A 60,948-nucleotide genomic window follows, 5' to 3' on the forward strand; every position below is an offset into this window, starting at 1 on the left:
ATACACGGCAGTGTCAGAAGCTGACACGGAGTTCAACTGAAGGGAATATTCATTCTTGGAGTTGTCTGAAGCAATGGTGGTGCGGCTTTGAAGAGAAGATGAGTACCGTTTGCTGCCATCATAAGGGTAGATATAGGCAATCCATTCTAAGCCTTTCCCTGGAGGCTGACGGACCCAGTGCCAAGCATAGCTGCTACTCGTGATGGAGACACCAGTAACTTTACAGACCAAATTGAGGTTTTGCCCTGGTCTTACAGTTCCTGGCCCCGATGACACAAGTTGAACCTCAGAAAGTGACCCTAAAGAAGTAAAAGACAAAAAAATAATCAGGATTCACAAGCCTCTGAAAAATAAAAAGTCACAGTTGCTTTCTCTAAAATTGCGTTCTTACATTTTGGCATGGCTATCAGGGAAAAGAAAAACAGCAAGAAATTCATAGTCTCTTTTTAAAGTTTTTTTCCTTCAATCTGACATGTACGATTTGAAGGAAATGTAAAGATTTAAAATGAGGACCTTGCTTATAAAGAGGAAGATTTCCTGATGATATTTGCATATTCCTAGTGAGGTATAAAGACGCTCCTAGAAAGCCAGGTTCAGTGGAGAGTTTGTATTCAATAAGAGGATGTAGATAAAGTCTATGTTTTTCCTTCCTTCCTTCCTTCCTTCCTTCCTTCCTTCCTTCCTTCCTTCCTTCCTCCCTCCCTCCCTCCCTCCCTCCCTCTCTTTTCCTCCCTTTCAAAATTCACAACCCAGCCCTAAGGCCTGTTAGAAAAGTAAGATTTTCACCACCATATGTCAGCCTAATCAAGACTTTGGGAAAATTTCCCAATATTCGTGATAAGGTAAATTAGGAGAAGTTTCCTTTTGAGACCACAATCGTATCTTGTCAGAGAAAAAAGTGTTATTTCCTATATTAGACTTCCTCTTTGAATTCTGCTGTTTCATTGGCACTTAGCTATTCAGAGAGAAATAGCTTTCTGAAAAATTCAGAAATATACCTAGTATAGGCAAACAGGTCGAAAGTTGTTTTTCCTGAGGTTTTTGCTCTCTTGACCCATGATATTTCCTCAAACGTCTCAGAATTATGGCAAGTCTAGATAACCATGGCTTGAGTATAGACTGACATTCTTGAGCTATTCACAACAGCATAGAATGGCCTCTGTTCTAATATAGACAATTAAACTGAGGGAGAAAGAGTTCAATGAAATGATCTTGGAAAAGTAATTAATTGCATTCAAGATTGGCTCCTACACTGGACAATGCATATCTCAGGTCCATGAAATCCCTGAAGGACAGTGATAACTAGTAAAAATTCATCTTCTCCAGTTATGGTCACCCCTCTGTCTGGCATTCATTGGGCTTTCAAAAAGAGAATCATGTACATTTAACACATGTAAATAGCTGAGACAAGGGAACTGAACCTCAATGCCGATCCTCATTAGAACAGACAGAATTGCAATGAGACATGAAATTTTATATTTCTATGTATTATACTCTGTTACACATTTTTACATTTTATGCTGTTTAATAAGAAAAGCTGCTTCAAAACTCCCTACATAGGGCTGCCCTAGAAGATAATTTGTAAATTTCAAGTGATGCAGAAGTCCAAGGCATAACAAGAAGCAGTGGATGGAAACTAATCCATGAGAGAACCAATTTAGAAGTAAGGAGAACTTTCTAGAGCTTGCAGGAATTGGGTAGGTCTAGTCTAGAAAACAGCAGGACTATGGTTGACATAATAGCGGTATTCCAATATCTGAGAGGATGTCACAAAGAAGAGGTTGGTCAACCTATTCTCCAAAGCACAAGAAGGCAAGACAAGAAACAACGGGTGGAAAGTAATCGAGGAGAGAAGCGACCTAGAATTAAGAAGAAATTTCCTGACAGTGAGAACAATTAATCAGTGGAAGAACTTGCCTCCAGAAGTTGTGGGTGCTCCATCACTGGATGTTTTAAAGAAGAGATTGGACAACCATTTGTCTGAAGTGGTGTAGGGTTTCTTGCCTGAGCAGGGGGTTGGACCCTCCAAATTCACTTCCAACTCTGTTACTCTGTTAATTTCTGTTAATTTCTCATTTTCCTTTGTTTTAGCCATGGCTGTGCTGGGTTTGAGAAAAGATCACTCTGCCTCCATATTTTCTTCCTTTGAGTTCCTCTAGATTTTCCCTTCCTTTTTTCCCATTGTTATTCCAAGGCACCTCAGCAATACCACAAGCTGCTACTCCTGCTATTTCTCTCTCTTTGCACGTGACACGTGACTAGTTTTCTCAGATATCCCAACATTTAAGGTTCATATCAATGTAACCATAGTTTGACTTAATTATATTACTGGTATCCCTTATTTATACACAGGAGCTCAACAATTGCCACAGTTCTAAATTGAGGGACAAAGATTTCAAAGAAAGGATCTTACGAAGATCTCAGAATGTACTATGGAGGGTTTCTACCACTGTTCTTAATTGCTGTAACAATTTTAGTCTCCTGACCACAAAAGCCCATCAAGCTGTTCGATTTGCCATTGTTTCCATAATTTCCCGGAATTCTACTTAATAATCTTCTGCTTTTTTTTTTTAAGGAATGAAAATGAAAAGTAATTGACAATTTTAGTTTGGGGATTGCTGGAAAAAAGAGGTTTGGGGTGAGAGGAGTAAAGGAAAAATAGCAGATAAACAAAATTAAACTTAAATTGAACCAAGACGGATCAATCAATCAATTACAGTAGAGCTGCAAGGGACCTTGGAGGTCGTCTGTTCCAACCACCTGCTCAAGCAGGAGACCTTATACCATTCCAGATAGGTGGCTGTCCAGTATTTTCTTAAAAACCTTCAGTGATGAAGCATCTACAACTTGTGAAGGCAAACTTTTCCACTGGTTATCCCAAAGGTGCTTTTTCAAGAAACAACTGTATTTTCTGGTTTTTCTTTGAAGATGTTTTGCTTCTCATCCAAAAAGCTTCTTCAGCTTTTGGTTTCCGTCCCGATTGTAATTGTCTTAGAAATGTTCTGCTTTTTATATTTCCCGATATCATACATTGGTCTTGTCCTGTAGTTGTATTTCTGATGTCCAGCACTTTCCTAGAGGAAATCTCTTCCAAATTATAAATCTGCCTTTTTCACACAGTAAATCAAAGCTCTGGCTTCTACTTTTAACCTGATGATCTCAAGAGAGAAATTTGAAATAGAGATTAGGCTGCATGGCCTCTTTCCTCCTTTATCCGCTCTATTTCTTAGATGCCTAGCACATTTTATTTTGATTTTCAGTATTGATCTCTGGTAGTCAGCAACAGGATAAAATGGAAATCTGATATCAGAAATAAGGGAGGAGAGAGAGAAGAAAGAAAGGAAGGAAGGAAAAAAGGAAGGAAGGAAAGAAGGAAAGAAAGAAGGAAAGAAAGAAAGAAAAAAGAAGGAAACAAAGAAAAAAGGAAAGAAAGAAAGAAAGAAAGAAAGAAAGAAAGAAAGAAAGAAAGAAAGAAAGAAAGAAAGAAAGAAAGAGGAAGACATACATATATACATACCAGGGAGAAAATTGTGAATGTAATACATTTTCTGTTTCTTGTCCTGCCTTCAGGTGCTTTGGAGAATAGGGTGACTCCCTCTTCTTTGTGGCAACTCCTTAGATGTTGAAACACTGTTATCATGTCACCCCCATTCCTTCTTTTCATTAAACATTTCAATGACTGAGTGCATTCATTAACAATGTTTTTTTCTGGGAGAATTTACTCCAAGAATTCAAATGCTTTCATTTCTCTGAATGTTGATCTGCTGCATGGAGCAAAAAAACCACAGTCAGAATCAGTTTCCTGTTTTTTCCCAGAAGAGCAGACAAAATCAGTCAGTGTGTATCTCTGGCACAATAATACACGGCAGTGTCAGAAGCTGACATGGAGTTCAACTGAAGGGAATACTCATTCTTGGAGTTGTCTGAAGCAATGGTGGTGCGGCTTTGAAGAGAAGGTGAGTACCATTTTCTGCCATCATTGGGGTAGATTCTAGCAATCCATTCTAATCCTTTCCCTGGAGGCTGACGGACCCAGTTCCAAACATAGCTACCACTAGTGATGGAGACACCAGTAACTTTACAGACCAAATTGAGATTTTGCCCTGGTATTACAGTTTCAGGCCCCGATGACACAAGTTGAACCTCAGCAAGGGACCCTAGAGAAGTAAGAGAAATAAAAAATAGAATTCATATGCATCGGAAAAAGAAATCGTATTGTCCTAATTCATAATTTCTGTAAAACTGTGTACTCACATTTTGGCATGGCTATGAGGAAAAAGAAAAACAGCCAGTAATTCATAATGGTTCCTTAAACAAATTTCCTCCAATTTAATGTGTACACATGGAAGAAAAGGTGGCAATCAAACAAAGAATTATGCTTTTAAAGGGGAACACCTTATGATATTTGCATAAATCACTGGGATATAAAGTAGCTTTTAATAAGCAAGGTGAGCTTGTATTCTTTAGGAGAGTCTGAAGGAAGCCTCCCTCCCTCATTTCCCCTCTCTCTCTCCCTCCCTTCCTCCCTCCCTCCCGCCCTCCCTTCCTTCCTTCCTTCCTGGCAGCTCACAATCATAACCCAGCTCTAATGCCTATTGGCAAAGGTTGACAGCCATACTTCAACCTAATCAAGATCCTTGGGCAAACCTCTTAATACTCATTATCTATTTTTGTAAAAAAATAAAAATAAAAAAAATAGGGATGCGGTGGCTCAGTGCCTAAAACACTGAGCTTGTCAATCAAAAGGTCAGCAGTTCAGCAGTTTGAATCCCTAGTGCCGCGTAACGGGGTGAGCTCCCGTGACTTGTCCCAGCTTCTGCCAACCTAGCAGTTCGAAAGCATGTAAAAAATGCAAGTAGAAAAATAGGGGACCATCTTTGGTGGGAAGGTAACAGCATTCTGTGCGCCTTTGGCGTTGAGTCATGCTGGCCACATGACCATGGAGATGTCTTCAGACAGCGCTGGCTCTTTGGCTTTGAAACAGAGATGAGCAATGCCCTCTAGAATTGGGAACGACTAGCACATATGTGCGAGGGAAACCTTTACCTTATCCTTGTAAAATGCTTAGGAAAAGTTTATTTTTGAGTTCACAGTCATAACTTTTGAAAAGAATTAGAATGTCTTCTTTCTTGTATTGTACTTCCTCTTTGGATTCTGTTGTTTCATTGGCACTTAGCTACACTTATGCCTAGTGTTGGGAGGCAAGTGGGAATTTAATCTTTATGTGATTTTACTCTCTTCATCTTGACACATGAACAGTTTCCTCAAATGCCATACAACTCTGGTATATCTACTGTATGTACATGGCTTGAGTGTACTTCTGACATTCTTGCCCTGGCAAATTCGCCCCAGCCAACTCATCATAGGACAACTCAAGGGAATTATCTCTGGCTCACCCCAGGCTCAAGGTTTCTAACTCAAGAACGTTTGAAGCTAAAGCAAGACAAGGCCCTTGAAATTCACTTCTTCCTTTCTTGAGTTATCCAATGGGGAATTTGTTAAGGTATTGATTGAATAGCTGAACAGCTGTTTAAGGCCGTAATTCTGAAATGATGATGCAATGAGAATGAGTCAGCAGGGTTAACTGTTAGTATGACTGTAACCTTGTTGCTGGTATCCTTAAGATTTATATTGACTGTTTCCCTATGACTATCATTAAGTGTTGTACCTTATGATTCTTGATGAATATATCTTTTCTTTTATGTACATCGAGAGCATATGCACCAAGACAAATTCCTTGTGTGTCCAATCACACTTGGCCAATAAAGAATTCTATTCTATTCTATTCTATTCTATTCTATTCTATTCTATTCTATTCTATTCTATTCTACTCTACTCTACTCTACTCTACTCTACTCTACTCTACTCTACTCTACTCTACTCTACTCTATTCTATTCTATTCTATTCTATTCTATTCTATTCTCACTTTTAGAGGCTATTTTTATAAGAGATGCCCTGTGAGGGAGCCTCTCTCTCCATGTGTGCTTCCATCTATAGTTGATGATTGATTGCCTGACTTTGCCTAGTACATGTATGTATATATTCCTTGTAGATAAACCACTATTTGAAAGACAAAACTCTGTTTACTGTATTTTGCTACTGGGTTGTCTCAAATACTGTGCACACACTGACAGAATTGTCCAGCAGTGAGTTGTTCTGTGGCAAGTTGGCCAACCTGAATTGTCCCATGGCAAGTTGGCTGGGGTGAATCAGCTGCAGCAAGTCAGCCCAAGTGAGTGGTGAATTGCCCCATTCTATTACTAAGAAAAGCTTCTTCGTATGTTCTTCTGATTTAGCCATGGCTCTCTTAGGTTCTAAAGAAAGATCAATCTGCCTCTATATATTCTTTCTTCTTGCTCCTTTACTCTAAATTTTCCCTTCTTGGTTTTCCATTGTTATGTCAAGGCATCTCAGCAGTACTAAAAAACTTCATACGGCCTGCAAAGAGGTTTATTTATGCATGCATTCAGTTTTGTATTTAGGTATACTTACTCCTAAGGGAAACTCTGGGGGATTCACAATATCCAACAATCAACAAAATTAAAACTGCAACAATACTTACATTTACAGACCCCTTGCATCCTGGACATAAATTGTTTCAACTCCTACCCTCAAAATTATGCTATAGAGCACTGCACACCAAGACAACTAGACACAACAACAGTTTTTTCCTGAAAATGCCATCAATCTGCTAAACAAATAATTCCCTCAACACTGTCAAACTATTCACTAAGAGTGCATTACTATTACTATTTGTCTTCTCACCATTCCTATCACCCATCTCCTCCCACTTATGACTGTATGACTGTAACTTTGTTGCTTGTATCCTTATAATTTATATTGATATTGATTGTTTCCTGATTGCTTATTTGTACCCTATGACTATCATTAAGTGTTGTACCTTATGATTCTTGATGAATGTATCTTCTTTTTATGTACACTGAGACACTTATGCACCAAAGACAAATTCCTTGTGTGTCCAGTCACACTTGGCAAATAAAGAATTCTCTTCTCTTCTCTTCTCTTCTCTTCTCTTCTCTTCTCTTCTCTTCTCTTCTCTTCTCTCTCTTTTTAAAATTTGATTTATATGCCGCCCTTCTCTGGAGACTCTGGGTGGCTTACAATGCGTTAAGCAATAGCCTTCATACTTTTGTATATTTATACAAAGTCAGCTTATTGCCCCCACAAACTGGGTCCTCAATTTACCTACCTTAGAAAGGATGGAAGGCTGAGTCAACCTTGAGCCTGGTGAGATTCGAACTTACAGTAATTGCAGACAGCTGGTGTTAATCAAAATGCTATCAGTCTGCTGAGCCACCAGGCCCTTCTCTTCTCTTCTCTTCTCTTCTCTTCTCTTCTCTTCTCTTCTCTTCTCTTCTCTTCTCTTCCCTTCCCTTCCCTTCCCTTCCCTTCCCTTCCCTTCCATTCCATTCCATTCCATTCCATTCTATCCCATATTCTATTCTTTCCCATCTACTCTACTCTACTCTACTCTACTCTACTCTACTCTACTCTGTCAATAAACAACACTCCTTCAATAAACACATTGCATATACAGAAACTTATGAAGTAAGTCTCTCAGATGGAACTAATCTAAAACAGACTCTTGCCGGACAACAAACATAGATCGTTTGACATTCTTCCCATTTATTGATAATCTATTTCCTTTGGTAAATAGCGGAAATAAAAAAGCAATTGAAAATGTTAGTTTGGGGGATGCTAAGGAAAAGGGACGGGGTCAGAGAAAGGAGAAATATCCATTAAATGAAAGAAAACCCCAGCCAAACAGGACCAAAGCAATGGATAGATGCAACCAAGGTTGCAATTGTCTTAGAGATTCTGCTATTTATTTGTGCTCAGGTCAATTTTGGGGTCTTGTTGCATTCTTATATTTCTGGTTTGCAGTTCTTTGGCACCCTCTAGAGGACACCTCTAACAAATTTAAGCACAGTTCTCTCCCACTGAATTTCTCACAGAGTAAATCAGAGCTCTGGCTCCTACCATTATGATGTTAAGACAGAAGTTTGAAATTGGCGTTGGCTGCATTGCCTCTTTTCTCCTTTATCCACTCAATGCAAGGGTGAAATGCTACTCGTTTGCTCCGGTTCGGGCAAACCGGTAGTGATAAAAACTACCGGTTTGGGTGAACCGGTAGTAAAAAAATGCTTTAAAAAGTTAAAAAAAAAAAAAGGTTCCAACGATCAGAGCTGTGCCATGCGATCGTTGGAACCTTTTTTTTTTTTTTACTTTTTTAAAGCATTTTTTACTACCTATTCGCCTGAACCAGTAGTAAAAAAGTGCTTTAAAAAGTTTTTTAAAAAGGTTCCGACAATCGAATGGCACAGCTGATTGTCACAGCTGATCGCCGGAACCTTTTTTTTTTTTTTTTACTTTTTTAAAGCATTTTTTTGCTACTGGTTTGAGTGAATAGGTAGTAAAAAAAATGTTTTAAAAAAGTAAAAATAAGATTCCGACGATCATGTGGCACAGCTGATTGTGACACCTGATCGTCAGAACCTCTTTTTTTTTTACTTTTTAAAAGCATTTTTTTACTACCTATTTGCCCAAACTGGGAGTAAAAAAATGCTTTAAAAAAGTTAAAAAAGAGCTTCCGACGATCATATGGCACAGCTGTTTGTCGTCAGAACCTCTTTTTTAAAAAATTTCTTAAAGCATTTTTTTTTACTACCGGTTTGGGCAAATAGGTAGTAAAAAATGTTTTTAAAAGTAAAAAAAAAAAAGAGTTGGCCATGCACACCCAGTCACATGACCCCCCCCCACCAAGCCATGCCCACCAAGCCATGCCCACAGAACCAGTAGGAAAGAATTTTGCATTTCACCATTGACTCAATGAATTTTGAATACTGACCTAAAAGGATGTCTGATACCTCAAGTGAGAGAGGAATGGTGGGGTAGGAAGGAGAGAGAGAGAGAGAGAGAGAGAGAGAGAGAGGGAAAGAAAGATAAAAGGAAGGAAAGAAGGAAGGAAAGAAGGAAGGAAAGAAGGAAGGAAAGAAGGTAGGAAAGAAGGTAGGGGAAATGAGAATAATTATATTCATTTTAGACTTAGACTTAGAATGTAGACTTAGAATAACTTTATTGTCACTTTGAATGTACACTAATTGGCATACATTAAAATGAAACTTTGTTGCAAACAGTTCTCAAAGGGTCTCCACCTCCAATATACACTACATAAACATGACAAAATAAATAAATGAATACAAAATGATGCATATACCCACATATATTATATAACAGTCTACTTCATACATATGTACATGGCGAGAAAAATGAATCTTGCCAGTTTTCCAGATGAGTAAGTAGAGCAGGGGTGTCAAACTCAAGGCCAGGGGGTTGGATTTGGCCTGTGGGGTGCTTAGATCTGGCCCGTGGGGCTGCCCTAGAAAGAGCAAAGGACCAGCCTGCAGTGCCTCTTCCAGTGAAAATGGAGCTTGAGAGAGCCACATGCAGCCCTCTGAGGCTCCATTTTCAGTCACAACAGACTCCTGCTACCCTCTGCCAAGGAAAATGGAGCTCAGGGTGGGTTCTCTGTTTTCCTTGGCAGAGGGCAGCAGGCCATAGTAGCTGAAAACAGATCTTGGGAGCCTGTTTTCACTGGTAGAGCACTCAGACCACCACAAGCGCCCCAGACATGAGTGATGTCGAACTGGCCATGCCCATCCCAGCCACACCCATCCTGGCCCCTGAGGTTGTCTACTAAGATTCCAAGATCCCTCTCACAATTACTGCTATTAAGGCTGGTTTCACCCAGCCTATATGTGTACTTTAGGTTTTTCTTGCCTAAGTGTAAGACTTTACTTTTCTCTACATTGAATTTCATTTTGTTAGAGGGGGCCCAGTGTTCAAGTCTGTCAAGATCCATCTGGATCTTGACCCTATCTTCTAGGGTGTTAGCTATTCCTGCCAGCTTAGTATCACTTGCAAATTTGATAAGTTCCCCTTCTATTCCCTCATCTAAGTTGTTCATGAAGATATTGAAGAGTACTTGACCTAAGACGGAACCTTGTGGTACCCCACTGCTTACTTCCCTCCATGTAGACGTAGACCCATTAAGGACTCCTCGAGTATTGTTTGTCAGCCACTTGCGAACCCATCTGGTGGTGATGCTATCTAGCCCACTTTTTTCTAGCTTACCAAGAAGTAGGTTGTGGTCTACTTTGTCAAATGCCTTGCTGAAGTCTAAGTATATTATGTCCACAGTATTTCGCTGGTCTACTGATTTAGTCACTATGTTGAAGAATGAAATAAGATTGGTTTGGCATGATCTGTTTTTAACAAACCTGTGTTGACTGCTAGTTATTACATTTCTAGATGTTGGAACATCTATTTTTTATTATTATTATATTTTCCAGTATCTTCCCGGGTATTGATGGTAAGCTGATTGGTCTGTAGTTTTCTGGGTTTGCTATTGATTCATCTAACACTGTCAGCCTGAAAATATGGATGACCACCTTCAAATGACTTACTGAGTTATTTTTCATTCCTTAATATATATAAAACTTTCCTCTATTCTATCAAACCACTCTTTTCATTTTACTTGGTAAACAGCAGCTATGTTCCATTGTAAGAAATGAATATTTGTTTGTTTGTTTGTTTGTTTGTTTGTTTATTTATTTATTTATTTATTTATTGAATATGAATTTATTCTCTTATTTTATTATTTTACTTTATTTCATTCATTAAATTTCTATACTGCCCACCTCACCTAAATGATTCTCGGAGGTTAGTTAAGCCAGTTTCATATTGCTAATCTGAATTATGCTACATGTCTAGGCATTTGCTCATTGGAAAAAGCGTTGAGCCATCAGCCACTTATTCTCTCACCAAAAACAAAATAATTATATCTGGAGCAATCACTATATTTTCCTAGCTACATCAAAACATCAAATGTAGAGAAGGGTGTTTAAATAAAAGAAACCATCAAGATATACGCTTGATGCTAATGTAGTTCTTGAACCCCAGGGAGTTTGGCACAAGAGGGAATAATGGGTCTGTTAGATTCATTGCTTCAAGTTCCCTCCCTCCTTTCTTTCTGCCAAAATGTTATTTGAAATCTCGGTGATATGCAAAATATGAATTTGCACTCTCATGGATCTTCAGATAGAAAATGTTAGCTCTTCTCTGTCACTGCATTCTCAGATATAAACCTTGGATTAATCATTTGGAATCCATACTTCCTCATGGGTAGGATGGAAGACACCAATATTTTCAGCATGCAGTGAAGATGTTGTTCCTTCTGATGTTCTTGGGGCACAAAGTAGTTGCTCTGAGCTGCCCTGCAAGAGCTATTTTTCCTGTCCCTCATGAGTGGTACCACCCTGGTGATCTCGTTATCGGTGGGATAATGTCTCACATCGTTTACCACTTACATAAAATTCAATTTAAGGAGCATCCCTCTCTAAAACCTTCTGACTTACCACTGTAAGAATTTCCCCCCTTTTTTCTAAGCTTAACCAGATTCTCAAGCATTGCATAAATGAGTAAGAGCTATTTGAGGATAACTCTTAATATTGTAAGTTTTGTATGGAATCTAACCCTTCTACATGTTTCAAGAGAATGTAGTTGTTGAGAAGAATAGAATAGAATAGAATAGAATAGAATAGAATAGAATAGAATAGAATAGAATAGAATAGAATAGAATAGAATTCTTTATTGGCCAAGTGTGATTGGACACACAAGAAATTTGTCTTTGGTGCATATGCTCTCAGTGTACATAAGGAGAATAAAATACATTCATCAAGAATAAAAAGATACAACACATAGTGATAGTCAAAGTTACTAATAAGCTATCAAATAGTACTAGAAAACAAATAAAAACAATATAAATTGAAAGATACAAGCAACATGGTTATAGTAATAAGTGGGAAGAGATAGGTAATAGGAAGTATGAGAAGAATAATAGTAATACAGTCTTATTTGACAGTTTTGTGGGAATTAATTGTTAAGCAGAGTGATGGCATTCGATAAAAAATTGTCCTTGTGTCTAGTTGTTTTGGTGTGCAGTGCCCAATAGCATCGTTTCGAGGGTAGAAGTTGAAACAGTTTATGTCCAGGATGTGAGGGATCTGTAGGTATTTTCACAGCCCTCTTTTTGACTCGTGCAGTATACAGATCCTCAATGGAAGGCAGGTTGGTAGCCATTGTTTTTTCTGCAGTTCCAATTATCCTCTGAAATCTGTGTCTGTCTTGTTGGGTTGCAGAGCCAAACCAGACAGTTATGAAGGTGCAGATGACAGACTCAATAATTCCTCTGTAGAACTGAATCAGCATTTACATTGCATTAAAATAAATCATTCCTATGAAATGAATGAACAATATGTCATTCCAACAGGTGATTGGTACAATAGGTTTTTTGGGAAAAAAACATTGAGTTTAAGGTAATTTAAAACAAATCTGCATGGCCACTCATCACAAAAGATGGAAACACTGAATGAATGATACCTAATGGAACTGTTCCTATTCTATTTATTGTTAAATTGGTAGAAATATATGTAATAACTTGAAAAACAGTAACTTTTTATTTGTTGTAATACATCTGTGTTGCAAATCATGGAAATATTGTCTAAAAAGTATGATATATTTGGGTTAAATATTGGCTGCAAATCATAGAAATTCTGTGGAAAAAGTACATTTGAACTTTCTGCAAATCTTTTAGAAAGTTGTTATCTTCCTAGTTCCATGAGATATAGAATAGATTTTTATTCTTAGAGAAGTAATGTTGCTTTACATACATTGTCAATTTTTTCAATGAGAATATTTAAATTACTTGCAGTGTGATAACCAAATTCTACCAACACATCCTCGCCTTGGCCTTTGCTGTGAGGGAGATCAATGAGGATTCCCAGATCTTACCTAACGTCACTCTTGGGTTCCACATCTATGATAGTTATCATAATCCAAGGATGACCTATCGCACCACTCTGGACCTGCTTTTCAAATCCCAGGAATTTGTCCCTAACTACAAATGTGATAGCCAGAAGAATCTCATGGCCATCATTGGGGGACTAAGTCCTGATACATCATCTTATATAAATGAACTTGTAGGTTTCTTCAAGATTCCACAGGTAAATATGTAGGGATTGAGGGGTGGGGGAAACCAGAGTGTCATTGTTATTATAGCAAAATTACTGAGCATCAGATATAAGTCTTAGATTTATAATACAAATTTCTGCAGGGCTTAAGATAAACTACTTAGCCCTTTTTTAAAAAAGTACAATGCCAATCATAGAAGTGTCCCAAAATATATAGAGGCATCCATACTTGAAGGCAGATTTCAATGTAGCCCTTTCTGCTCCTATTAAAACCATTTATCTACTATACCGTTGATCTAGTACCATAGTTTGAAATAATTTCTAGAATTTCATTCTATATTTAGAGGAATTCCAGGAAAAAAAATATCCTAACTTGGATATATTTACATGAATTCTTGACCTGAAGAGATCACATCAATAGCTAACAACTGAACAGAATAGTATTCTGCTTTTTTTAAGCTGACCTATGGCTCATTAGCCCAAGAGGAATTTCAGACCAATAAGCGATCTTCACTTTATTTCATGGTCCCAAAAGAGGACCATCAGCACGTTGGGATTGTCCAACTGCTTCTTCATTTCAGCTGGACGTGGATTGGGATTTTTGCTGTAGATAACAACAATGGAGAAAATTTCTTACAGGAATTGGAGCCCCTACTTTCACAGAATGGCATCTGCTCATCATTCATTCAAAGGCTTTCACAACTCATCAACCTGGCAGACTTCAAAGAAGTTTATCACCAAGTTTGGAGCATTTCCATTAATTTGATGAATAGCAAAGCCAAGACATTTCTTGTCTATGGAGAATCATTAACCATAATGACTCTCAGAGGTGTCGCATTTCTGGAAGATTCTGGAAATAAGACAACTGCATTACTTGGAAAGGTGTGGATCATGACTGCACAGATTGATTTTACGCTCTCGGGCCTTCAAATCACGTGGGATCTCCAGATGTTCCATGGGGCTATTTCCTTCACAGTTCATTCAAGAGCAGTTGCAGGTTTCAAGGAATTTCTTCAGACCATCAAACCTCATTCAGGCTGCAGAGATGGATTTCTGCAGGATGTTTGGGAACAAGCATTTGATTGTGCATTTCCAAAACCAGAGTTACAAGAAATGCAGAGTAAAAAATGCACTGGGGAGATGAAGCTAGAGGATCTTCCTGGACCTGCCTTTGAAATGGAGATGACAGGCCAAAGCTACAGCATCTACAATGCTGTTTATGCTGTGGCTCATGCTTTGAAAGCTCTATGCACATTGCATTTCAATAGAAAAAAAACCATGAGGTGTAAAAATCCTGAGCTTCCAGATCTGCAATCTTGGCAGGTATTCTCTCTCCATTGGACACTTCTTTTATTGCAATGAAAACTTTGGTGAGGAATTATGTTTTGAACCAATCAGGGGTGGGTTCTAAATTTTTTACTACCGGTTCTGTGGGCATGGCTTATTTTGTGGGTGTGGCTTAATGGTCATGTGACAATTATTTAGGATTTAGCAGAGGTATTTGTCTACCAGGCTTTTAACTGCTTGCAGAACTGTACTGATCTACCCATTTATTTTTGCAGGCACTGATCTATTCATGTATTTTTGCAGGCAGTGGTCTACTTATTTATTTTTGCAGGCATAGGTCTACTCTTTTGTTTTCTTTTAACACTGATCAGCTGTAGGGTGGCCCTTTAAAGCTCCACAGCAAGAGTTTAAACATTTTTTTCCCCTCTAGCCATCAGCTGGCACTCAGGAGACAGCAATAGATTGGGGGTGGGGCCAAATAAAAGGTAAAAATAACACAGGGGGTGGGTGGCGGGGTGGGGGGCATGGGGGGAAGAACCGGTTCGGTGACATCATATCGTCACCAATACCGGCTCTGCGGAACCGGGCTGAACCAGGAGGAACCCACCAATTGTACCCACAATAGAACCAATTGTGCATAGTCTTCACATTTTTATGCTTATGGAATAAAGTTAATGTATGATAATTGAGAAGCTACTATATAAATCATGATTAACATTTTAATAGGGTTTATGTAGGAAAGCAACATAGTTTGCCCACTAAGACATGGTTAAAATTAAGTTCTTGATCACTTCCATTGTAGCATCTCTAAAAGTAGCCAGTATCCCAAGTTACTTCGGTTTGGCTTCTGAAGTTTTAAGGTGGAGAAGCTAACAGAATTCAAGAGGAATGTATGAGATGTATGAAACTAATACTACTGTATAAAGCCTTAGTAAGACCACACCTAGAGTACTGCATCCAGTTTTTGTCACCACACTATAAAAAAAATGTTGAGACTCTAGAAAAAGTGCAGAGAAGAGCAACCAGGAGGATGAGGAGACTGGAGGCTAAAACATACGAAGAACGGTTGCAGGAAGTGGGCATGGCTAGTCTAGTGAAGAGAAGGTCCAGGGGAGACATGATAGCAGTCTTCCAATATTTGAGGGGCTGCCACAGAGAGGAAGGGGTCAAACTATTTTCCAAAGCACCAGAAGGCCAGACAAGGAATAATGGATGGAAATGGGTCAAGGAGAGATTCAACCTGGAAATAAGGAGAAATTTTCTGACAGTGAGAGCAATCAACTAGTGGAACAGCTTGCCTTTGGAAGTTGTGGGAGCTTCATCACTTGAGACTTTCAAGAAGAGATTGGACTGCCATCTGTCCAAAATGATATAGGGTCTCCTGCTTGGTGGAGAGTTGGACTAGATGACCTACAAGGTCCCTTCCAACTCTGTTAATCTGTTAAAATGTAGCCCTTTTCAGTTATGGCCTTCACTCTTTGGAAAATAGCAGTAGCACTTAAGGTTAAGGTTAGGTTAAGGTTTATTAAACTTGTATACCGCTCTTCTCCTGAAGGACTCAGGGCGGTGAACAGCCAAGATTAAAATACATACAATATAAAAATTAAAATAAATTAAAACAGAATTAAATCAAATTGGCTTCCCAAAATTTAAAACCCTTTGCCCATAAAATAACCCATTAAAATTTTAAGCCAGCCCGGCTTGCTGAAATAGGAAGGTCTTCAAAGCTTGACGGAAAGTACGGAGGTCCAGGATCAGTTGTATTCCTGGGGGTAGCTCGTTCCAGAGGATGGGTGCCCCCACAGAGAAGGTCCTCCCCCTGGGGGTCATCAGTCAACATTGCTTGACCGATGGCACCCTGAGGAGACCCTCTCTGTGGGAGCGGATTGGCTGGTGGGAGGTTATCGGTGGCAGAAGGTGGTCTCGTAAATACCTGGGCCCTAAGCCATGGAGCGCTTTAAAGATGAGAACCAATACCTTGAAGCACACCTGGAAGACCACCAGGAGCCAGTGCAGCTCGCGCAGGAGAGGTGTTACATGGGAGCGCCATGTCGCCCACATAATAACCAGCATGGCCGCATTCTGGACCAGCTGGAGCCTCCGGGTGTTCCTCAAGGGAGCCCCATGTAGAGATTATTGCAGTAGTCCAGGTGAGAGGTGACGAGGGCGTCACCTCTCGCCTGTATATAGACTTATATACTGCTTTACCATGCTTTTACAACCCTCTCTAAGCGGTTTACAGAGTCAGCCTCTTGCCCGCATCAATTTGGGTCCTCATTTTACCCACTTCGGAAGGATGGAAGGGTGAGTCAATGTTGAAAAACTATCTTTGTAAGAATCTCTCTCTCTCCTATCTATCTAAATCTAACATTATAAAAGCAGGTTAAACCAAATTTGTCTATCCCAGGCTCCAAAAAATTTTTGTACCAATTTAGAAGGAAAAGATGAGGATACAATGAGATACAGTCTAGATTTAATATTTTTTTTTAAAAAATAGCGAACTTAAATCACATCCAATAGACTCTTTTTATTCTGCTTTGGTTCTTTGATGTTGTTTTTTTATCCTTCCTTAAAATAATATGTATTTAATAATAGAGGACATCTGTACATATCCAATTTTCATTATCTAGGTGTACCTGTTTGATAATTATTATAGAAATGGGAATAATGTGTGAATGAAACTTGAATATACCTCTCCATTGTTATCTTTTCAATTCCCTCTCTTTTCCCTTCTCTTTCAAGTAGCTCCATCCATTTCTTCAAGGCATTTCTTTTAACAATACAGCCAGAGAGACAGTGTTCCTGAATGACAAAGGAGAAGCAATGGGTGGATTTGACATCATTAATTTCATCCCTTTTCCAAATCGATCCTTTCAGAGAGTTAGAGTTGGAAAAATAGATCCTCATGCTCCAAAAGAGAAGGAATTATTCATTGATAAAGATAGGATTGTCTGGCACCCAGCTTTTAATCATGTATGGAGTCATTTAATCAACTATTTTTTAGTATTATATTTTTTATTTTATTTTTAAAATATACATCCATATTGTGTGTGGACAGAGTTGGTTCTGGGTATCATTCATATTAATCCAATTTGCAGTAACAATATTAGTAATCTCTTTCACATTTATCAAATTTAAGTAATTCTCACTATATTGTTTAAACATACATAAACAAAAATGCCTTTTTTATTTTCCTTGGGGTTAATTTTTAAGTAGAAGAAGAATCATGTCACCCAGAAACAATCTCTGTTCACTATTCTCTCTGTTCCTGCACTTTCTTAGGTGTTCTGTCTGTCCCCAGCTTCATGGCAGCCATGTTATCTGCTGCTGCTCCTCATTTTCGGATGAGGGGGATTTTCCAAGTCAGGGAGGAGAGATGTAGCTCTCCTTGACCTGCAAGGCACCCCCCCTTTACTTCACTACCCCTACAGGGTGGCTATAGCTCCTTTCAGAGCCCTCCAATGTGGAGAGCTTGGAGCAGGGCCGCAGAGCTTGTGGTCCTTGCCTCTGATGCCACTGGAAGCACAGCCAGAAGTCAATCTATTTAATCAACTATTATCTGATCCATTATGGTTTTGATCCATTTTAATCCCAAACTGAAAATATTTTCTTTAGAAATACAAGTTCTGCTTTTTAAAGAAAAAAAGGGCAAATTTTGTCCAAATGTCTTCTGAAGCATTGAGATAATGACATTCTAATATAAAAGTCACATTTTCATATCTGGGTTGCATTTCTCTTTGAAATCATAGCTGTTGCATCATTTCAATAACATTGTCATCATGCATATGAGGGAAGTCACCCCTCCTAGAAGAATGAAATATTTTGAGAAATATTTAAAAAGGCAGTATATTATATTTCCCCTAAAAGAGAAATAGATAGTAGAGGACAGGAAGGCCTGGAGGACGTTGTCCATGGGGTCACAATGTGTTGGATATGACTTCACAACTAACAACAAAAGAGAAATAGAAATCTTAAGGGAGACAGAAACTCAGCCCCTGCTCCTTGTCCCCAGCAGATATTTGGGGCCCATTTAGAAGAACTGGGCCAGCCTATCTACAAAACAAAAGGTCTTCAACTCCATGGTGATGGGATTAAGACATGACTCTCCAGGACATAATAGGATTATCTAGCAGCAGAGCTCACCACATTGCAAAATCACCTGGGGACATTGCATCATCCTCCAGACTTTAACCAAACTTCTCAGACAACCTACAGGTTTAGCTATGACCCCTACAACAACCAATAGAATACATGTTCTTGCACAGGAACAGGAAACTCAAGGGCAAGGCCCAAGAGAAGGTATAAATAACCATCATTCTCAACTCCATGTGGTCAGCTGCCCAGAATCACCCATGTGCTTCTGATTCACCATTAAACCCTCTTTCCAATCGGCCTCCTGCCTTGGAACTGAACCAGATGGATATTTCTTCCAACAATTATTTCTCTTCTCACACTGGCCGTCTACAAGTATTGCTGTTGTGCATCCTCGCAATTTCAAAATCTTCTTAATGGGTAGTATAAATCCAACTGGATAAATTCACTAGTCCTTTAGGAAGTCAAGGGTTTGTTCTCCTCATAAAGGAGAAACATTAATAACTATTTTTAAAATCTCATTTTTAATGTTTATCACCAGGTTCTTCCATTTTCTCGATGCAATGACCCCTGTTTCCCTGGATCCTGGAAGAAAGGGATTGAGGGGGAACAGTTCTGTTGCTATAACTGTGTTCCATGCCCAGAAGGGAAGATTTCAAATGAAAATGGTAAGTCAGTCAGTCAGTCAGTCTGTTTCTTTCTATCTATCTATCTATCTATCTATCTATCTATCTATCTATCTATCTCTATCTATCATCTATCATCTATCATCTATCATCTATCATCTATCATCTATCATCTATCATCTATCATCTGTCTGTCTGTCTGTCTGTCTGTCTGTCTGTCTATCATCTTTCATCTATCTATCTATCCCATCAATTGACTGCCATTTTACCACAGGGTAACTCTGGGTAGCTTACAATATTGAAAATAATACTAAAGAAATAAAATACTACAAAGTATAAAACTATAAAATACTATAGCTAAAAGATGGGGAGGAAGAGATTAGATACATCTAAGCAAATACACTATGTTAGCACACCTATAATTAATAGTTTTATTAGTTCTTCAGACTGAATACTATTTTCTATGGCTCACAATTTGTTGTTCAAGAGTCAAAGATTGCCTGCCTGCTTATCTATCTATCTATCTATCTATCTATCTATCTATCTATCTATCTATCTATCTTTCATCATCATCATCATCTATATCTATCCATTGAGCCATAGATCCTCTAATATGATCTATAACTATTTATATGTTTTTCATATTTTCAAACTGTTTGCATTAGTTTGGCTGTTCACAGAAACAAAATATTAAAATAAACTCAGGAAATATTAAGCATTTTTTAAAAACAAAATTACCTTGATGTCTCTTACATCTTCTTTTCACAAAACACATATGAATATATCATTGAAGTATATGGGCATTGTAGTTAAAATTTAAATCAATAATAGTGTAAAGTTCAAGAAAAAGGCTTTTGCTTGACTCAGGTCACTTAGGTGAAAATCCATGAAGACATTTTTTTTTTTCATTTGAGCTGCCATCTTCTAGATCTTCTCTTTCATAAAACTTGAATGTGAGAGAAAAGAAATGAAGATTTGTCAGACAGAGGAAAATTTGTGAATAGACCAGATATTCTACTTCAAAGGGACATACAGTAGAACCCTGGATATTTACAGAACCAAGTAACATTTTTTACACAGAACACAAAAGGATCACAAAGACCACAATAAAGTACCAGGATCTGACTTATATGTCTTTCTTATCTTGACAGAAAACGTAGGTGACAGTATTTGCTTAAAGACCCCACATTTTATTCAAATAAAAAGACTGATCACTCCTTACTTTATTCCTTTAGTATGTTCTATAGCAGCGGTGTCAAACTCAATTTCATTGAGGGCCGCATCAGGGTTGTGCTTGACCTCGGGGGGCTGGGGTGGGCGTGGCCAGAGTGGGCATGGCCATCATGATGTCACTCATGTTGGGGGGTGCCTGTGGTGGCCTGAGTGTTCTGCCAGCAAAAATGGGCTCCCAAGCTCAGTTTTCAGCTGGGACAGCCTCTTTCAACCCTCTGCCAATGAAAATGGAGCTGGGGGGCCCCACATGCGGCCCTCACAATCTCCATTTTTGGCTTGGATGGCCTCCTGCAACCCTTTGCCAGTAAAAACAGAGCTCGGGAGGGCTGCGCGCGGTCCTCACGAGCTCTGTTTTCACTGGCAGAGGCACCATGGGCTGGTCCTTTGCTGCATCCAGGGTGGGCCTGTGGGCCAGATCTAAGCATCTCATGGGGCAGGATCCAGGCCCCAGGCCTTGAGTTTGACACCCCTGTTCTATAGGAAAGAGAAAAGTTAAAAGAATTTAAATGAATGAAAGTGCTTTGCTCCTCAGAGTCAGTACTTCTGCTTCTGTTACTGAAGTCTTATATCCATCATCACATTTTTTTTTCTTCGTATTTTGGGGGGAAATGAGAAAAGTTCAAATATTCTATATTAAAATAAACTTGAAAATTTTAGAAAGGATGGCTTATCAAAGAATAATTAATCTTCTCATTGTTCTTTCTTTTATAATCAGCCCTGAATAATACAATTGAGGAAAAACTGCATTTTAGAATAGAATAGAATAGAATAGAATTCTTTATTGGCCAGGTGTGATTGGACACACAAGGAATTTGTCTTGGTGCATAAGCTCTTGGTGTACATAAAAGAAAAGATACATTCATCAAGAATCATAAGGTGCAACACTTAAAGATAGTCATAGGGAAACAATCAATATAAATCTTAAGGATACCGGCAACAAGGTTACAGTCATACAGTCCTAAGTGGAAGGAGATGGGTGATAGGAACAATGAGAAGGTTAATAGTAATGCAGACTTAGTAACTAGTTTGACAGTGTTGAGGGATTTATTTGTTTAGCAGAGTGATGGCGTGTGGGAAAAACCTGTTCTTGTGTCTAGTTGTTCTGGTGTGCAGTGCTCTATAGTGTCATTTTGAGGGTAGGAGTTGAAACAGTTTATGTCCAGGATGTGAGGCGTCTGTAGATATTTTCACAGCCCTCTTTTTGACTTGTGCAGTATACAGGTCCTCAATGGAAGGCGGGTTGGTAGTAATTGTTTTTTTCTGCTTTCTGTTTTCATAGAAACATGACCATACTGGTGACCAGTGGAAAAAATTAAAAATGAATAACAGTTGTCACACATTCAAAAGTAATTATAAGAAATATGAAATACATGGATGTTGAATTCCTTGTCTTTTTTTCCTCAGATATGGAAGATTGTTTTGAATGTTCAGAAGATCATTATCCAAATAAGGGAAAAAAAGGATGCATCCTGAAATTGGTGTTGTTTCTAACCTTGGAAGAAACCTTAGGAATTGGTTTAGTCTCAGCAGCTCTTTGTTTCTTCTTCTTGACATCTTGGGTTCTTGGAACTTTTATTAAGCACAGGGATACTCCCATTGTCAGAGCCAACAACCGGTCCCTCACCTACACCCTCCTTGTGTCTCTTCTGCTCTGTTTTCTCTCCTCTTTGTTCTTCCTCAGTCAGCCTGGCAAAGTGACTTGCCTTCTCCGACAATCAGCTTTTGGCATCACCTTCTCAGTGGCCATTTCTAGTGTATTGGCCAAAACTATCACTGTGGTTGTGGCTTTCATGGCCACTAAACCAGGATCTCAGATGAGGAAATGGGTGGGGAAAAGATTGGCTTTTTGTACTGTCCTTTTCTGTTCTCTCTTCCAGGTATGTATTTGTATTCTTTGGTTGTCAATATCTCCCCCATTCCCTGAATTGGACATGCATTCAGAGCTCAAGGAAATGATTTTACAGTGCAATGAGGGGTCAGCTTTCTTCTTCTACTGTGTCTTGGGCTACATGGGTATCTTGGCCGTCGCCAGCTTTATTGTAGCTTTCCTTGCCCGTAAATTACCTGATAGCTTTAATGAAGCCAAGTTCATCACCTTCAGCATGTTGGCCTTTTGCAGTGTGTGGATCTCCTTCTTTCCAGCCTATCTGAGCACAAAAGGAAAAGCCATGGTAGCTGTGGAGGTCTTCTCCATCTTGTCCTCCAGCGCTGCATTGTTGGGATGCATATTCCTGCCCAAATGCTACATCATTGTTTTACGGCCACAGCTCAACCACCGGAAGCAACTCATAAAGAAGAATTAGTGTACCACATGTTCTTTCTCAGTAGGATAAATTGCTCTCTAAAAAGAATAAAAAGACTGCTTGACCAGTAGGGAAAACATATATAAGTTTTTCTTTCTGTCACAGAAAATTTGTTGAGTATTATTCTTATTATAAGATTAATAAGGAAGTAGTTGTTTTGACTGCCCCAAATACCCTTTCCATTTCATCAGGTCCAATGGCATCAGTGTTCTCAGATAACAGGTTAAATCTGTTTTCCAAACATCATGCATTATCTTTGGACTCGAACTGAGAACAAATCTGATCCATCAAGAATTGCTTCTCTGCAAAGTCCTGAAGATGATAATCTGAACTCTGCTTTCTGAGGAGGGACTGGATGATCTTGAACATGATTAGGGGACTGGAGGCTAAAACATATGAAGAACGGTTGCAGGAACTGGGTATGTCTAGTTTAAATGAAGAGAAGGACTAGGGAGGTTATTGGGCAATACTACTACGTAGATGCAATAAGTGGAGATAAATATTGGTTTTTTTACTGCGCTTACCTTAAGACCTTAGAGTAAGTCTTAATCAGAGCTCTGACCTGTGGTTGGTTAGATTCATTCTTTTCCTCCAGCAGCACTCTAGTCATCACTTTACCTCACTCTCAGCTCCTCCATTAACCATGGTGAGTGTCAAGGCTCATGGGGCAGAAGAGGGAACATTGCTAGGGTCCTGTCCAGGTTGTCAGGGATTCTCTGATTCCAGATTGCAGTCAGTGTAACATAAGGTGGTCCATCTGTCATCAAGGGAAGACTATTTGAATAGGTCCAGCATTTACAAGAAGAGTCGTCCATTCTTCTACTCACAATAAAATACCTTATGCCACCAGACTCCAAATTTTGGGCTTAGACAACTTTAGAACTATGCCAACTTCAGTCTGACCTAAGCATAAAACATAAAATTATCTGCCACAATGCTCTACCTGTCAATGACTACTTCAGCTTCCACCACAACAATACACAAGCAAATAATAGATACAAACTCAAGGTAAACCGTTCCAAACTCGATTGCAGAAAATACGACTTCAGTAACAGAATGGTCAATGCCTGGAATGCACTACCTGACTCTGTAGTTTCTTCCCCAAACCCCCAAAACTTTAATCTTAAACTGTCTACTGTTGACCTCACCCCATTCCTAAGAGGTCTGTAAGGGGCGTGCATAAGTGCACCAGCATGCCTACCGTCCCTGTCCTAATATTCCTTTTTACTTACCCTTTTCATGTATTCAAACTATGTTTATTCTTTTACCTGTTGTCTTATATATGCTTGACTAAATAAATAAATAAATATTTTATTTATTTAATAAATAATATTAAAGAGAGGGGCAATTGACAGATTACATTGTCACTGGTCAGACAAGAAGATCATATCTGGAGTGTGACACAGTCTTGACTTGGGCCTGGATAGGCCCATAGCTGTCATGATGGCCAGGAACTCCTTAGCTGTTTCCAAGATCAAACAGCAATGCCAAGCAGATTGAAGTCCCTCGGGACCTGGGGAACTCCACTGCCAAGACTGAGATGGCCTCCAGGAGCAGGACGTTTGCTATGTAGCAGGGATACTAGAATGGGTTTTATTGTGTTCATCTTGAGCTGAATGCCACTGGCATCATCTTGATGTTCTTCCTCTAGTATTTCATATGCTTTTGCTGTCTGAATGTTGACCTGCTGGATGGAACAGAAATGTACAGTCACTATCAACTTCCTGTTTTTGCTCAGAAGAGCAAGCAAAATTAGTCAGTGTGGACTTCGGGCACAGTAACACACAGCAGTGTCAGCAGCTGATAGGGAGTTCAACTGAAGGGAAAACTCATCTTGGAGTTGTCTGAAGAAATGGTAATGCAGCGTTGAAGAGAAAGTGAAAAAGCCTTGCTCCCATCATGGGGAAGATTCTGGCAATCCATTCTAAGCCGTGTCCTGGAGGCTGACGGACCCAGTCCCAGCCATACTTAAAGTCAGTGATGGAGGCACCAGTAACTTTATAGAGCAAATTGAGATTTTGCCCTGGTCTTACAGTTTCAGGCACTGATGATACAAGTTATACCTCAGTGCCTGCCACATGACCATAGAGATGTCTTCAGACAGCGCTGGCTCTTCAGCTTTATTTGAGCATGGCCCCCTAGAGTCGGGAACGACTAGCACGTATGTGTGAGGGGAACCTTTACCTTTTTTTTTTTTTAATTTGATTTATATGCCACCCTTCTCCGGAGACTCAGGGCGGCTTACAATGTGCTAAGCAACAGCCTTCATACTTTTGTATATTTTATACAAAGTCAGCTTATTGCCCCCACAAACCGGGTCCTCAATTTACCTACCTTAGAAAGGATGGAAGGCTGAGTCAACCTTGAGCCTTGGCGAGATTCGAACCTGCAGTAATTGCAGGCAGCTGGATGTTAAATGCTGCCTTAGGAGGCATTAGCCTCCTACGCCACTCAGGCTCCACCTTTACCTTTACCTACACCATCCGGCTCACCTAAGTGACTCTGGGCTGTTTTCCCTATGTAATAAAACATGACTAAAAACCATAGCTTAAAATGGATTAACAAGTTAAATCTTACATGGAAAAATACATCAATTTAAAACTTGAAGGGAAGGAAGTTAACAGGACAGCAGGAGTATCCTCTGACCACCAAGCATCCCCAGAGCTGCAACATACTTTTAGAGTAACCAGGATGATTAGGGGACTGGAGGCTAAAACATACGAAGAACGGTTGCAGGAACTGGGCGTGGCTAGTCTAGTGAAGAGAAGGACCAGGGGAGACAGGATAGCAGTCTTTCAATATTTGTGGGGCTGCCCCAGAGAGGAGGGTGTCAAGCTCTTTTCCAAAGCACCTGAAGTCCAGACAAGGAATAATGGATGGAAACTGAACAAGGAGAGATTCAACCTAGAAATAAGGAGAAATTTTCTGACAGTGAGCACAATCAACCAACGGAACAGAAGTTGCCTTCAGAAGTTGTGGAGCTTCATCACTGGAAGCTCTCAAGAAGAGACTGAACTGCCATCTGTCAAAAAAGGTGTAAGGTCTGCTTGGATGGGGGGTTGGACTAGATGACCCACAAGGTCCCTTCCAACTCTCTTAATCTATTAATCTGCCCCCATGCTCATTGTCAAAGCCAGACTTTAACACACTTTGGGAAAACTGTAAGAATGGAATCTTGCCTCAGTTCTGGAGGTAAAATGGGAGGAAAGGCCCTCTTCTTAGATCCCACCAATCAAAATTCCTTATTCAACTGATACCGAGCTCGACTGGGTGAGATGTGTTGATGCAATTGGGACTTTAAAGGTGATAACTGACACCTTGAATTGGACTCAGAAAAAAATGTGAGTGTTTCACTGGATATAGAAGATGGTAGATTTTGGCATGGCTATCAGAGAAGAGAAAAACAGCATATGTGGTGGACATGTCCCAAAGCAAAAAAAATACTGGAAGAAAATACACACATGGTTGGAAACAATGACAAAACAACACATAGATTTGAAACATGAGACATTCTTGCTGGGCATGCTCCCAGGAAACTATAATAAGAGTAACACATATTTAATTTTATATTTCCTAACAGCAGCCAGGACTGTATATGCACAATACAGGAAAAATCCACAAACCTCTATAGATGATGATATAATCAAAACAATTCTGGAATGTGCAGAAATGGATAGCTAAAAATCAAAGGAAAAGAAGACTCAGAATATTTTATAACATGGGAACTATTCTACAAATAGTTAATTGACAGATACTGAGGTTAGAACAGTGGATTTATGAGAAATATGGACTACATGAGAAAGAAAAACTGATGAGTAAATATTTTGATGGTTATATAATCAATACTATAGTGGAAAATAGTAAACTTTTCAATAATGATTGATATTATCGCATATATGTTTATGTATATATCAGGGGTGGGTTCTAACATTTTTTACTATCAGTTTTGTGGGTGTGGCTTATTTTGTGGCCATGGTTTGATGGTCATGTGAAATTATTTAGGATTTAGCAGAGGTACTGGTCTACCAGGCTTTTAACTACTTGCAGAGCTGTACCGGTCTACCCATTTGTTCTTGGAGCGTTCCGGTCTACCCATTTGTTTTTGGAGGCACTGGTCTACCCATTTGTTTTTCGAGCACACTGGTCTACCACCACACTGTCTTTTAACACTGATCAGCTGTAGGGCAGCCCTTTGAAGCCCCGCGGCAAGAGTTTAAACAGGTTTTTTTTCCTTCTAGCCGATCAGCTGGGATTCAGGAGGCAGCGAATAGATTGGGGAAGGAACCAAATAAAAGGTAAGAATAATGCAGGTGGGGGAAGGGCCCAGCTTCCGAACAAAGAGAACCTGTTCGGTGACATCATATCGTCACCGCTACCGGCTCGGCCGAACCGGGCCGAACCAGGAGGAACCCACCACTGATATATATGATTATAATGATTATGATGATGTTTATATGTTAACACTTCAGACACCTAGAAAACATACTGTAAAACATAGAAATGGAATATGTGATATAAAACATTAAAAAAATATTTAACAGAAAAACAGCAAGAAATTCATAGTATATTTTTAAATGAATTTCCTCCAGTTTGACATGTACAGTACAATTTGAAGAAAAAACTCTAGAAGGAAGGGGAAGTAGCAAAGAGGAAGGAGAGGAAGAAAGAAGAAAGTAGAAGAGGATAGAAGAAGGGAGGGAAGGAAAAGAAAGGAGAAGGAGAAGAAGGATTGTTGTTAAATAAGGGAGATGGAATAGTAGAAGAGCAACCCTGAGTATACTCAAATTTTTTAGGATGAAGAATGAACTAATATGATAGTTAAAATAGAATAAGTATGATTAACAATGAATAAGAGACTGAAAATTTAAGACATGTTTATGAGAAATAAAATAAAGAAAAATTTCAAAAAAAAAAAAGAAAGAAAGAAAAAACTCTAGATTAATTAAGCCTGTTTCATATCACTAAGCTCACTGATACAACATTTTTGGCATTTGCTTGTTTCAAAAAGAGTTGAACAAGTCGCTTATTTTCTCACCCAAAAACAAAATAATTATCTCTATAAGATAATTTTCCTAGGTACTTCAAAACATCAAAGAGGGCAAAGAAGGGTATTTAAATGAACAATCACCAAGGTATATATTAGGTTATAAAGTTGTTCTTGAACCCCAGGGAGTTTGGCACAAGAGGGAATAAGGGGTCTGTTAGATTCATTTCTTCAAGATCTCTCCCTTCTTTTCTTCTGCCACAGTATCTATTGAAACCCCAGTGATAAAACAAGATACAACTTTGACTCACTTGGATCTTCCGTTAGAAAATGATAGATCTTCTCATTTAGTTGCCTTCCCAGATCTAAACCTTGGATTAATCATTTGATTAATCATTGGAATCTACGCTTCTCTATGCATAGGATGGAAAACACATATATTTTCAGCTTTAATAAACAGAGAAGATGTTGTTCCTTCTGATGTTCTTGGGACACAAAGTAATTGCTCTCAGCTGCCCTGAAAATGATGTTTTGGCTGTCCCACACGAGTGGTACCATCCTGGTGATCTTGTCATCGGTGGGATATTGTCTCACATCATTTACCACAGTTATGAAACTGAATTTAAGGAGCATCCCTCTGTGGAACCTTTTGACTTACCAATGTAGGATTTCCCCCCCTTTTTCTAATCTTAATCAGATTTTCAAAAATTGCTTAAATGAGTAAAAGTTCATTTTACTCTGAAGTAGAAGTAGTTCCATATGGAATCTAAACATTCTCCATGTTTCAAATAAATGTAGTCGTGGGGTAGAAATAGATTGGGTTGTTGTTGTTTTTTACATCACATTAAAGTCTTTCTCATGAAATGAATGACACTTTGGTGTAATATGTTTTGGAAGAACATTTAGTGAGTGTAAGGATAGTCTCAGGGCCTTAGCTCGGCATTCCATCTGAGCACCAATGGGGGAGCAGAGAGATTAAACTCCATGGTAGAACAGTACTTGAGGTGCTAATCGAACTACCAGCAGTCCAATGGAGCTGACCTTCTGCCATTCACAGAGATTGCTTACAATAATGCTGTTCACAGTAGCACAGGGTCCTAACAAAACATACAACAAATAACACCTCCTGAATCAATTCATATTCTTTTTTGTGCTAAACTGGGAGAAATAAATGGGGTACCTTAAAAAAAAAAGCAGTAACTAATTTTATTTGTTATAATACATCACTGTTGCAAGCAATAATTGCAAACTGTCTAAAAAGTACAAAATATTTGGGAGTAGATAGGCGTTGCAAATCATGGGAATACTATGGAAAAAAAAGATCAATTTGAACTTTGGGTAAATCATTGACTTTTTTAGAAAGGCTATTATGTTCCTAGCTCCAACAGAGCCAGAATGGATTTTTATTCATAGAGAAGTAATGTCGCCTTACAATAATTGTCACTTTTTTCAATGGGTTTATTTAAATTATTTGTAGTGTAATAATCAAATTCTACCAGCACATCCTTGCCTTGGCCTTTGCTGTGAAGAAGATCAATGAGGACCCTCAGATCTTACCTAACGTCACCCTTGGGTTCCACATCTATGACAGTTATCACAATCCTAGGATGACCTATCGCACCACTCTGGATTTGCTTTTCAAATCTCAGGAATTTTATCCAAACTACAAATGTGATAACCAGAAGAATCTCATGGCCATCATTGGAGGGTTAGGTTCTGCTACTTCACATTATATGGATGAAATTGTAAGTTCCTTCAAGATTCCACAGGTAAATATGTATGGCTGGGGAGAAAAATTCTATATGTGTTTTTTTTTTTTTGTTTGTTATTATGGCATAATTCCTGATCATCAGTTATAAGACTTAGATTTATATTTCAAATTTCTGTAGGATGTAAGATAGAGTACTTAGCACTTTTTGGGGGAAACTACAATGCAAACCTAGAAGTGAATGTCCCAAAATATTCAGGATCATCCATATCTAAGGGAACATTTAATATAGTTCTCTCTGCTCCTATTAAAAACCATTGATCTATTATATGTGTTTGAAATGATTCCAGGAAATTCCATCCTATATTTAGAGGAATTCCAGGAAAAAAAAAACATTCCTGTCAGAATTGCCATCTCCCACCTGCACATGGCATCCACCCTCTCAATTCCTGGCAAATAGATGAGGAAGAGTAGAGGTAGTGACAGATTTTATTTTCCTGCGCTCCAAGATCACCGCAGATGAGGACTACAGCCAAGAAATTAAAAGAAGCTTGCTCCTGGGGAGGAAAGCCATGGCAAATCTAGACAGCATACTAAAAAGCAGAGACATCATCCTGCCAACAGAAGTGTGTATAGTCAAGGCTATGGTTTTCCCAGTTGCAATGCATGGCTGTGAAAGTTTGACCAAAAGAAAGGCTGAGTGCCAAATAATTGAGGCTTTTGAAGTATGGTGCTGGAGAAGACTCTTGCAAGTTCCTTGCACTGCAAGGCAATCAAACCAGTCAGTCCTAGAGGAGATCAACCCTGACTGCTCTTTGGAAGGCCAGATCCTGAAGAGGAAACTGAAATACTTTGGCCACCTAATGAGAAGGAAGGACTCACTGGAGAAGAGCCTAATGCTGGGAACGTTTGAGGGCAAAGGAAGAAGGGGACGACAAGGTGGCTGGATGGAGTCACTGAAGCAGTAGGCATGAGCCTAAATGGACTCCAGAAGATGGTAGAGGACAGGAAGGCATGGAGGAACGTTGTCCATGGGGTCACAATGGGTCAGACATGACTTCTCAACTAACAGCAACAACAACCTGCACATTGCTATTGCTCAGTGCCAGTCTGTCATGAACTGTCAGTGGAAGAAGCTGTTTAGGAGTTGGGTGGGTGGGAAGACTAACTATTCACCATAACTACTCAAGGTCAGACAGCTGGGAATGGCATTCAGTTGCATACCGGCAAGACCCAGTGGAAGAGACCCAGTGGAAGAGACCCTTTTCAGAAGAGACTGTTAACCCTGAAGTTAGCCTAACTGTGGCCATTTTTTCCTTGTAGCTTTTCTCTATGGAGATTTCTCTTCTCACTGCTTCAGGGCTGACACAGCCTGGAGCTAAGGGGCCAGGGAGTGGGGTATAGAGATAGCTGGGGTATTGTAGCCTAAATAAAATTCTTTCCCCTGGAAATCAAGGATGTTGGTGCAGGTGAGGTCACCTAGCAACTGGACTACATGCTCATTGGACCATGTGATTCGGGGGGGAAGTGACAAATTTTTGCTTTTAATTGAGTGTAAAACTGGTGAGAACTTAGAACCGGTTTTCCATCAAGTCTCTGGAACCAGTTACCTCCTGAGATCCGGACCACCCCCACCCTATTGGCCTTCCCAAAAGCGGTGAAGACCTGGCTTTTCCGGTAGGCCTGGGGCCGTTGATCTCGCTGTTGCGATCGTGTGAGATCCGGCCGTGAATGGTGTGAATGGGTTTTAATGTTTTAATTTTTAAATGTTTTTATAATGGTTTTTTGAACGCATTGTAAGCGGCCCTGAGTCTTCAGAGAAAGGCGGCATATAAATTGAAATAATTAAATTAAATTAAATTAAATTAAGTCTTTGCCAATTTGATATATCCCAATAAAATGTTCTTTGAGGAATACGCCTGCCTGGGAGTTCTTATTGAATGGGATGTATTACCTGGAACCTTGACAGAGACTGGACAGCCACTTATCTCATATTGTATAAGGTCTCCTCCTTGAGCAGGGTTTTGGACTAGAAGATGACCAGCTCTATTCTGATTGATTGATTGTTTCCAAAACACTTCAATTGTATATGATTGGACAATGGGAAACCAACAGTGGGAAGTGATACAGGGGAGGGAAGTTAAACTTAGAGATTTTGGCAAACAAACCTCAGTTCTGGCTTTGCTCTACTGTAATTCTCTTGACTTCTAATAAAACTGTACCTTTTGCAACAAATGGAAACAAGGATCGTTTAACTTAGGAGTCGAAGCAGAGGCAGCCAACTCAGGAAACTCAGGCTGCCCAAGGAGCTGTTGATTCAGTTCTACAGAGGAATTATTGAATCTGTCATCTGCACCTCTAGAACTGTCTGGTTTGGCTCTGCAACCCAACAAGACAGACACAGACTTCAGAGGATAATTAGAACTGCAGAAAAAACAATGGCTACCAATCTGCCTTTCATTGAGGACCTGTATACAATCCAGAAAGAGGGCTGTGAAAATATCTACAGACCCCTCACATCCTGGACATAAACTGTTTTAACTTCTACCCTCAAAACAACGCTATAGGGTACTGCACAACAGAATAACTAGACACAAGGATAGTTTTTCCCCCATGCCATCACTCTGCTAAACAACTAATTCCCACAACACTGTCAAACTATCTAGAAAGGCAGCATTATTCTCATCTTCCCTATTACCTATCACCTTATCTGCTTATGACTATAACTAAATTGCTTGTATCTTACAATTTATACCGATTACTTAGTATCCTAGTATGATTTATATTGATTGTTTATTTAGTACCCATGACTATCACTAAGTGTTGTATCCAATAGTGGGTTTGAATTTCAGCCACTCAAAATTGAACTTTTTGGTGCTCATGGGTGTGCGCGCACTCATGTGCATGCACAGAGATGTCCAGGCGTGTGAGCGGAGCCTCCCACCAGTGCCGCTACAGGTTCACCCAATCCGGGGTGAACCTGTAGCAACCCACCACTGTTTATATCTAATGTTTTATGATGAATGAATTTTTACAATGACTATGATAATGATCTATCCCTATTGTTGTATGTATACTGTGCTTATGCACTGGAGACAAATTCCTTGTGCGTCTAATAACACTTGGCCAATAAAGAATTCTAAGCAGAGGCAGTGCTGACACTTCCTTAGATACATGTCATGATTCCTTGAAATGGAAAAATCACATCAAGAGCTAACAACTGAACAGAATATTATTCTGCTTTCTTTTAGCTGACCTACGGCTCATTAGCCCAAGAGGAATTTCAGACCAGTAAGCGATCTTCACTTTATTTCATGGTCCCAAAAGAGGACCATCAGTACATTGGGATTGTCCAACTGCTTCATCACTTCAGCTGGACATGGGTTGGTATTTTTGCTGTAAATAACAACAATGGAGAAAATTTCTTACAGAAAATGGAGCCCTTACTTTCACAGAATGGCATCTGCTCATCATACATACAAAGGCTTTCACCAGTTGTCAATTTGGAACACTACCAAGAACTTTATCGTCAAATAACTAGTACTTTCCTTAATTTGATGAATAGCAAAACCAATACAATTCTTCTCTATGGAGAATCATCAATAATAATGACTCTCAAAGCTGATACTTTTCCACTAGATCCCGAAAGCAAGGAAATTGCATTGTTTAGAAAGGTGTGGATCATGACTGCACAGATTGATTTTGTATTATCAGGCCTTCAAATCACGTGGGATCTCCAGACGTTCCATGGGGCCCTTTCCTTCACTGTTCATTCAACAGCAGTTGCAGGTTTCAAGGAGTTTCTTCAGACCATAAATCCTCTTTCAGACAAAAGAGATGGGTTTCGGCAGAATGTTTGGGAACAATCATTTGATTGTTCTTTTCCAAAACCAGAATTACAAGGAATGGACAATACTCAGTGTACTGAGGAGATGAAGCTGGAGGATCTTCCTGGACCTTTCTTTGAAATGGAAATGACTGGCCAAAGCTACAGTGTCTACAATTCTGTTTATGCTGTGGCTCATGCTTTGCAAGCTCTACTCATGCCAGGGTTCAATAGGAGAAAAACTATGAAGGGTAAAAAAACTGACTTTCCAGATCTGCAAGCTTGGCAGGTATTCTCTCTGCATTGGACAGGGTTTGTTTGTCTATTTTTATTGTAAAGAGCATTTTGATGTAGAATCATGTTTCCAACCCAGTGTCGAAAGTCTTTCTATTTTATTCTTGTAGAATCAAGTTAATCTATGATCATTGAGAAGCTAATCTATGATCATTGAGAAGCTACTATATAAACCATGATTAATATTAAATCACAATTAAAGGATAATGATGTTAATAGGGTTTATGTAGGAACTCATCATGGTTTGCACAGAAAGAGAGGGTTAAAATGAAGTCACTTGATCACTTCCATTTTGGCATCTCCCAAAATAACCAATACCCAAGTTACTTCTCTTTCGCTCATGAATAGAATAGAATAGAATAGAACAGAACAGAACAGAACAGAACAGAACAGAACAGAACAGAACAGAACATAATTCTTTATTGTTCAAGTGTGATTGGACATACAAGGAATTTGTCTTTGGTGCATATGCTCTCAGTGTACATAAAAAGACAAGATACGTTCATCAAGAATCATAAGGTACAAACTTAATGATAGCTATAGGGTACAAATAAGCTATCAAATCATATTAAGAAACAATCAGTATAAATTGTAAGGATTTAAGCAACAAGGTTACAGTCATACAGTCATAAGTGGAAGAAGATGGGTGATGGGAACGATGAGAAGGTTAATAGTTGAGAATAGTAGAAAAATAGAACTTTTAAGGTGGAGTAAATGAGCATTCTGTTACTATCACAACTCAAGAGGAATGTATGAGATGGACTCCTTTTCAGTTGTGTCTTCATCAAATTTGTCCGTCCCGGGTTTCAAAATAGATGGGTACCAATTAAAGAAGGAAAAGATGAGGATAAGATCAGATACTGTCTAGATTTAATTGTTTCTTTTTTTAAAAAAAAATAGTGATTTTACATCATCTTCAAGAGACTGCTTTGGTTCTTTGATGTTGCTTTTTATCATTCCCCAAAATAATATGTATTTAATAATAGAATAGATCTGTACATATACATGAGTGGTGCGGTGGCCTAGAGGTGGAGCTCTCGCCTCACAATCAGGAGGCTGTGAGTTCGATCCTAGGTAGAGGCAGATATTTCTCTCTGTCTGACCACAATGAGAATATATCTGCTGAACAAAACTCCGCATTGGTGACAGGAAGGGCATCCAGCCAGTAAACACTCAGTTCCATTCAGTTGCCCAGATTCCACCCTGCAAGGGATTATGGGACTGTTAAAAGAAGATGATGATCTGTACATATACATGCAATATTTACGATCTATTTCTAGTTTTATTCATTTGATAATTGTTACAAAAATGGGAAGAATATGTGAACAAAACCTGAATATGATGGTCTATTCTCCATTATTATCCTTTCAACTCCCTCTCTTTTTCATTCTCTGTCAATTAGCTCCATTCATTTCTTCAAGGCATTTCTTTTAACAATTCAGCCGGAGAGACAATATTCCTGAATGACAAAGGAGAAGCAATGGGTGGATTCGACATCATTAATTTCATCCCTTTTCCAAACAGATCCTTTCAGAGAGTTAGAGTTGGAAACGTAGGTCCTCATGCTCCAAAAGGGAAGGAATTATTCATTGATGAAGACAGGATTGTCTGGCATCCAGCTTTTAATCAGGTAAGGGCACATTTAATAGACTATATTGAGATCCATTATGATACCAGGAAGAAGACTTTAAACTAAGACATCATGTCTTTATAAATCTAATTTCTCTTTCTGAAATAAAAAAAAATACCTATATTCTGTAGAAATGCTGACCATGTTCCAGCATTTACCCAAATTGATAAAAGGACTGTCAGGGTTCTGATGGATGATCTAATTAAATCATGAGCCTCGAGCCAAGCTTCAAAAGTAATCGAGTTATTTATTAGGAGCTTCATGCTGGCATGTTCCAAGTAAAGCCAACTCTTTTTTTATATATAAAAGTTGTTTTTATTTTTTTTAGACAAACACACATACAAACATACAATGCATTTTCTTTGAACAGAGTGTTTGGCCGGTTCACAAGTTTAAACAATATTTTGTCATTTCAATTAAATTTACAATTTCTATATTTCCTTTTTGCCATAGGTATTCCTTACCTAATTTTTTTTAAAAAAAACCCAATAGTACCGTTCATTCTCATCTCTAATCTTAATCTTAATCAAATTCAATTTTTCGCTTCTATCTATATTATTGTCATCTATTTTTATATCTATCTTCACATTGGTTGGTTATGTAACATTACAATTGTTGAATATAAATCCAACATTTGAGTATAAATCAGTTAATTATATAACTATCTTTTTTTTGTATATTAATCAGTATGAACATAAATCTTCCAATTATTTTCATGCAATCCAATTTCTTACAAGTCAATTAGTTATATTTGCCAATAGTAATAAACCAAATAATTTCCCCTCTTATGTTACTCATTAAACTCTCCCAATAAAACAAATAGTTTTGCCCATATAATCCTCCAAATCACAATTTATTCATTTCTACAAAAATTCAAAAAAAGAGAAAAACTTGTCATTATTTAGATTTCAAAGATACTAAATTATTAATCATTTCATTTTTACAATCGTATGGTTTCCCATTTGTTTCTTACTACTGAAAGAGAAAGATGTTATATATATTTAGTATTGAAATATGAATATTATTTATTATTAGTTTGATTTATATATACCACCGTTCCCCGGAGACTCAGGGTGCCTTACAATGCATTAAGCAATAGCCTTCATACTTTTGTATATACCTGTTTAGTAGGGCTTTTTGGACCACCCCTGAGCGGTGTTCTATTTTATACAAGGTCAGCTTATTGCCCCCACAAACTGGGTCCTCATTTTACCTACCTCGAAAGGATGGAAGGCTGAGTCAACCTTGAGAATTGAACTCTCAGTAATTGCAGGCAGCTGGCAGCTAAGTACTAATTTAACAGTGTTGTGGCTCTGTTGCCTGAGCCTGGGCTATCGACAGATGCAGACTCTGAGAGCGAGGGAGAGGAGTTGGCAAGGCCTCCCTCTCCAGGACCCTCCTCTCTGGCAATGCCTCCGGAGGACACCGAAGGCCAAGAGATAGGCCCAGAGCCAAGCACGTCCCCGCAGCCACAGGTGGACAGCGACGAAGGAGATAAGTGCTGGCTGGATCCTCGATAGTGGCGCAGGGAGAAGCGTGCGCAGCAGAGGGGAAGGCGTGCCAGAGATTAGCTGAGTCACTGGACCATACCCCACAGGGTATAAATGTGGGTGTGGTGGCCGGTTCAGTTTGTGACGAGCAAAAACTAGAAATAATCCATGATCTCTGCGTTACTGGACTTCTGCCTGCCTTGTCGGACTGCATTTGGACTAATCCTTGTATTGCTGAAACTTTGCCTGCTTTATTGGAATGCTTGCAGTCTAATCTTTGTTTTGTGTGAGTAAAGTCTGAATTGGCAGCTAGCCACTCGGTTGCTGCCAGCTTTATCTTCAAAGACTTTGTCATGTGGCTTATTAACTCCGGGCCGTCTGTGGGGGTGTGTGTGTGGGACGGGGACCGAACAAACAGCAGCAGTTTAGTCCACTGCACCATCAAAGCTCTTCCAAGTATAGTAGCAAGTGAAGCCAACTCTGACCCCACGTAAGTAACACCCCAATCAGGACCCTGTTTCCCCACTCCCTCCAGGGTGTGTCATTAATCACATTTGCCAACAGAACAATTTTGCAGGCTGTAGAGATCACTCCCCTCCAGCCACTGTTGGTAACCCTGAGAGACAGCCTTGAGAGAGATATGTCTGGAATGTACTTCTGTTTTTGGCTGCCATGCTGCTTTGTCAGTTTCCCATTCCCCTTGCCTATAGCAACTCGAGAGCAGGCCAGGGATGCTTTACGAGTTGACAAGGACATTACAGATATTTATATTTCCATATTGCATTTCCATTTGAAATCATGGGTGGGGGGGTCACATTTAATTGACTGTACCACAATCCCATATATTGAACATAGTCTCTTTTGAAATCTAATTTTGGTTTTTGACTGGAGAAAATGGCATATTTTGTACAAATGCTGTCCATGATCAAGCATTTACAATTTTAAAAAAATATTACAAGGAAAAGCCAGATTTTCATATTTGAATTTCCCCTTGAAATCACAGGAGTCACATTGTTTCCATAAGGTTCATGCCACACTAATTTATTTACTGATTCCTGTTGCACAACCTTTGTAATTTCAACATCTTTTTAAAGGATAGCATAAATCCAACTAGATAAGATTCAGTAATCCTTTTGGAAGGCAAGTATTCTTTTTTTCCACAAAGCAGGTAATTTGGAACTGTTTTAAAAACCTCCCTTTTCAAAAGCATTTATGTTTATCACCAGGTTCTTCCATTTTCTCAGTGTAATGATCATTGCTCCCCTGGATACTGGAAGAAAGATTTTGAAGGAAAACCATTCTGTTGCTACGACTGTGTTCCCTGCCCAGAAGGAAAGATTTCAAATCAGACTGGTAAGTTGGATATTCCACCAAATTTTCCATTATACACAGTCCAGCAAAGTGTAACAAGCTTCATATAATTAGTAGTTTTATGAGTCCTTCAGGGCCGGGATGAAATCCAATTTTATTCCTTACCGGTTCTGTGGGTGTGGCTTGTTGGGTGTGGCAGGGGAAGGATACTGCAAAGTCTCCATTCCCTCCCCTCCTGGGGGAAGGATGTTGCAAAATCTCCATTCCCACCCTACTCTGGGCCCAGCCAGAGGTGGTATTTGCTGGTTCTCCGAACTACTCAAAATTTCCGCTACCAGTTCTCCAGAACTTGTTAGAACTTGCTGGATTTCACCCCTGCTTCAAGGTGAACTATCATTTCTTTACCTGTGCATCACAATCTGTTGTTTAAGAAACATTGCCCATAAAATTCTGCCAGATACTCTTTCCTTTAAATGTAAATGTGTTTGTATGTGTTTGTGTGTATGTATGCCTGTATGTGTGTACATACACATACACACACATATCCATTGAGCGATAGATTTTATATCTATAATTATTGTTAAGAAATAACCCTTGAGTAGCAAGGGTGTGCACATGAAAGTGGTTGAGAGTAGTTATGAATAAGCACAGTCACCACACAGATACACTGAGTTGTGTTATAGTTTACACAGTCCAATAAATAAAGTCTTCATACCAGTTGTATTAATCATACACAGTAAACAGTTCTTCTAGAGTTGCAAACAGTAAGACAGTAAGTTAGATAGAGATATCAGAGAACAAGCTCCTGTTTCTAGCTCCCTCTTAAGGACATTGGCAATAGAGTTAACCAATCTGTACATAGTATGGTGCAATACAGCAGTCTTAAAGCTATGCAATACAATACAATATAATGCAAACATACATTGATGGTTTATATATTGCCAACCCAACAAGTTAGTTAATAATCATATTCCTAGCCATTATGTATTTACTTTTCACATGGTCAACCTTATTTGCATTATCCCAAAGGTGGTTTTCCAAAAGGCAATTGGACTTTCTTTATTTTTTCGTGAAGATGTTTTGCTTCTCATCCAAGAAGCCTCTTTAGTTTGTTGTAAACTGTTGTAAACAGAACTGAAGAAGCTTCTTGGATAAGAAGCAAAACCTCTTCAAGGAAAAAGAAAGGAAAAGTTCAGTTCACTTTTTAAAAAACCACCTGGGACAACCATGAACTGGGAATCTCCGTAGACACTCCTTTGCGTTAGTTGTTCATTTCGTCAAAGTTCTTCACTCAGCAAACAAATTATCATGATTTTTATAAATTCGGGATATATTAAGCACTTTTTAAAAAGTATCTTGGTGTTACCTGACTTACATTATCATCTGTATTAATATGTGGAGACTCAAGAAAGAATGCAGAGAAGAGCAACAAAGATGATTAGGGGACTGGAGGCTAAAACATATGCAGGAACTGGGTATGTCTAGTTTAATGAAAAGAAGGACTAGGGGAGACATGATAGCAGCCTTCCAATATCTCAGGGGCTGCCACAAAGAAGAGGGAGTCAAACTATTATGCAAAGCACCTGAGGGTAAGACAGAAACAATGGGTGGAAACTAATCAAGGAGAGAAGCAACTTAGAACTAAGGAGAAATTTCCTGACAGTTAGAACAATTCATCAGTGGAACAACTTGCCTCCAGAAGTTGTGAATGCTCAAACACTGGAAGTTTTTAAGAAGATATTGAATAACCATTTGTCTGAAGTGCTGTATGGTTTCCTGCCTAAGCAGGGGGTTGGACTGGAAGACCTCCAAGGCCCCTATTCAGGTTATTCTATTCTATTCTATTCTATTCTATTCTATTCTATTCTATTCTATTCTATTCTATTCTATTCTATTCTATTCTAATCTATTCTATCTTCATCACCTGTGATGAAATATAACCCTTTTAAGTCCAAGTAAGCATATTTACTATTTGAGTGGGAGATCCAGCAGCCATTTAAAATGTGGTGGAGTAGATTGGGCATTAATTTTTTTTTTTTAATTTGATTTATATGCCGCCCTTCTCCGGAGACTCAGGGCGGCTTACAATGTGCTCAGCAATAGCCTTCATCCTTTTGTATATTTATACAAAGTCAGCTTATTGCCCCCACAAACTGGGTCCTCATTTCACCTACCTTAGAAAGGATGGAAGGCTGAGTCAACCTTGAGCCTTGGCGAGATTCGAACCCTGCAGTAATTGCAGGCAGCTGGTCTTAATAAGCTTAATAACAGGGTGCCTTAAACCCCTGTAGTACCAAGGCTCTTTAGAACATAGAATGACAGAGTTGGAAGGGATGAACTTTCCCAGTCCAACCCTTGCTTGAGCAGGAAGCCCGATATCATTTATGACAAGTGGGTGTACAGCCTCTTCCTAAAATCCTCCAGTGATACAGTAGAGCACCAGAGGTGGGATTCAGCCGGTTCGCACCGGTTCAGACGAACCGGTAGCAGCGAATGCAGGTGGACCCACCTACCCGCCCACCTGCCTCAACTCAATATCGGGCTATTTAGGCATGTGCAGAAGGTGTATGAGTGAGCAAAGTGCATGCCCAAAAGGCCAGGCGCATGTGCGGACAGCACGGGCATGCAAAACGAGCAGGTGGGAGGGTGATACACCAGTGGTAATGGTAAGTGAAACCCACCCCTGTAGAGCACTCACAACTTTAATTATGGGGAAAGGTCGGATTGTCTATAATAAAATACATTTAAAAATTCTTGAAACAACTGAACTTGAAAGAATAAGTACCATTCCCACTGAATTTCCATTGATGACAATGCTAAATGAAACAATGAAAAAAAAAATCCTGCATATTGATAGAAACATGAGTGGAAACAATTCAAAATGAATAATACCCACTCAGAAACTATTTTTCAATAAGTTGGAATGCCTAGATGACAAATTTCCTTGATTTTTCTTCCCAGATATGGATGACTGTCTTGAGTGTTCAGAAGATCATTATCCAAATGAAGAAAAGAATGGATGTATCCTGAAACCAATAGTGTTTTTAACCTTTGAAGAAACTTTAGGAATTGGTTCAGCCTCAGCAGCTCTTTGTTTCTTCTTCTTGACATCTTGGGTACTTGGAACTTTTATTAAGCACAGGGATACTCCCATTGTCAAAGCCAACAATCGGTCACTCACCTACACCCTCCTTGTCTCTCTTCAAATATGTTTTCTCTCCTCTTTGCTCTTCCTCAGCCAACCTGGCAAACTGACCTGCCTTCTCCGACAATCAACATTTGGTATCACCTTCTCAGTGGCCATTTCTAGTGTCCTGGCCAAAACCATCACCGTGGTTGTTGCTTTCATGGCCACTAAACCAGGATCTCAGATGAGGAAATGGGTGGGGAAAAGATTGGCTCTTTCTACTGTCCTTTCCTGCTCTCTCTTCCAGGTATGTATTTGTATCCTTTGGTTGTCAACATCACCTCCATTCCCTGAGTTGGACAAGCACTCAGCGCTCCAAGAAATGATTTTACAATGCAATGAGGGGTCATCTTTCTTCTTTTATTGTGTCTTGGGCTACATGGGAATGTTGGCCATCGCCAGCTTTATTGTGGCTTTCCTTGCCCGTAAATTACCTGATAGTTTTAATGAAGCCAAGTTCATCACCTTCAGCATGTTGGCCTTTTGCAGTGTGTGGATCTCCTTCTTTCCAGCCTATCTGAGCACAAAAGGCAAAGCCATGGTAGCTGTGGAGGTCTTCTCCATCTTGTCCTCCAGTGCTGCATTACTGGGATGCATATTTTTGCCAAAATGCTACATCATTATTTTGCGGCCACAGCTCAACCACAGGGAGCAACTCATAAAGAAGAATTAGCATATTGTGTGATATTTTTGGTTCAGAGAAATTCCTGAAAAAAAGGAATAGAAAGACAGTTTGCTATTCTCAGGAAATATATAATTAAAGAACAATTTATGTAGAATATTTTTGATTATTAAGATATATTATTGCTCATTTCAAAATAAATGCTCATTTTCCTGCAATTTCACTAGATTCCAAGATTCTTCAACCTAATCCTTTGTCCCTTTCAACACACCTGTTGAATTTCACTATCATAATGTAACTTTTTTGGTTGCTATTAGTGTATTTCAGTTATTGTCTTAAACTATGTCCAAAGTTTGCAGAGACATTTTCATGGTTTTTCATACTTTCAATCTGCTTTCAATCAGCCCTTTATGGTACTCTCGTCCGGCTCGAATTCTTCGGCAGAGACTAAACACTTACAGGTATCATAAAACACAGGAAGCACCTCATAAAGAGGAATTAGCATTCCATGTGTTTTTTCTCACTAGAAAAAACTGCTAGTAAAAATGAATAGCAATAGCAATAGCACTCAGACTTACTGTATATACTGCTTGACAGTGCTTTACAACCCTCTCTAAGCGGTTTACAGAGTCAGCATACTGCCCCCATCAATCTGGGTCCTCATTTTACCCACTTCGGAAGGATGGAAGGCTGAGTCAGCCTTGAGCCTGGTGAGATTTGAACTGCCAAACTGCAGGCAGCCGGCAGGCAGCAGAAGTAGCCTGCAATACTGCACTCTAACCACTGCACCACCATGGCTCAATTAGAATAGAAAGTCCCAGTGATAATTACTTAAGGATCTCATTTAAATAATATGTTACCACATTTTAATAAAATGGAAAAATGAATTGAAGTACCTACTGAAGTAGCTAGAGCTATTTTCTGTTGCTGATCAATTGAACTTAGAGCATACAAAACATTTGCTAGACAAATTCTCGAATACAGCTCATCTGTCTGGAACCCAACTGCATACTGAACATTAGTACAATTGAGAGAGTCCAGAGATATTTCACGAGAAGAGTCCTCCACTCCTCTGTTCACAACAGAATACCTTATGCCATCAGACTCCAAATTTTGGGCTTAGACAATTTAGAACTACAACGCCTTTGGTCTGACCTAAGCATGGTACATAAAATTATCTGCTACAATGTCCTACCTGTCAATAACTACTTCAGCTTCAACCACAACAATACACAATCACACAATAGATACAAACTTAAGGTAAACCGTTCCAAACTCGATTGCAGAAAATACGACTTCAATAACAGAATGGTCAATGCCTGGAATGCACTGCCTGACTCTGTAGTTTCTTCCCCAAACCCCCATAACTCTAACCTTAGACTGTCTACTGTGGACCTCACCCCATTCCCAAGAGGGCATCCATAAGCACACCACCGTTCCTACCGTCCCTGTCCTATTGTCTCCTTTTATTCGTATCCATTTCATGTATTTTATTCATATCCATTCCATGTATTCATAATTATGTTTATACTTATACCTGCTTGACAAAATGAATAAAATAAAATATGTGAAAATTTCACCTGTTCAAAAATTGATTTAAGTTGAATTTCAGGGAATGAACCTGATATTTGGGAGCCTTGCAATCAAGTGTATTCCTTTCATTCGGGTCTCTCTATAATTCAAATTCAATTTTCTAAATGGACATAGGTTTATGCATAGGCTTCTACTGTGGGAAGTAAGAAAGAGTTTTTAAAAAATTCATATCATGTATTTCTGATCTAAATCTTAGAGTTGGGTTGGAACTGATATTAAAGATAAAGCAGTCCAACTCCCTCTAGCTCATCTCAGACAGCTATTATACCTGTGTCCCACCTCAGCTACTTTTCTTTGCACTCCCATTTTTCATTTCTTTTGATTTTTGATTTAAGGACATTGTGATCCAAACTATACCCCTCCCTTTTTTTAAAAAGCATTTTTTTCTACAACCTCCTTGCCTGAAGAAGTTGTAGAAAAAAAAGTTTTTAAAAGCCTCTGACGATCAGGCAACTCAGCTGGGATCGTCAGAGCTTTTTAAAAGCATTTTTTTTACAACCTCTGCGGCCGAAGAGGTTGTAGAAAAAATGCTTTTAAAAGTTTAAAAAAAAAAGGTGGCCACGCCCACCCAGTCACATTAACACCCCCCCCACCAAGCCACGCCCACAGAACTGGTAGTAACAATTTTTACATTTCACCACTGAGCTACACAAAAGCATGTCATTCCCATGCCATTAAAGACTATGCATGTTGCTTATGTCTTATTAAAATTCACATGAATAATCAGTCTTAATTCATTCTAGTGGAGCTGGTTGGATTTTTGTAGAGTTGGTTTTGTTATCTTCACCTTAGGCTGAATTTTAGTGGCTGAGTTCACTGTTTTGATGTTCAAACAGTTAGTTAGAATAGAGCTAGAAGGGATCTTTTTGGTCTTCTAGTCCAACCCCCTGCTCAATCAGGAGACCCTGTCCAATTTGAGACAAGTGGCTGTCCAGCCTCTTCTTAAAAACCTCCAGTGATGAAGTACCACAACTATTCCAACTGGTTCATTGTTCCCACTGTTAGGAAGTTTCTCCTTAATTCCAGGTTGCTTCTCCTCTTGATTAATTTCCATCCATTGTTTCTTGCCTTGCCTTGCTTTGCCGCCTCCTCCTCCTCCTCCTCCTCCTCCTCCTCCTCCTCCTCCTCCTCCTCCTCCTTCTGTAATTGGATACTCATATTCATAGCGATTTTGTTGACCAAATCTCCAGTTTCACACAGACTATTTGAGGATAATGTAGAGATTCAATATGAAGGCCTGCTTTTAAAGGGACTAATTTCACGATGATATTTGCATAGGCCCAGCAAGCTATAAAGTAACTCATAGAAAGCAAGGTTCAATTGCTTTCTGTTCTTTAACAGAGTCCAGGGAAAGTCTTCCTTCCTTCCTTCCTTCCTTCCTTCCTTCCTTCCTTCCTTCCTTCCTTCCTTCCTTCCTTCCTTCTTTTTCATGTCGCAATCCACAATCCAACCCGAATGCCTGTAGGAAAAGTGATACTTTCCCAGCCTTATGTCACCCATTCAGTTCTTTCAGCAAACATCTCCATACTTATTATCTTCTATTATAAAGTGTTTTGGAAAGGGCTTGGTTCATTTTGAGTCCATAATCATACATTTTAAAGAACTGTAGTTGAAGCACAGTGGCTCAAGTGGTTGGAATGCTGAGCAGGAGTTTAGCAAGAGTTTAGCAGATTAACAGAGTTGGAAGGAATCTTGTAGGTCATCTTGTCCAACCCTTGCTTTGACTCGAGTGCAAAAAGAAGAATAAGGATCAGATGGGAAGGCTTCTTTCATTTCTGGACTTCCTTTCTCTGGCTTCTGTTGTTTCAGTAGCTACTCACAAAATAGAGCTAATCTAGGAACGCAGGTGGGAAGTTCCGCTTCCTGGTATTTGGTTCTCTTGCATTTTCATATGACTAATTTCCCCAGATCTCCCATATGTCATACTTATCTAATCATTGTGTCACCCTACTAATAACATTCTTGATTTATGTGTAGTAGTAGTGAAATTGCCTCTGGCCTAATATCCAAAATTGAGTGAAGGGACAGAGATTTCAAAGAAAAGATAACAATAGCAATAGCACTTAGACTTACATACCACTTCACAATGGTTTATAGCCCTCTCTAAGAAGTTTATAGAGTCAGCATATTGGCCCCAAGAATCTGGGTCCTTATTTTACTGATCTTGGAACTATGGAAGGGTGAGTCAACCTTGAGCCAATAAGAATCGAACTGCTGACAGTTGGCAGAATTAGCCTGCAATACTGCATTCTAACCACTGCACCACCACAACTCTTACAAAGACCTGAGGAAGTACTAGAAATCACTGTTCTTCAATGCTGTAACCAGTTCAACCTCTTGGCCACCAAAGTCCATCAATATATTCCCTGTACCACTGTTCCCATCATCTGTTTGAACTCTGTTTGACCATGTTCTCTCATCTTGAGTAAATAGTTGAAATGAAAAGCAACTGAGAATTTTCGTTTAGGGGGCTGCTAGGAAAAAAAGGGGACGTGGTGGCTCAGTGGCTAAGACGCTGAGCTTGTCTATCGAAAGGTTGGCAGTTCAGCAGTTTGAATCCCTAGTGCTGGGTAACAGGGTAAGCCCCCGTTACTTGTCCCAGCTTCTACCAATCTAGCAGTTTGAAAGTACATAAAAAATGCAAGTAGAAAAATAGGGACCACCTTTGGTGGGAAGCTAACAGCGTTCCGTGCACCTTTGGCATTTAGTCATGCCAGGCACATGACCACAGAGACGTCTTCGGACAGGGCTGGCTCTTCGGCTTTGAAATGGAGATGAGCACCGCCTCCTAGAGTCAGGAAGTAGAGTAGCACATATGTGCAAAGGAAACCTTCACCTAGGAAAAAAGAGAATGGGAAGAAATGGAGAAAACAAAATTAAAGTCCAGCCAAATTGGACCAAAAAGAGATGAATGGATGTGGTAAAGGTTGAAAAAAGATGTGGAGACTCTAGAACGAGTGCAGAGAACAGCAACAAAGATGATTAGGGGACTGGAGATTAAAACATATGAAGAACAGTTACAGAAACTGGTCATGGCTAGTCTAGTGAAGAGAAGGTCTAGGGGAGACATGAACTGGGTTGTTGTTGTTAGTTGTGAAGTCGTGTCCGACCCAGTGCAACCCCATGGACAACATTCCTCCACCATCATCTGGAGTCCATTTAAGCTCACGCCGACTGCTTCAGTGACTCCATCCAGCCACTTCATTCTCTGTCGTCCCCTTCTTTTTTTGCCCTCAATCTTTCCCAGCATTAGGCTCTTCTCCAGTGAGTTCTTCCTTCTCATTAGGTATTTGAGTTTCATCTTCAGGATCTGGCCTTCTAAAGAGCAGTCAGGGTTGATCTCCTTTAGGACTGACCGGTTTCATCACCTTGCAGTCCAAGGGACTCACAGGAGTCTTCTCCAGCACCATAGTTCAAAAGCCTCGATTCTTTGGCACTGTTAGGTGTTTTGTGCCAGCCATGGCAGTTTCTTAAAAGGCCACCAGATGGGAGCAAAGAGGCACCTTTGATCCCACTGGTGGGTCAAGGGGCTCCGGCCCCTGCAGCCCCATTGGGGAGAGTTATTGGCCTTCCAGCCCCCTCACACACCTTGGTAAGGGAGGGGCCAAGGACCCCCATAAGAACCCCTGCACAGGGGCTGCTTTTTGGCTCCTGTTCTAGTTTCCTACGGGCATGATCCATGGGCTCAATCCAGGCATGGATGCCTCCATGCCAGGGAACTCATTTTCTCTACTTTATTCCTAAATAAAGATTTAACTTGATTGCATTCTTGCATGCTGCCTTTTCTTGGAAGCGCCCTCAATGAACCATCGATCTTCGTGAGATCCCTCACAGGCACTCAGTCCTCCTTATGGTCCAACTTTCACAACCATACATTGCAACTGGGAAAACCATAGCCTTGACTATGGCCAACACTTTTGTTGGCAGGGTGATGTCTCTGCTTTTTAGTATGCTGTCTAGATTGACCATAGCTTTCCTCCCTAGGAGCAAGCATCTTTTAATTTCTTGGCCGTGAAAAATAATACGAATTTCAAAAACCATGTTTATTTTGCATTGCCAACCTTCCCTATACATTTTATATGCAACTGTATAGGCATGTAGAAGTTAGCAACTAAAAAATAATAATAACTTCAGCCGTGTCTTCTCTGACCAAAAACAAAACAATTACCTCCTACAGGAATCACCAGATTTTTTTTAACTAGACAAAGACTTCACAGAAGGCTATTTCAATTCAACAACAATCAACAGATCTGTATGATTATAAAGTAATACTCGAACCACAACAATATTGGCACACGGGTTGGTTATCATGGTTGTGTCAGAGTCATTTGCGCTCTGTTCCCCTCTCCCAGAATATCTGTTCAAATCCTGATGCTACTGAAAAACAAATTTACACTCTCATAGATCTTCAAATAACAACGGTGGATTTTCTGATTAGATGCACTCTTAGATATACTGTAACTTTTGAATTAATCAATGGATTAACCATTGAAATAATACAAACTTTCCTATGGGATAGGATGGAAGACAGAAACATTTTGCCTGTAACAATAAAGTCAATATGTTGCACCTTTTGCTGTTCCTGGTGAAGAAAATAGTGACTCTGAGCTGCCCTGCAAGTGATGCTTTCCCTGTTCCACATGAGTGGTACCAGCTTGGTGACCTCGTCATTGGTGGGATGGTGTCCCACATCTTTTACAATTTTTATGAAATTAAATTTAAGGAACATCCTTGTATAAAACCTTATGACTTACCACTGTAAGGATGTTTATTGCTTTTTCTAATCTTACTTAATTTCCTCAAAACTGCTTATAGGAGCAAAAGTGTTTCAGCATAAATGTAGGCTCCATCTGTTATCTAAGCCTTCTCTGTCTTTCAAATGTTTATAGTTGTGGGAAAAGAAATCAAGTAAAATTCTTCACGTTAAAGTGTTTGTCATCAAATGCACAAAACTTTGGTGCAAGAATATAGAATAACAGAGTTGGAAAGGACCTTGGAGGTCTTCTAGTCCAACCCCCTGCTTAGGCAGGAAACCCTACATCACTTCAGACGAATGGTTATCCAACATCTTCTTAAAAACTTCCAGTGTTGGAACATTCACAACTTCTTGAGGCAAGTTGTTCCACTGATGAATTGTTCTAACTGTCAGGAAATTTCTTCTTAGTTCTAAATTGCTGCTCTCCTTGATTAGTTTCCACCCATTGCTTCTTGTCTTACCCTCAGGTAGGTTGGAGAATAGCTTGACTTCCTCTTCTTTGTGGCAACCCCTGAGATATTGGAACTCTGCTATCATGTCTCCCCTAGTCCTTCTTTTCATTAAAACTAGACATATCCAGTTCCTGCAACCGTTCTTCTTATGGTCTAGCCTCCAGTCCCCTAATCATCTTTGTTGCTCTTCTCTGCATTCTTTCTAGAGTCTCCACATCTTTTCTTACTTTGTGGCGACCAAAACTGAATGCAATATTCCAAGTGTGGCCTTACCAAGGCCTTATAAAGTGGTATTAACACTTCACATGATTTCGATCCTATCCCTCTGTTTATGCAGCCTAGAACTGTGTTGGCTTTTTTGGCAGCTGCTGCACACAGCTGGCTCCTATTTAAATGATTGTCTACTAGGACTCCAAGATTCCTCTCACAGTTACTATTATTGAGCAAGGTACCACATATACGGTACCTGTGCATTTTGTTTTTCTTGCCTAAATGTAGAACCTTACTTTTTTCACCATTGATTTTCATTTTGTTAGATACCGCCCAATGTTCAAGTCTGTCAAGATCCTTCTGTATCTTGAGTCTATCTTCTGGAGTGGTGGCTATTCCTGCCAGCTTGGTGTCATCTGCAAATTTGATGAGATACTGTACCAGTGCATTTGGTTTTGAAATCATTTGAAGAACACTTAGTGAGCTTAAGACAATTTTTAAAAAAATTCTGCATTGTCACTTTTCACAAAACACACATACAATACCAATAAAAGAGAATATTTGTAGCTCAGGGTTGAAAGGAGAGGTCCTTGGTGCTCTCTGAGCTTGCTTGTTTTCTTGGAAACGTTTCATTTACCTAACTAGGTAACATCATCAGTTCAAGTGCTACCCTGACTAAGTAACATCATCAATCCTAGGACTAGAACTGATGATGTTACCTTGTTAGGGTAATGAAATGTCTGCGAGAAAACAAGCAAGCTCAGAGAGCACCAAGGACTCCTCATACATACAATAAATGACTCATACCTGTTGGGTTTGTTCATACCCTATTTTGTGTGGGGGGGAAATGGTAGCAAATAAAAGTGATAACTTGAATAAAAGTACTGTTTTTATTTCTAGTAGTTCATCCTTGTTGCAAACATGGAAATACTGTGGAAAAAGTAAATTAGAATGTTGTTCAAATTATTGAGCATTTTAGAAAGCCTATTATTTTCCTATTTCCACTAGATATAGGAATGTTTGTTATTCACATGGAAAAGCCGAGGTGGCGCAGTGGTTAGGGTGCAGTACTGCAGCTACTTCAGCTGACTGCTAGTTCAACAGATCAGCGGATCAAATCTCACCAGCTCAAGGTTGACTCAGCCTTCCATCCTTCCGAGGTGGGTAAAATGAGGACCCAGATTGTTGGGGGCAATATGCTATTTAGTATACTGTCTTTGTTATAAGCCGCCCAGAGTCCTCGGAGACTGGGCGGCATAGAAATATGAATAGTAAAATAAATAAAATAAATAAATAAATGATGCAATTATGCAAACTGTCGCCTTCCTTTCTGAACTGGGTAATTTAAATTATTTGCAGTGTAATCAGCAAATTCTATCAGCACGTCCTTGCTTTGGCCTTTGCTGTGAAGGAAATCAATGAGGACTCCCAGATCTTACCTAACGTCACTCTTGGGTTCCACATCTATGACAGTTACTTCAGCCCAAGGATGACCTATCGCACCACTCTGGATCTGCTTTTCAAATCCCAGGAATTGGCCCCTAACTACAAATGTGATAGCCAGAAGAATCTCATGGCCATCATTGGAGGATTGGGTTTCGATACATCATTTTATATAGCTGAAATTGGAAGATTCTTCAAGATTCCACAAGTATGTTTGGAAGGGGTTGAGAAGAAAATTCTTACTCTTATTGTTGTTTTGGAATAATTCATGAGAATCAAAAGTTAAGCTTAGGTTCGTGTTAAGATGTTCTGCATGGTTTAAGGTCTACTACTTAGCACTCTTTCCTGAAACTACATTGCCAAATTATATGAAGTGTGTATCCAGGGACATTCAATAATTGAGGAAGTTTCAAGATCATGTGAGGTACTAATACCATTCTATAAAGCCCTAGTAAGACCACACCTAGAGTAATGTATCCAGTTTTGGTTACCACACTATAAAAAAGATGTTGAGACTCTAGAAAAAGTGCAGAGGAGAGCAACCAGGATGATTAGGGGACTGGAGACTAAAACATGAAGAACTGGGCAGGAACTGGGCATGGCTAGTCTAGTGAAGAGAAGGACCAGTGGAGACATGATAGCAGTCTTCCAATATTTGAGGGGCTGCCCCAGAGATGAGGGGATCACGCTATTTTCCAAAGCACCTGAAAGCCAGACAAGGAATAATGGATGGAAACTGATCAAAGAGAGACTCAACCTAGAAATGAGGAGGAACTTTCTGACAGTGAGAACAATCAACCCATGGAACAGAAGTTGCCTTCGGAAGTTGTGGGAGCTTCATCACTTGAGATTTTCAAGAAAAGATTGGACTGCCATCTGTCCAAAATGGTATACGGTCTCCTGCTTGAGCGAGGAATTGGACTAGATGACCTATAAGGTCCCTTCCAACTCTATTAATCTATTAATCTGTTAATCCATTTTGACTGTAGTATTCCTTGCTCTTATTTAACGATTGATCAGTTCATATATGTTTGAAATATTTCCAACACATTTTTTCCATATTAATATTTAGAAGAGTTTTAGGAAAATAATTTCTTCCTTGGATATATTTTATATGAAAACCTAGAACAAGACAATTAGATTTGCTCTAACAGAATACCATTCCACTTTCTTATAGCTGACATATGGCTCATTAGCCCAAGATGCATTTCAGAGCAGTAAACTCTCTTCACTTTATTTCATGGTCCCCAAAGAAGACCATCAGTACATTGGGATCATCCAACTGCTTCACCATTTCAACTGGACTTGGATTGGGATTTTTGCAATTGACAACAAGAATGGAGAACACTTTTTACAGAAAATGCAGGCCTTACTTTCACAGAGTGGAATCTGTTCATCGTTCATACAAAGGCTTTCACAACTAGTCCATTTGGAAGACTACACAGAGTTTTATCAGACGGCCTCAAGTATTTCTATTAATCTGATGAACACCAAAGCCAATGCATTTCTTGTCTATGGAGAATCATTGGCAATACAATGGCTAAGAGTTGTCACATTCATGGTGGACCCTGAAAACAAGGAAATTGCCTTATTTAGAAAGGTGTGGATCATGACTGCACAGATTGATTTCATACTATCAGGCGTTCAAATAAAATGGGATCTCCAGATGTTCCATGGGGCTCTTTCCTTCACTGTTCATTCAACAGATGTTGCAGGTTTCAAGGAATTCCTTCAGACTGTAAATCCTCTTTCAGTCTACAGAGATGGGTTTCTGCATGATGTTTGGGAACAATCATTTGATTGTTCATTTCCAAAGCCAGAATTACAAGAAATGCATAGTAGGCAATGCAGTGGCGAGATGAAGCTAGAAGATCTTCCCAGGCCTGTCTTTGAAATGGATATGACTGGCCAAAGCTACAGTATCTACAATGCTGTTTATGCTGTGGCTCATGCTTTGCAAACTCTGTATCTCTTAGGGTTCCATGGCAAAAAAAGTATAATGCGTAAAAAACATGACTTTCCAGATCTTCAGCCTTGGAAGGTATTCTCCCTGCTTTGGACAGTTCTTTTATTTCAATGAGCAGGTTGATGTAGGATTATGGGTGCTCCATCACTGGAGGTTTTTAAGAAGAGACTGGACAGTCACTTGTTTGAGATTGTATAAGTTATCCTGCTTGAGCAGGGGATTGGACTACAAGACCAAGATCTCTTCTCTTCTCTTCTCTTCTCTTCTCTTCTCTTCTCTTCTCTTCTCTTCTCTTCTCTTCTCTTCTCTTCTCTTCTCTTCTATTCCATTCCATTCCATTCCATTCCATTCCATTCCATTCCATTCCATTCCATTCCATTCCATTCCATTCCATTCCATTCCATTCATGTTTTGAACCAACCGTGGAAAGTCTTACTATTATCTGTACATGGAAGCAAGTTAAATATGATCTTCGAGAAGCTACTATATAAAATATAGTTTAAGAGTTAGTAGGATTTATTTAGAAAAATCACCATTGCTTGCACACTAAGAGATAGTTAATTTAGATTACTTTTCATTGTCTCCTCCAAAAATAATCAGTATTGCCAACATACTTCTACTTGATTCATGAAGTTTTCAGGATTGAAAAACTGTGTTTTCTGTCCCTATCATATGAAATATGCTATATGCCAGCTGTGGCATCCATAGTATGAAACAACTCTATTTTTGCAATCATCCCCTTTCTCATCTATCAATCAAAGAAAGTTTGAATATTGAATACTAAAATCTAATACTAAAATGCAGCTCTTTTTGTGCGACAGTGGATGGTTACTGTTGAAAGTAAGAAAGCATGGAGTGTTGATGGCCTTATAACAGAGGTAGGCTTCATATAATTTAACAACCGGTTCGCCCAGAATCAAAAATGTGAGCGCACTTGCCTTGTGCACATGCTCGCTGCATCAAAAACACGGCAATTGCATAGGACGGGATAGCTTTGCTCTCGTGTGTGCCTTGTACACATGTGGGCTGTGTCAAAAACACGACGATTGTATAAGACGGGATAGCGCTGGGGTGGGTGGGTAGGTCCAGCCACTGGCCGTAACTACAGATTCACCTAAAGGAAATTAGTCAGACCTTAGACTGACAAATAGCTTGTACCAGTGAGGAAAGATTAGATATGGTCTAGGTTTAATTGAGGGATATGGTGGCTCAGTGGTATCGAAAGGTTGTCAGTTCAGCGGTTCAAATCCCTAGTGCCGCGTAATGGAGTGAGCTCCCGTTACTTGTCCCAGCTTCTGCCAACCTAGCAGTTTGAAAGCACGTAAAAAATGCAAGTAGAAAAATAGGGACTATCTTTGGTGGGAAGGTAACAGCATTCCGTGTGCCTTTGGCATTTAGTCATGCCGGCCACATGACCACAGAGACGTCTTCGGACAGCGCTGGCTCTTCGGCTTAGAAATGGAGATGAACACCACACCCTAGAGTCAGGAACGACTAGCACGCATGTGCAAGGGGGAATCTTTACCTTAGGTTTAATTAGTTGTTTAAATATTGAAGTTAAATAATAATTGAAGGAAGTTACATAATTCCAATTGTCTTCATTCTACTTTGGGCGATTGTTCTTTTTTATCTTTCCTTAAAATAATATCAAATGAATAATAAAGTAGACATGTAAATTTCCATGCAATATTGATTACTAAATTTAATAATGATTGTAGGAATGGGAAGAATAAGTGAATGAAACTTATCATATGAAATATGATGTTCTATTTTCTATTATTATCCTTTCTCTTTCATTCTCTTTCAAGTAGCTCCATTCATTTCTTCAAAGCATTGCTTTCAACAATTCAGCTGGGGAGAGAGTGTTCCTGAATCAGAAAGGGGAAGCAACAGGTGGATTTGACATCACCAACTTGATCACTTTTCCAAACAGATCCTTTCAAAAAGTTAGAATCGGAAAGATGGATCCCACTGCTCCAAAAGGGAAGGAATTATTCATAGATGAAGATGTAATTGTCTGGCACCCAGCTTTTAACCAGGTAGGGAGGGATTTAATCAACCATGCTTTAATAGAATAGAATAGAATTCTTTACTGGCCAAGTGTAATTGGACACACAAGGAATTTGTCTTAGGTGTATATGCTCTCAGTGTACATAAGGAGAATAAAATACATTCATCAAGAATAAAACTTAGTGATACTCAAGGTTACTAATAAGCTATTCAAATCATACTAGGAAACAAATAAAATGAATATAATTGAAAGATACAAGCAATATGGTTACAGTAATAAGTGGGAAGAGATAGATACTAGTAAGAAAGAGAAGAATAATAGTAATACAGTCTTAGTAAATTATTTGACAGTGTTGTGGGAATTAGTTGTTAAGCAGAGTGATGGCACTCGGGGGGGAAAACTGTCCTTGTGTCTAGTTGTTTTGGTGTGCAGTGCCCTATAGCGTCTTTTTGAGGATAGAAGTTGAAACAATTTGCATCCAGGATGTGAGGAGCCTGTAGATATTTTTACAACCTTCTTTTTGACTCGTGCAGTATACAGGTCCTCAATGGAAGGCAGGTTGGTAGCCATTGTTTTTTCTGCAGTCCTAATTATCCTCTGAAGTCTGTGTCTGTCTTGTTGGGCTGCAGAGCCAAACCAGACAGTTATGGAGATGCAGATGACATACTCAATAATTCTTTGTTGTGCTTTTTTGATGACATTTTTGATGTTAGGTGTCCATTTTAAGTCTTGAAATATGATAGAACCTAGAAACCTGAAGGACTCTACTGTTGATACTGTTGTCTAGTATTGTAAGAGGTGGTAATATAGGAGGTTATCTTCTAAAATCCACCACAATTTCTATGGTTTTGAGTGTATTTAGTTCAGTGGTTGGTTTCAAAAATTTTTACTACTGGTCCTGTGTGTGTGGTTTGGTGGACATGGCATGGCGTGGTGGGTGTTGCAGGGGAAGGATACTGTAAAATCTCCATTCCCACCACACTCCAGGGGAAGGATACTGTAAAATCTCCATTCCATCCCCAATTCAGGGGAAGGTTACTGTAAAATCCCCATTTCCTCCCGATCAGCTGGGACTCGGGAGGCAGAGAATAGATGGGGGTGGGGCCTGTCAGAAGTTTTACTACCGGTTCTCTGAACTATTCAAAATATCCGCTACTGGTTCTCCAGAACTGGTCAGAACCTGCTGAAACCCACCTCTGATTTAGTTATTTAACTCATTATGAACTAATGTTTTAGAAATATAATTTCTTTTTAAAATAAAAACTATTCTCCACAAATGTTGTTAATGGTCAAGCATTCCTCAAATTCACAAAGAAGATATTACAAGGTCTGCACATTAGCTTTGAATTTTCATTTGAAATCACAAGAGTGGCAATTTTTCCATAACATTGCCACCATGTTCAATTATTTAATCGCATACAGGATCATTTGTGCATCATTGTAATTTCTACATCTTTTTAAAATACACTATAAATCCTACTTGATTCAGCTGTCCATTTGGGAAATGAAAAATAATTTGTGTGCATTAAGGAGAAAAATCCAAAACTGTTTTTAAAACCCTCCTTTTCAAAACGTTTTCGTGCTTGTCACCAGGTTCTTCCACTTTCTCAATGCAATGAGCCTTGTTTCCCTGGATATTGGAAGAAAGGGATTGAGGGAAATCAGTTCTGCTGTTATGACTGTGTTCCATGCCCTGAAGGGAAGATTTCAAATCAAAATGGTAAATTTATCTGTTTGTTTGTCTGTCTGTCTGTCTGTCATCTATCTATCTATCTATCTATTCCTAGTATGATTTGATTCCTTATTTGTACCCTATGACTATCATTAAGTGTTGTACCTTATGATTCTTGATGAATGTATCTTTTCTTTTTATGTACCCAGAGCATATACATCAAAAACAAATTCCTCGTGTGTCCAATCACACTTGGCCAATAAAGAATTCTGTTCTGTTCTGTTCTGTTCTGTTCTGTTCTGTTCTGTTCTGTTCTGTTCTGTTCTGTTCTTCTATCTATCTATCTATCTATCTATCTATCTATCTATCTATCTATGAGCCTTGGTGGTGCAGCGGACTAAATGCTGTTATGTAGCACTTAGCTGCCAGCTGCCTGCAATTAGTGCAAGTTCAAATCTCACGGTTCAAGGTTGACTCAGCGTGCCATCCTTCCAAGGTAGGTAAATTGAGGATCTGGATTGTGGGGCCAATAAACTGACTTTGTAGAAACAGCTTATGGGGGGCCAAAAGCCCTAATAAGCAGGTATATACAAAAGAATGAAGGCTATTGCTATAAGTGCATTGTAAGCCGCCCTGAGTCTTCGGCGGAGGGCGGCATATAAATTGAAATAATAAATAATAAATTGAACTAATATATAATATATAAAATACCATAACTAAAAGATGGGGAGGAAGAGATAAGATGAGCAGGGAGTGTGGGAGGAAGAGGTAGGATGAGCAGGGATCTCATATCAATCAATCAATCAATCAATCAATCAATCCATCCATCCATCCATCCATCCATCCATCCATCATACTAGCATACTCCTTTGGAGCCTCAAGCCAACTGGCAGAGCCAGGTCTTTAGGAGCCTAAAGACGGTCTGGATGGTTGGAGAGGAAGGTCTGGATGGTTGGAGAGGATCTCATTCTGTAAGGCACGTTGTTCCAGATGGCAGGAACAAGGGCAGAGAAGGCCCTTCTACAGGACCCCACAAGTCAGATTACCCTGGCTGATCTGATTCTCTGATGACCACTGCCCAACTATCTCCTCTACCCTATGGTCTCGACTGGTATCAAACCCTAAACCTCGATGGACACAGAGGGGAACCTCCCCTTTCAGGGCCAGCCAGGTCTCAGTAATGCATGCTAGGTTGACTCACTTCCTCCTTAATGAGATCTTGAATGAGCATTGTTGTTAAACAACTTGGCATTAAACAAGAGCAGCCGAATCCCAGGGCCTCTAAGGGTATGCAATCTAGGAACTGGGAGTGAGTTCAGGGGGCTGGAATACACCGGTTAGGCCTTCGACTAATTTTCATTAGACTTAAGCAAACTTCAATACACCATTTTAGGATGCATAAAATTAGTAAAATAATTTTCAATAAATTGGAATGCCTAGATGACAAATTTCCTTGATTTTTCTTCAGATATGGATGACTGCTTTGAATGTTCACAAGATCATTATCCAAATAAAAAAAAGAAAGGATGTATCCTGAATCTACTGGTCTTTCTAACTTTTGATGAAACCTTAGGAATTGGATTAGTCTCAGCAGCTCTTGGTTTATTCTTCCTGACCTCTTGGGTACTTGGAACTTTTATTAAGCACAGGGATACTCCCATTGTCAAAGCCAACAATCGGTCCCTCACCTACACCCTGCTTGTCTCTCTTCAGCTCTGTTTTCTCTCTTCTTTCTTCTTCCTCAGCCAACCCAGCAAAGTGACCTGCCTATTCCGACAATCAACGTTTGGCATCACCTTCTCAGTGGCCATTTCTAGTGTATTGGCCAAAACCATCACTGTGGTTGTGGCTTTTATGGCCACTAAACCAGGATCTCAAATGAGAAAATGGGTGGGAAAAAGATTGGCCTTTTCTACTGTCCTTTCCTGCTCTCTCTTCCAAGTGTGTATTTGTATCCTTTGGTTGTCAACATCTCCCCCATTCCCTGAGTTGGACATGCACTCAGAGCTCCAAGAAATGATTTTACAGTGTAATGAGGGGTCAGTTGTCTTCTTCTACTGTGTCTTGGGCTACATGGGTATCTTGGCCATTGCCAGCTTTATTGTGGCTTTTCTTGCCCGTAAATTGCCTGACAGTTTTAATGAAGCCAAGTTCATCACCTTCAGCATGTTGGCCTTTTGCAGTATGTGGATCTCCTTCTTTCCAGCCTATCTGAGCACAAAAGGAAAAGCCATGGTAGCTGTGGAGGTCTTCTCCATCTTGTCCTCCAGTGCTGCATTACTGGGATGCATATTCCTGCCAAAATGCTACATCATTGTTTTGCGGCCTGACCTCAACCACAGGGAGCAACTGATAAAGCGGAATTAGTACACCATGTGATATTTTAGGTTCAGAGAAATTCCTGAAAAAAGGAATAGAAAGACAGTTTGATATTTACAGGGATGTATAATATTTTTTATTATTAAGATTTATTAATATTGCTCATTCCAAAATAAATGTTCATTTTGCTGCAATTTCACAAGTTGTGGTCTCAATGTGTGGGAAATACTTCATCCTTCTCTCCCCCCCTTCCTCCCCAATATCTAGAAAATCTGTATATTTAATTTGGCTTTTCTCTCCTTTGGGCTTTCTGCCAGTTAACCCAAACGGCCTGCTGATATGTTGCTTGTACATGAAGTTGGTAAACTGGAAACATAAAAAGCAGAGTTTCAGGCTCCAATCTATCATTTGTTTGAAATTTCAGCCACTCTGCTCCCAAGAGATCAGAAAGGCTGGTGACATACAGGATTTTCAATTGAGCATGCTGTGTTTGAAGAACAACCACTGATTGAGCTTGTCAATCAGTAGTTCGAATCCCTAGTGTCACATAATGGGGTGAGCTCCCAAACCTAACAGTTTGAAAGCACATAAAAAATGCAAGTAGAAAAATAGGGAACAGCTTTGCTGGGAAGGTAACAGCGTTCTGTGCGCCTTTGGCATTTAGCCATGCCAGCCACATGACCATGGAGACATCTTTGGACAGCGCTGGCTCTTCATCTTTGAAACAGAGATGAGCACTGCCCACTACAGCCAGAAATGACTAGCACGCATGTCGTTACCTTATGCTGGGTTACTGCTATTTGCATATGAGCCAAGGTGGCACAGTGGTTAGAGTGCAGTACTGCAAGGTACTTCCATTGAGCCTCCTTCTCAGTCAGATCCAATTTGAACTAAGCCAGATGTTTTGCCAACTCTTTCTCAAGGTGGCTGCTTAGCTCCAACAACTGCTTCCTGTTGGGGTCCTAAGGAGCCCGGGTGGGGAGGCAAGGAGTGGCTGGGAGGGGAGGGGCGAGTAGAAGCTGGTGAGGTGCCCCTCAATGTGAGTGACATTGAGTTGACCCAGTCACATGACCACCTAGCCTCACCCACCCAGCCAGTCATTAGGCAGATCATATTAGTGTTCCGTGGGATTTAAAATTATGAATTTAGCGGTCCCTGAGATCCGAAAGGTTGGTGACCCTTGCAATAGACAATAGTCTATTCAATAGACTATCCAGTACACAGGGCAAAGGCTAGTCCTCAAGGTAAAGGCAAGTCCACAAAGTAAAGGCAAGTTTACTTTGATATGATCCAAAGTTTGAGGTACAGAATCATGGTTGAGGTGTCAAGGCAAAAAGTCAAGGCAAAAATCACAGCAGCTGTTTCCAGCATTGTTTCCCTTCATGCACTGAGATCAATAGCCATTCATCAGTGCAGCCATCAAGGTATGTGTGTGTGTGTGAGAGAGAGAGAATGCTGTCTCACAAATAGCATGGTTGACCTTCATTGTGTCTGCCTCCCCTTGGGCTTTTGCATTCTCAGATCAGGAGAAGGAAGGAGGAAGCAATTCTTCCTGATCTCTGATGGCCATCTGCACTTACACCTCTCCTGTCCCTTAATTTAGCTGGCTGCTCATCCAGTCACTTCTCCTGCAGCCATTCTGCTCTGCTCAACCTTGCCACTCCAGTGTCAACCCCAAACCACCAGATGGCCTGGGGCTGCCATTAGGGCAGGGCAGGAGTGGCCATGTGCACATGGGCATCAACAGTGGTTTCCACTGCTCCTCAGTAAACATTTTTGGGAATGGAGATTCATGTCAGGCACAGAAAAAACAGGTCCACAATGAAGATTCAAGTAAATTGATTTATTGCTTAAAGTCTATGCAGAGGAATACACTCAAAGAATGGTCAGCATATGGTTAGAAAGAGATAAGGGTCAAAGACATTCAAATGAGGGTTGCATTTGTGGCTATCTGATGTCTCTAAACTGATCTCCATTTTCATTATTCTCCCTGGTTCTACCAGTATTCCGCTAAAGAAATAAAAATCACTCTCTATTATAGTTATTGGGCAGTGCTACACTTTGAATAAATGATAAGGCAGAAGCAAAAATACATTTAATTTCATCTCGTTAGTTTTCCATATTATGATGATCTGATCATCAGTTACTGATTTACAGATAAAGAGTGAAGAGTTATGATCCAAGATGACATTTTAAAAAACATGGTGAAATGATACTGGGTTGAATTTATGTCTAAAAATGATATTCAGATTTTTGGCATATTTATATAGCGATTTATAAATAGAAAGTATAAATATCATGAAAATAGCACATCAAATATTGGGCAGTCTTTGAGTCAATACCCGAAAAGTCCTAACAGAACACGAGATATCGATTTTCTAAAAAGTCTCTTGAAGTTGACTGTTTAAAGGGACAAAAGGGTAGAATAAACAATCTTGGAAAATGGTTGAAAATGCAGCACCAAAACTACTTCTTTTGGAATGGGCAACTATAATAAATCTTGCTACTAAGAATAATCCTCCAGAAACCTCCTTTGACAGAAATAAAATTTCTATACATATTCCCCATAGGCAACAAGCAGTCTTTCTATTCTCTTTTGTCATAGAATAGAATTTTTTATTGGCCAAGTGTGATTGGACACACAAGGAACTTGTCTTGGTGCACATGCTCTCAGTGTTCATAAAATAAAAGATACGTTCATCAAGAATCATAAGGTACAACACTTAATGATAGTCATAGGGAAACAATCAATATAAATCTGAAGGATACCAGCAACAAGGTTACAGTCATACAGTCATAAATGGGAGGAGATGGATAATGGGAACGATGAGAAGATGAGAAGATTAATAGTAGTGCAGACTTAGTAAATAGTTTGACAGT

At 39.5% G+C, this 60,948-nt stretch overlaps 3 protein-coding genes across 3 annotated transcripts; all 3 read left to right on the forward strand.

Annotated features, from left to right (window-relative positions):
- The first annotated feature begins 16,824 nt into the window (after positions 1–16,824).
- On the forward strand, positions 16,825–23,908 carry LOC117656332 (vomeronasal type-2 receptor 26-like). The gene is made up of 3 exons (XM_034404482.3): positions 16,825–17,313; positions 18,974–19,100; positions 21,696–23,908. The coding sequence occupies exons 1-3, from the start codon at positions 17,164–17,166 to the stop codon at positions 22,592–22,594; spliced, it is 1,176 nt and encodes a 391-aa protein (XP_034260373.3). The 5' UTR covers positions 16,825–17,163; the 3' UTR covers positions 22,595–23,908.
- Positions 23,909–28,043: 4,135 nt separating this feature from the next.
- On the forward strand, positions 28,044–41,863 carry LOC117656330 (vomeronasal type-2 receptor 26-like). Its single transcript, XM_087893228.1, has 4 exons — positions 28,044–28,240; positions 29,056–29,347; positions 37,771–37,879; positions 40,799–41,863. The coding sequence occupies exons 1-4, from the start codon at positions 28,044–28,046 to the stop codon at positions 41,695–41,697; spliced, it is 1,497 nt and encodes a 498-aa protein (XP_087749354.1). The 3' UTR covers positions 41,698–41,863.
- Positions 41,864–54,027: 12,164 nt separating this feature from the next.
- LOC132709860 (vomeronasal type-2 receptor 26-like) lies at positions 54,028–58,116 on the forward strand. The gene is made up of 3 exons (XM_087893229.1): positions 54,028–54,105; positions 55,671–55,797; positions 57,218–58,116. Exons 1-3 carry the CDS (start codon positions 54,028–54,030, stop codon positions 58,114–58,116), a joined length of 1,104 nt encoding a protein of 367 aa, XP_087749355.1.
- Positions 58,117–60,948: the final 2,832 nt, after the last annotated feature.

The sequence above is a fragment of the Pantherophis guttatus genome, chromosome 4 (assembly GCF_059756535.1).
Source record: "Pantherophis guttatus breed Tessera chromosome 4, ASM5975653v1, whole genome shotgun sequence".
NCBI lineage: Eukaryota > Metazoa > Chordata > Lepidosauria > Squamata > Colubridae > Pantherophis > Pantherophis guttatus.

Coding starts and splice junctions, on each gene's coding strand:
- LOC117656332 (XM_034404482.3), top strand. CDS start 17,164: ATGGGTGGATTTGACATCATTAATTTCATCCCTTTTCCAAATCGATCC. Junction 17,314..18,973: donor GGCACCCAGCTTTTAATCAT/GTATGGAGTCAT, acceptor GTTTATCACCAG/GTTCTTCCATTTTCTCGATG. Junction 19,101..21,695: donor GAAGATTTCAAATGAAAATG/GTAAGTCAGTCA, acceptor TTTTTTCCTCAG/ATATGGAAGATTGTTTTGAA.
- LOC117656330 (XM_087893228.1), top strand. CDS start 28,044: ATGTTGTTCCTTCTGATGTTCTTGGGACACAAAGTAATTGCTCTCAGC. Junction 29,348..37,770: donor GTTCCTTCAAGATTCCACAG/GTAAATATGTAT, acceptor CCATTTTCTCAG/TGTAATGATCATTGCTCCCC. Junction 37,880..40,798: donor AAAGATTTCAAATCAGACTG/GTAAGTTGGATA, acceptor TTTTCTTCCCAG/ATATGGATGACTGTCTTGAG.
- LOC132709860 (XM_087893229.1), top strand. CDS start 54,028: ATGGATCCCACTGCTCCAAAAGGGAAGGAATTATTCATAGATGAAGAT. Junction 54,106..55,670: donor GGCACCCAGCTTTTAACCAG/GTAGGGAGGGAT, acceptor GCTTGTCACCAG/GTTCTTCCACTTTCTCAATG. Junction 55,798..57,217: donor GAAGATTTCAAATCAAAATG/GTAAATTTATCT, acceptor ATTTTTCTTCAG/ATATGGATGACTGCTTTGAA.